Source organism: Oculina patagonica, chromosome 4 (genome assembly GCF_052425735.1).
Source record: "Oculina patagonica isolate OP01 chromosome 4, crgOcupat, whole genome shotgun sequence".
Taxonomy (NCBI): Eukaryota; Metazoa; Cnidaria; class Anthozoa; order Scleractinia; family Oculinidae; genus Oculina; species Oculina patagonica.
Window position 1 is genome coordinate 50,714,943 of NC_135761.1, and position 69,715 is coordinate 50,784,657.

At 37.3% G+C, this 69,715-nt stretch overlaps 7 protein-coding genes and 1 long non-coding RNA gene across 11 annotated transcripts in view; 3 read left to right on the forward strand and 5 right to left on the reverse strand.

Moving 5' to 3' along the window:
- The window catches only part of LOC144650472 (uncharacterized), a 4,960-nt gene extending 181 nt beyond the window's left edge, over positions 1-4,779 (reverse strand). Inside the window, exons 1-2 of the long non-coding RNA XR_013570121.1 lie at positions 4,627-4,779; positions 1-2,502 (exon numbers count right to left, since the gene is read on the reverse strand). The exon at positions 1-2,502 is cut by the window's left edge and continues 181 nt beyond it. This is a non-coding gene — a long non-coding RNA (uncharacterized LOC144650472). The remainder of the gene's footprint in view (positions 2,503-4,626) is intronic.
- A 1,084-nt stretch (positions 4,780-5,863) lies between these two features.
- LOC144650492 (splicing factor 3A subunit 1-like) lies at positions 5,864-22,560 on the forward strand. Of its 2 annotated transcripts, none has more exons than XM_078510176.1 (18): positions 5,864-5,993; positions 6,682-6,720; positions 7,874-8,005; positions 8,304-8,341; positions 9,106-9,218; positions 9,928-10,006; positions 10,238-10,318; positions 10,571-10,633; positions 14,320-14,410; positions 14,964-15,035; positions 15,479-15,555; positions 16,277-16,399; positions 16,913-17,219; positions 18,773-19,007; positions 19,105-19,319; positions 19,920-20,218; positions 20,982-21,053; positions 22,270-22,560. In XM_078510176.1, exons 1-18 carry the CDS (start codon positions 5,951-5,953, stop codon positions 22,369-22,371), a joined length of 2,181 nt encoding a protein of 726 aa, XP_078366302.1. In that variant the 5' UTR covers positions 5,864-5,950; the 3' UTR covers positions 22,372-22,560. The 2 variants fall into 2 exon arrangements, with proteins under 2 accessions (XP_078366302.1, XP_078366301.1); XM_078510175.1 differs by having other exon boundaries at positions 5,865-5,993; positions 16,910-17,219.
- A 3,378-nt stretch (positions 22,561-25,938) lies between these two features.
- LOC144650473 (uncharacterized) lies at positions 25,939-36,763 on the forward strand. Of its 2 annotated transcripts, none has more exons than XM_078510156.1 (7): positions 25,939-26,024; positions 27,357-27,541; positions 31,594-33,021; positions 33,350-33,508; positions 33,660-33,788; positions 34,397-34,666; positions 35,172-36,763. In XM_078510156.1, exons 1-7 carry the CDS (start codon positions 26,021-26,023, stop codon positions 35,346-35,348), a joined length of 2,352 nt encoding a protein of 783 aa, XP_078366282.1. In that variant the 5' UTR covers positions 25,939-26,020; the 3' UTR covers positions 35,349-36,763. The 2 variants fall into 2 exon arrangements, with proteins under 2 accessions (XP_078366282.1, XP_078366281.1); XM_078510155.1 differs by lacking the exon at positions 25,939-26,024 and adding an exon at positions 26,867-27,155.
- A 2,073-nt stretch (positions 36,764-38,836) lies between these two features.
- LOC144648811 (trace amine-associated receptor 7e-like) lies at positions 38,837-41,165 on the reverse strand. The gene is made up of 3 exons (XM_078508267.1): positions 41,150-41,165; positions 40,811-40,853; positions 38,837-39,857 (listed from the first exon to the last, which is right to left on the reverse strand). The coding sequence occupies exons 1-3, from the start codon at positions 41,163-41,165 to the stop codon at positions 39,104-39,106; spliced, it is 813 nt and encodes a 270-aa protein (XP_078364393.1). The 3' UTR covers positions 38,837-39,103.
- A 4,766-nt stretch (positions 41,166-45,931) lies between these two features.
- LOC144648812 (melanocortin receptor 4-like) lies at positions 45,932-51,226 on the reverse strand. Of its 2 annotated transcripts, none has more exons than XM_078508268.1 (2): positions 51,115-51,226; positions 45,932-47,262 (listed from the first exon to the last, which is right to left on the reverse strand). In XM_078508268.1, the coding sequence occupies exon 2, from the start codon at positions 47,188-47,190 to the stop codon at positions 46,327-46,329; it is 864 nt and encodes a 287-aa protein (XP_078364394.1). In that variant the 5' UTR covers positions 47,191-47,262; positions 51,115-51,226; the 3' UTR covers positions 45,932-46,326. The 2 variants fall into 2 exon arrangements, with proteins under 2 accessions (XP_078364394.1, XP_078364395.1); XM_078508269.1 differs by having other exon boundaries at positions 45,932-47,277.
- Positions 51,227-54,708: 3,482 nt separating this feature from the next.
- On the forward strand, positions 54,709-58,421 carry LOC144648813 (D(1A) dopamine receptor-like). The gene is made up of 2 exons (XM_078508270.1): positions 54,709-54,803; positions 56,600-58,421. The coding sequence occupies exon 2, from the start codon at positions 56,686-56,688 to the stop codon at positions 57,556-57,558; it is 873 nt and encodes a 290-aa protein (XP_078364396.1). The 5' UTR covers positions 54,709-54,803; positions 56,600-56,685; the 3' UTR covers positions 57,559-58,421.
- Positions 58,422-61,071: 2,650 nt separating this feature from the next.
- On the reverse strand, positions 61,072-61,944 carry LOC144648559 (histamine H2 receptor-like). Its single transcript, XM_078508085.1, has one exon. It carries the CDS (start codon positions 61,942-61,944, stop codon positions 61,072-61,074), a length of 873 nt encoding a protein of 290 aa, XP_078364211.1.
- A 2,466-nt stretch (positions 61,945-64,410) lies between these two features.
- Positions 64,411-69,341, reverse strand: LOC144648560 (beta-2 adrenergic receptor-like). The gene is made up of 3 exons (XM_078508086.1): positions 69,154-69,341; positions 66,740-67,392; positions 64,411-64,556 (listed from the first exon to the last, which is right to left on the reverse strand). Exons 1-3 carry the CDS (start codon positions 69,339-69,341, stop codon positions 64,411-64,413), a joined length of 987 nt encoding a protein of 328 aa, XP_078364212.1.
- Between the last annotated feature and the right edge of the window lie 374 nt (positions 69,342-69,715).

A 69,715-nucleotide genomic window follows, 5' to 3' on the forward strand; every position in this document is an offset into this window, starting at 1 on the left:
ATTTTACAGTACTGCCGGTCATTTCAGACGTACGACAGCTTTATTAGTAGTTACTAATTTCACTAGGTTAGTACAAACGCTAAATAATGGAGCAGTTGCATTGGTTAAAAATGGCGTTAAACACACAAGGGAAATCAGCAAGTGTAATAAGGTACATTATATGATAATTAGTTAATTATGTATAGATAGTTAGTAAGTTCTGAAGTCAGTTAGTAGGTTAGTTAGCGAGTTCACTGAGTTAGTTAGTTAGTTAGTTAGTTAGTTAGTTAGTTAGTTAGTTAGTTAGTTAGCTGGTCAGATAGTTGGTTAGTTAGTTAGTTAGTATAGATTAGTTGGTTATTTATGTTAGAGATATTAGTTGGGGAAAAGTCAGCTCAGCAGCAAAGTAGCTAATTTGTTAAAGGCACGGATTCATTATTTAAGTTAGTTAGTAGGTTAGTTAATAAGTTAATTGATTAATTAATTAATTAATTAATTAATTAGTGTTGTTAGTTGGTTGTTTTGTTAGTAAGTAAGTGTTAGTAAGTTTATAAGATAATTAGTTGTTTTTTTTATTGAACGAGTGAGCATGTTTGGCACTTAAGCTCCTCAAATCGTTGGAAGATTTCTTCAGGTCGGCTTCTCGTTATCCTGTTTTCACGTGTGGCGTGATTCTTATACGAACCACAACCCTCTTTTTTGTTTTCATGGAGGACTAACTCAGAGAATTTTGCTACTTAGGGCGTTACATGTATTCTAATAAGTTTTGGTGAGTTACTTCGTTAGCAGTTAGTAAGTTAGTCAGGTTATTTTTAAGTTAATTAATCATTTACTATTTAGTTAGTTGGTTAGTAAGAAAATTAGTTACAATTAGTTATCTAGTTAGTTTGTTAGTTAGTAAATTATCAGATTAGTAAGTAAGTGAGTTAGAGATTTAGTAATTTAGAAGTTAGTTAGTAAGTTAGTAAGTTAGTTAGTTAGTACGTTAGCTTGCTAGTTAGTGGGTTGCTTTATTAAAAACGTTGCATGGATTGGTTAATTAGTTAATAATAAAGTGAGTTGATTAGAACATTAGTTGGTTAGTTACGGAGGTGATAAAATTAATCTAGATATGAAAGTTGTTAGTAACTGATTCGTTAGTTAACGAGTGAGTGAGTGAGTGAGTGAGTGATCTTTAGTTGTTAGTAACTTTGTTATATAAGTCAGTGACTTAGTTACATATCAATTGTCATTAGTTGTTAAGTGAGGGTTATTATGATAAGTTATTTAATGAATTTATTTAGCTGTCAGTTGGTTAGTAGCAAGTGAGGAAGTAAGCGAGTTAGCTTGATTAACGTCATGGTTAGTCAGTAAGCATCTGATACGCCATGGCTTACATTGCTATAATTAGAGTGTTAGTTATATGAAATACAATAAATAAAAAAGTATTGGTTGCAGTTCAGTTATGTTAACAATATAATAACTTGTTAGTAGTGGACAATTCGATAGGCTCGGAGACATTAATAAGTTCATGCATATTGTTAATTTGTTAGTAAATTATATTAGATGGATAAATATGTGATCTGTTAGCAACGATATATAAGTCTTTGTTTCTTGGTGAATTCAGCAGTAGTATTAATTTAGTGAATTAGATAAATTTCGTTTCGTCAAACAACAATGGTTCTCTAAATAACTGTTACAATAGGTTTGTGTTTGCCATGTTCATGTCGTTTTTGGTGGCTATTATTTTTTTTTTTCGTGGAAAAACTTCGGAAGATGGTCAGACTGACTAAGATGGCAAAATAAATGGGCCACCATGCAAATTTGCTATTATGCATGCTAAATTACTGCCATTATACGAAATTATATCTATCTACTGAGCTTGTCCAACACTGGTTAGTTAGTACATTAGTTTTTGGATTAGTAAACTAATTATCTAGTATGTAAGAGTTAGATGGGAGTTAGTATATATATGATATTAAGTGTAAGGAAAAAAAAACTTTCACTCCAAGGGCAACAGAGAAATAGATCTTATACAATACCCAATTGCCATCAGTGCAAATTGTTACAAATACATGAATGTTGATTACATAATTACAGCGTAACATGTAGCGTATATAAATCCGGCCATTTAAAACATAGCAACTGTTGAGATTATGCCGATGTCTTATATGAAATCGTCTCTATGGGCTATCCATCAGATTTCCAGCAAAATTGCCTGTTGTCTTCCCTGATCAAATCAACCAATGCCGTCGACTCGTTCAGTCCAATGAGGTGGCATATCAATTCATCTCAGGATCCCCGGATCATTCGCAGTTGGACGGGAATGTTTGTGGAACCCAGGTTTATGAAATACCGCTATAAACGTCCATCAGAAACGGTTCAGCTAAGAGGTGTTGCTCTCCATGGCCAGTAGTTGTAGGCCTCTGCGGATGAGGTGCTCTCCAGATTTCTCGCCAGCAATGATGAGCATAGGCTGGACCGTCAATCGGGTAAATAAGGCTTTGTGATGGCTGTTACGTTGAATGGTTAATCAGTGCAAAGCTGAAAGAAAATTAAAGACGAATTGAAAAAAATATACTACATGTACACGGAAGATTTCACAGCCGCGAGTACCATTTTATAATGCGAGAAACGGGCTTTGTATTGGAATGTGACTAAAAAATAATTTCTCTAAGATTAGATACCCTTCTTAAATGTATTTAGGTCTATGCTAAACTAGGGTTAATACAGGACTCAGTGATCCACAGAAGGGGGTGATCATGAGTTAAAATTGCGCCGGCTGCATTTAGATGTGCTGTTACATGTGTGACATTCGATAAAGTTTCAGGTGTGTGATACAGTCACACGTGTACCGAAGAGAAAATAACGGGAAACTTGTAAAGATTGGATGGTAAAAAAAATCTTGGTACTGTTACTACTTTTCACCGCGGTTTAAGACTTAAACATCCGAGCATCCTGGTTTTTGCGCAAGTTTTCAAAGGTTTTCCCATCATGCTTTGCCGGATGATGTCTTATGGCGATCGCTCAAGCAAGACAGTTAAAACTTTTTTTTAGCAAGTTTGACACTAATGGTCAGAATCAAGATCCTAAACCTTGATAAAATAATTTCAATTTTCCAAAAGTATCTTTGTTTTAGCGACTCTAATTGTTTTTTGGGTCACGACAAGACATTGCGATCATGAAATATTAACGGCCTTCTTAAAGGCAAGCCGGTGAAGTCTAATGGATGTTTTTGTATAACGTGATAAATCACTGATCATGCGTTTTTGTTAGTTCTTCTACCCCACCTGCTGAGTACAGCATTCACACAGCGGGATCTTATGATTAAAATCGGGCTCTTAGTTTAAGCAAATAAATTTAAAGCTTGAGGCCATTAAATTGTGTGTAACTCAAAGAAACGTCAAGGGATATATCACAGTGGAATGGATAGAGACATTCAGCAGAGACTTAAACTGCAAATTTCACTCATCTATCAGTTTTCAGTAAGCCCGATAGGAAAACAGCTATAGCATGACCGTGAATAAAAGATAATAGCACCAACAGGGATTAAAAGCTTTGAATAAAACTCATTGTTTGAAGAAATCACGAATGTTAGAGGTGTTTCGTGTGGGGGTGTTTATAACTTTAGCGGGTCCCTTTCATATGCGTTCATCCGTTACTTCAAAACAACTCGTAGAACTGTTTAAAGATATTCAAAACGCACTTATTTTTCGTCCGTTATCCAAACTAAATAGTGCCGTTTTCGTTTTTTGCTTCGTACTACGTTTAGCCGCTTGTCGCTCCATGATATAAGATTTCGTGAGAGTGTAAATTTTCCTTCAACTATTTGTAACAATAGCTCATTCTTCTAATACTCAGCGTGGCTGAATAAAACTCGCTGTGAAGTTGAATGGTTTAATTATTTTCATTCATCCGAAAGAATGTCAAACGAAAATTGAAAACGCTAGTTTACGACGCATCTAAAGTTGTCGCCGCTAGAACAAATCTTTATTTCGAGCAAGAACGTAAACTCGAAATCATGAATCTTAACAGTCTTCAAGCAGCAAGAATTTACATATCGTTTGCTTGTGATATTTTATCAAGTCAGATTATCAGTTCCTTTGGACAATCAGTTTTAAAAACAAAAGCGGGTTTTTGTCAGTTTTAAAGCGTGATGTTTTACCGGGAAACTAAACATAACCTGTTGGACCATCTTACCATATTTCATTATTCCTGCGTACTTTAACTTATTGAAAACTCTCAGTAGATCGAAATCAAAACAATGTTAAATCTCTGCGAGTCGAGAAACGAAAAAATATGTCGAATTCGGTCTTTAAGGCGTATCAGTATTTCCCAATTGTTTGATGCGCATAAATATTTTAGTTGTTTCACGGAAAGTGAAGATACGTTTCTTGCTGGGTTGTAATTTTCGTATTTTCTTGCCGTCACATTCAAATATGGTCTCTAAGATCTTAAGTTTTACTTTGAATGAGTTTAAAGCATAGAATGTAGCTTAAAATTGCGATAATTATTTTTCATTGCCGTGTTGTCGTGATTTTAGCGTCGGTTTTGATATTTTCGGATTTGTCTAGCTTTGTAGTAATATTTGAGGCAGCTGTATCTAGAACATAAAAGCTTTAAGAACACGTAAATGGAAAGTGCAAAATAATATAAAGTGCTACTCACCAAAGTTTGCAGTCATCGTTATTTCCCTTGCGTGTAATTATTAGTACAATTAGTAAGTGCTTGTTACAGGCGTACAAGCCCGCTAGGGCTGATACGCGAGGTGTTACGGGTATATGAAAGCTTGCTGTGAGGCTAACTGCAGCATGTGTAAAAAGGAACGATTTCACCTGTTGTATTCCGTATAAAGAGGGCGACAAGTTTTCCTTTCATTTCATTGGCTGTTATTGTTAACGCCTCTTGGCGCCCACATTTTTTTTAAGTCAGCGGTGGTTTGTTTTGGGGGCTGCATTGATTGTAATGTTTACACTCAGTAAATAAAATATTTATACGGCTGTTAGAGTAAACGTGTCTGATCGATGTTTTTCAATATGGGAGATTCTAACAGTGAAAGATTGCGAGATGCAGTTTTCTTTGGTTAAAAGGGATTTAAAAATAGAAATTTTCAAAACTCATGGCAACTTTTCAGTCAGTTCTTACTCGCAAAATCGCATCAAGATATCAGAAATTAACATGATAGATGTCAACCTAATTGGTATTGGTGTAATCAAAGTTTGCTATCAACTGTAAACATAATAAAAAACACGACGGCATCACGCTGAACAAACATAAACATATCTTAAATTGCAAACGAAGCATGCTATAAATAATCAACACTGATCAGATTTTGGGCTTGACTCGGTTGCGTTAGGAAAAAAAATTCAGTTCTATAGCGTGCATGTTTGCAAAAAAATAAAAGATCGGAGTGAATTATGAGATAATAAGTGATGAGTTTATCTTGGGAATCTAAATGATAAGATCGGTAATCAAAAACTCTTACATGTAAAAAGCTTTGATACATAAATCAAAATGAATGCAACGAATCGGAGCATCACGCAAAACCACTGGGCTTGTATTTTCGCTCCTCGTGCCTAGGCCCTGCCGGCTAAGAGAAACGAAAAGGGCTATGGGGACGAGAATGGTATTTTCGCCGTAATGCCATTTTTTTACAAACTTTTCTACTGTTTTGAGCACGAAACAGCGGATGTTTTTTTTTTTTTTTTGGAGTTGTTTTTCATTGCCGCTATTTCTAGAACTTTGTTGCAGGCCGCGTTGTGTTGATTTTCCGAGCTAGAAACCGGCAGACGAATTTACCGGTATGCCTGCCGGTCGCCGAGCCGTCTGTCCTTCGTTTTTTAATCGGGAATGTTCGTGAAATAATCGGAGAAGTTCGGTATTTGTAGCCTCGTTATCGCCCGCTTGCCTCGATACCATGCTAAACATGGCCGCCGCGTGAAGGAAACGAATTTAGTTAAAACGTTCTGATTTGAGAAGTTTTGAGAGCAACATGCCGGCGATTGGAGTTATTTACCCTCCACCGGAGGTGAGAAGTATCTTCTCAAATCCATGATACGTTTGTGTCGTCAATCAGTGCAGAGTTTGTGGTGAGATGAATGAACTTTATTCACATCAGGAGAGTGAAGTCTTTGCTCCTTAGCTCCACAATTGCAAAGTACTTTGTAGATTACAAATCGAAAAGGAACAGTAAAGTGCTTTTAGAAAAAAGTGGAACTACTAGCAGAAACACTTTGTTTGTAGAGGCAACATGACTCTGAAAGATTGTGGTAATCGGATATTTAAACAGATCAGTTTATACTTGACTTGAAGTTGCACATGTGTTTATAAGACTTCGTCGTGGCGAATCATTGCAATCCAACAAACATACATTGGCCATTCGTTGGATAGAACACTTCTCAATTGTTTTCTTCTATAAACTTAAGTCTGTTAGATTGATTTTATATGCAAATATTTATGGATGAGTGAAACACATTTTGTTATCAGTATAATAATAATAATAATAATAAGAACTTTATTTAAGTGTCTAGTCTTCTAGCTAGCCTTAAGCTTACTAATCGGGGACACTGTTTAAACTAAAATATAATATAAGTACAAAAACTACAGAACTACTGATCTGTTTAAATATCCGATTACCACAATCTTTCAGTACAGAACAGATCCTAAGAATTTATTTATTGTATTTGTGAGCAGCATTTTATGTGCCCTTAACCGTATAATCAGATATTGTTGACAAGACTGCAAGCTTTGTTGCCAGAAATGGTGAGTGAATTTTGTTGCATTTAACAAAATAGAAAATTGCATTATGTACTTGCGCTTGTTGATGTTCAGTTGTAGTTTAAAATGAATTTTGGGTCAAGTTTTGGAACTTGTTTGATTTGTATTTATCTTTGTGATTATAGTAAAAATTCTGGAACAAAAGAAAAATCAATTCAAACTTGAAACTACATGTACCCTAATGATTCGATTTAGCGCCCGGGGCGCTTATTTACTTTTGGCACCTCAAGAGAGGGCGCTTATTTGGGACAGGGTGCTTATTTAATTTTTTGAGAAACAACCAAATGTTCAAAACAAAACTTTAATAAATATTAAAATAACTAACAATTACAGAAACTGTAACAGTAACGAAGTGTTGAAAGCTCAGTTACTTTTAAAAGAATTGTTCATTTTAGCGGTAAATATAATATTATACATGTAAGGTACAGTGAATGTTCATGAGTTTATCTATTTGATGTCGATGACTTCAGTAGGGGCAGTTATCCACAATAGGGGCACTCATAAGAATAGGGGCACTTATAAGAATGGAGACACTTATTAGAATGGGGGCGCTTATTAGAATAGGGGGGTTATTAACAAAAACACATACGAAGGGGGCGCTTATTTGGAAGGGGATGCCGGCTTATTGGAAGGAGGGCACTAAATTGAATTGTTACGGTAGATTGAAATCATTTTTACCTGAAATTCATTTTAAATTACAACACATACATGTACATGTATAGCCTGATGCAAAAACACCAATAGCACTTTCAAATTCTCCCATGTAGAGTGTAGGTGAACAGGAAAACCCTTTTTTAGATATAAAATGCATGTTAAGACGACAAAATGTACATGCATGTTATTACTTTGCCTATAAGCCTTATGAAAATGACTGTGATCAACTGGAACACACATACATGTAAAATGCACTAAAAAGTTTGTCACTTGGTGTGGCATTGCAAATACTTATCAAAAAGCAAGGAATAGCAGTTCCTTGGGTTCGCTTCAGACTACATGTGTACATGTACATGTAAACTGGTGAACCTTTTCACCATGCATGGATGAAAAGTCGCATTTTAGTACACACATAAAAGTATTGTCAATATTGTCATGTGCGTAACGTGCACCTGTAAACATTTCATCTGTGTTTATAACATAGGTCCTGAGTTTGAATCAAGAATCAGACAGAATGAAATTAATAATCCCAAGTTTAACTTCCTGAATCCTGGAGATCCCTACCATGCATACTTCCAGCAAAAAGTTTTAGATATAAAAGAGCAAGATGGAAGAGGTGAGTTAGCTGTAATTTACCTGTGTGCTTACATAAATTATAATGTTGCCTCTATCAGGTATGGAAAGATAAGTAGGTGGATTGTTAAGGCAATGTGGAGAGAAAGTCTAGAAATCTCTTTGATAGATTTTTAACAGTCGTGACCTGATTGTCCCACTAAGTGTAATAGTTCAAGGCCGGGGCTATCCCGTTTTAAACTGAAATTTTTACACAGATTATCAGATGTTTAATTTTGTAATCTGTTTGTTAATTAATGTATAAATAAACTTATAACTTGTCATTATTTTATTTTCGTCAGAGCAAGAGCTCATTCCAGCTGCCCCTGTTCCCCAGAAGGTAAGAAATAAGTTATTGTTGATGCATGCATCAATCATTGTGTAAATCTCAAGTTCTCTTTGTCTGGAGCAAATGTGTATGCAAATTGTAAGTAACTATAGTTTACATTATGTAGAATATGTTGATAATTTATATATACAGGAATATGCATGCAATCTAAGGTATCTTTTGAAAAATTTGACATCCATTAAACCTTCATTACAAATTAACTACATGTCATTTAGTATGAGAAAGAACAGGCTCACTAGTTGTGAAAATCTTAACAGTCATGCATGTGGCTGAATGAGAAGTCCTGTACAATGATACTTGTACCTGTAGATACAGTGTAACATATTTTACATTTCCATCACACTGTACATATGCTGTACATACATTCTACATTTTCATTTAATTTAGTTGGTGAAGTCATGTTATAACTTGAAGTGCAAAATTTCTCAGGGGTTTTTGGTTAGACCAGTACTGTCTGTATTGTTCTAGATATGCTTATAGAGCGGCTAAAGTTGTCACTGTCATGGTCTAAATAAATGTTCATGAACTGTAGAAATGTGTGTACTTCTGTTTTAGTTCTTTAAATTGGATCCATGGCAGGATAATGACCAGTACAGTGCCATAATAAAGTGATAGATTATTATTTAGTTATTGATTTCTTTATTTTTGGTAGATGACTACCTTTCTGCTTGAAGATTTATTAATACTGAGTAAGAGGAAATTACTAGTAGATGCTGTTTATTCTTATTCATTCAAAACAATTATTTTGTTTTCAGCCAAAGCCTCTTATGCAAACCCCAGTGACTATTGCTGAACCAATAGTGCCCAAGGAACCACCACCTGAGTTTGAATTCCTGGCTGATCCACCGACTATATCTGCACTAGATCTGTATGTAAATCCATTTTTGATGTAAATTACAGTTAAAACTCTTCATAGAGACATCTCCCTAACTCTTTCTCCTCCGCAGAGGCTCCTTTAGTGGGGGAAGGCAAATAACTTGGGGGACTATATACAGACTTAACTCTGCCCTGTTAAAGTCTGTATTAAAGAGTTAACTGCAGTCATATTATGTTGTGTGAACAATAATTTTATTGCAGCAGTTATTTCTATTCAGCCATCTTATTTCATTGTATAACTGTTTATTTCAAGGGCAGGCCCATAGAGATGAATCAAAAAAAGCATGATGGATAAATAAAATTAATACAGTTGAATCCCAATAACACAAACCTTCAAGGAAAATCGAAAAATGTTCAAGATATTGGGAGTTCGAGTTATTGAGGGTAAAATAAGAAACAAAATGACCTGGAGGGGAATCAGAAGAGAATGGAGTTAGCAGGAGGTTCAAGTTACTGAGGGTTCGAGTTATCGAGATTCAATTACTGTATAAATTTTTGTTCACTGTTTAGGAGATAAACAATTCTTTGTAACCAGATGGTTGCATTATTTTTTCCCGTAAATTAAGCTAGGGGTCCCACGTCTCTCTTTATGAGACTAAACAGAACAATGTACATCGACTTACTAAAAGTGAACTTTTTGTAGCAAAATTCATGGTGATTTTATTTGCTAAAAGTGACTTTTTCCCTTTTGGTACATAAAGGAACATTGTAAAGCTGACTGCACAGTTTGTGGCAAGAAATGGACGTCAGTTTCTAACCAATCTTATGAATAGAGAACAAGTAAGTGTTGGAGTTGGCTAATTCTGAATCTTAAATACCACTTCATTCAGGAAAAACACTTTTGTCCAGGATTTTGCTCAGCTTAAAAAAATACAAGAGTTACAATTTTTTCCTATGGTCTTACAAGATCTGCAAAGATTACAAAAATTGTTCAATTTGCAAATTTTTTCATGTTTACTTTTTGTTTCTGTTCAGCCTTTCACTGTATGTGCTCTTTGTGTGTGATTTTAGAGGAACTATCAGTTTGATTTCTTACGACCACAACACAGTTTGTTCAACTATTTCACCAAGCTTGTGGAGCAGTATACAAAGGTGAGATGATTCATGTAAAAATGGCAAAATACTTATTTTACAGAACTGATTCAGGTTTTATGGATTGAAAATTTGCAGTTTGTTTATTCTATCAAGAGTGTGTGCTTTTGTCAGAAGTTTTGGGGTAATGAAATTAATCATTGGTTTGTTTGCATGGTCTTTCGTGCAGTCCACTGACATGAAAAAGTTTGTGGTTGTGAGTGCTGCATGTGCAAAAGTTATGAAATAACATTAATTTTTTTCTCTTGTCAGGTGTTGATTCCACCAAGTGATGTCAAAGAAAAGTTACAAAAGGATGCAAACAAACCAAAAGAGGTACAAGGGAATTAGTGTACTGACTTTAACTTTACAACAAATTTTTTTTTTTTTTTTTTTTTTTTTAATGAATTTGCCAACCCTACTTACAACACTGAGGCTAAATACAGTTCATTACAACACACTACTTATAATACAAATGTTATACAACACAGCTACTTGCACTACAATACAGTCACCTTACTTAAATTACAATACTAAAATCGCTACTTACATCATTTACAACACGACTACAATTACATCTACAATCACTTCCACTTCTATACGATTTCGTTTTGTGCTGCTGATAATAATACAATTAACACAGGATTACATAACTTACAATAACCATTACTTACAATTTATATGGCTTAATTTATATACTTTGTTTTAAAGAATACTATTTGGCTACAAAGGAGTTACCCACTAAGAAATCTATAAACTCTCGGTATATTTTTTCCATTTAAGATTAACATTTTGGCTGTCTTCCTGATTTTGTGATTTCATTGCATATAATTCCAGTTGGTATGTATAGTTAACAATTTTAATGAATACTCGAAGAGATGGACGGTTGTTGTTCTTCCGGCATTCATAAATGTGATATTTAGCTAGAATTAAAAGATGATTAAGTAGTAAGAAATCTTCTTTTCTTTTCCAAACTCCAAAGAGCTTATCTATATCAGAAAGTTCCTCCAAAACAATGTTTGTATTTCTGCACCAGTCAATGAAGTCTAGCCAAAAATCACTGGTAAATGAACATGTGATAAGTAAATGCTCGAGGGACTCGCTCTCTAATCCACAAAAAGTACATAATGGTGAGGCAATCAAACCAATTTTGTGAAGAAATGAGTTGGTTGTTAAGTATCTGTTTAAGATTTTATACTGAAATTCTCTCGACTTTGTGTCTATGAGTACCTTAGAGGATAGACTGTAAATTTCTCGCCATTCTAAGCACGCACTAGAATACTGCTCCGAATATTTCATTTGCGCAGTTGGAGGGGTTTCATACTTGGATCGAACTTCACGATAAACGTTTTTTGAAACAGCCTTGTTAATCAACACTTCTTGATTATTCAAACGCAATTTAATGTGATCATTTAGAACAAATGCTTTATTGCACTTGTGCCCACAGGCGGTTAAGGAATTTCGCCATTGTATTGGCAGCGCATCAATGACTTGCATCAGAGAAAACACTTCTACCGGTGTAAAAATTGAGCTACGAGGATTCTTAATGATTAAATCATTGTTGTCATTTATAAGATTTTCAAGCGTAATTATTCCTTTCTCAAACAATGTGTGACGGAAAATTGATTTATCATCGACACAAATATGTTTATTGTTCCATATGATTATATCCGCCCTAGAAATGTTATTCAAGCATTGAACGTTTACTGCAGTCGCTACAGAATGCTCAGAAAAAATTTGAAAACATTCCTCATAAAATTTTGGCAATTTTATCGGAAGTTTCTTTATATCAAATCCACATCCTAAAACAAGTTTACCCCCAACTGGTTTTAAATAGTGTAAGAGCAATATTTTCCAACTACTTTGTTGCGAATCAACAAATTTCTTGCAACACATGATTCGCTGTGTCTTTATGGCTGATTCTAAGTGCGGTGCCCTCAGGCCTCCATTTTCGACGTCACTTACAAGAGAAGATCGTTTTACTTTATCCTTTCCTTTCCAAATAAAATTAAATAAAATCTTGTTTGTTTCTTTGATGATGTCCTTATGCATGCATACTAAGCCAGCTCTGTACATAAAGATTGGAACCACAAAAGTTTTGACAATTTGAATTCGCCCTAAAATCGTTAAGTTCCTCCAATTCCAAAAGTGAAGCTTCTCGCTAATAGATTTTAAAACCTCATCGAAGTTTAACTTTTTCCAAAGGATTTGATTATAGGTAAAGTGAATCCCTAAAATTTTAACCACCTTCTTGACTGTTATATTTCTATCGGAGCAGCTTGCTAGCGTAGGCGGGTTTGGGTTGTGATTCCCCAACCACATTGCTTCAGTCTTTTCGTAATTGACCTTCAGGCCAGAACATGACGAAAAACAGTCGATGGTTTCAAATAGAGCGTTAAGTGAAGTACGGTCTCTTAGGAAAGATATTAAGTCGTCTGCAAAAATCTCTAGTTTTATCTCTTCTTTATCTACTATAATGCCTTTGATGTTTTCATTTAGGCGTACATTAATAGCTAAAATTTCCAAGCAAATGATAAATAAATATGGCGATAATGGATCACCTTGTCTTACCCCTCTAAGAACTTGAAAGGGAGTGGTTGTGTAACCATTGTTCATAACTGTACTTGAGATGTTTTTATAAAATGTTTGTACCCAATGAATAAGAGAAGGACCAAAATTAAAGGCAGAAAGTGCCTCAACCATGAAATTCCGATTTACCGAATCAAACGCCTTTTGGAAGTCTATTCCTACTAACAATCCATTAATCTTTTTCCTTTCTGTGTACTCTAAGATGTCATCTATGGTTCTCACGGCGTCTAGTATAGTTCTGCCTTTTACGTAGGCATTTTGGTTAAAATGAATTATCTCAGCTAGAACTTTTTGAAGTCTTAGAGCAATGGCTTTTGAACCGATTTTTGGGTCGACATTAATCAAGGAGATAGGTCTCCAGTTACCTATATTTCGTTTGTCTTTACCTTTCTTTTCTATTAATGTGATAATAGCTTGCTTTTGAGTATTAGATAATTCACCACATTCGTAAGAATAATTAAGACAATCGACTACTAAATTTCCAATAGAATTCCAAAATGTTTTGTAAAATTCCACCGTGAGGCCATCGTTTCCAGGTGACTTGTTATTTTGGAATGACTGAAGGCAATCGAAGCACTTTTTGAGCGACAACCTTCCTTCACAAATTCTTCTCATTTCATCGGACAGTTTTGGAATTTCTGCTCTTTGCAGGAATGGATGATTTCTATTCACTGATTCATCATTTGATGCATACAAATCAGAGTAAAACTTTTCAATTTCCTTCATAATTTTCGTAGGGTTTGTGGTAAGTCTGCCGTCGCTACTAAAGAGTCTTCTAATACAGCTCTTGGTTCCCCTATGGGATTCTAATCCTAAAAAATATTTATTGCTTTTCTCACCTTTTTCATACCAAGTTGCTCTTGAGCGGATTATTGCACCTTTGGCTAAATAATCAAAAAGCGAGTCGTATTTCATTTTAAGGTCTGCCAACTTCTCATGATTTGTTTCTGATGGATCAGTTGCTAGCATCTCCTCCGCTTGTTTTAAGGATGCTTCAACCTGTAATAGTTCTTGCCTTTACAACAAATTGCCTGCTGGTATGATTCTGAAAACAACATGGCTCAAAAGTTTGAATTTTCATCAGTTATGGATGCGCTTACTTGAAAAAAAAAAAAAACTCATCACTGAAAGGCACCTAAAAATGTTTGTATTTGAGAAATTTGCAGCACAAAAAAAACGGCATGGTGAAACTTATGGCAAGATTAATGGCAAGAATACAGAAGTACAACTGTATTTAACATGCAACAAATGCAGACTAATTAAGGAAAGCACTTATCTATTAAGTTTCCCATATAAGCAATTACCTGTACTTTCTTATAGTATTATAGCAGATAAGTTGCTCGCCCAATTTCAAAGAAAAATTATATTAGGTAAACAGCTGTTTTATAGCAGTTGCTCTACAGTGTAAGTAAGAAACTTTTTCAACTTTACAGATCCTGGATCGAGTCATGTATCGTGTGGAGTGGATCAGACACCAAGAAAGAGAGAAGAAGAAATTGGAAGATGAAAAAGAAAAGGAAAGAGGTTGGTTCAGTTGTTTAGTTTAAACCTAGATAATTTATGATTGAGAAATAAAGAAATCAAAACTTTGTTTTTAAATTACTGTACATGTATGTATTTAATATAAAAGTGCGGTTTTCAAAGACATGTAAACTCTGAAATTTCAAACCTCAGCTAATGGTTTATGCTTTTTGCTGCCATCAATCATCTGAGCGGACCTCTCGGGAAACACGTTCGCTTCAACCAGATCAAAAGGTCACATCTGTCAGTTGTGATTGGTTGATTTTGATCCATTTTGTTGGTTTCTGTTTTTCAAGGTTTGTTGGCTGTTGTCATAATTATGATTGACGGCAGTGAAAAGCCCAGTTGTTGGTTGGGTTTTGGATATCAGAGTTTGCATGTCTTTGAAAACAGCAATAACGAGTTTGAGAAAATTACCCGTAATGTATACCAGCCTGCATGTTTACATGTTATGAAGCTATAGAAAACATTTATTAGGTACAGGAACATGAATGATGCCAATTGGTTTGATTGATAAATAATTAATCTTATTTTGTGTTGATTTCTTCAAACACAGTTGCATTTGCGCAAGTGGACTGGCATGACTTTGTTGTGGTGGAAACCGTGGATTTTAAAGATCATGAAACAGGTTAGCTAATTTTATATGTCATGCACTACAGTTTTGTCAGGGAAGTTTCATAATAGCTTGAAGTCTAGCCTGCCAACACAGACGCATTTCCAGCTGTCTACACAGTCAAGCAACAGCCAGAAATGTGTCCGCATTCGCAGGCAGAAAAATGGATTAGAATAACAATCCATTCCAATGCCTCACAAATTTGTGTCTTCTTTCATCTGTGAAATTGTTAAAACCAGTTATCCAGCATCTGCCTGGATATACGTGTATGTCATTGCAAGCAATACAGAAAGAGCTGATTTTGATGATAGCTTTCTCATAATGTTTTGATATCTTAAAAAACACTCACAAATAAACAAAAAAAAAATAGAAAAAAAAAAATTGGTAATCATGAAGTCCGTTTAGTTGTTGTAAACAATGTTTTAGCATGGTTTTATTGTTAATATATTGTTTTTTAGCCAACTTGCCTCCTCCGGTGAGTAGAGAACAACTTGGAGCCAGGATATTGGCACAGGAACGATATGAACAAACACAGGTATAAAATATTCAGTTTTAGAGTTAAATCAGTCAACAGTATGCTGAGGGTGCAGCTTGATGTGCTCCTTTGCCTGCCAGTGTGCCATCTGCTTTCCATTCACTTTCCAACTAAAAAGAGTCCTCACCCATCCTCAAACAAACAACACGAACATTAACAGAAACCACGAACAAAGTCTTCTCTGGGGACCTGTTATGTTCTGTTTCAAGCACTTAGAATATTCGTATTTTTGCATTAGTTTTTTCATTGAGAATGACTCAACGTAGACGAAACTCAAATGAAAAAAAAACATTCAAAGGTAAATGAAGTGAAATTGTTACATTATTGAATATTTATTTAGGAAATAGTTGCTACGGACGGCACTTCATTGAATTACCACGAGGTTGCTTCAAGAGCCTTTGATTATTAAAAATTGCTATATTAGAGCACTGAAACTGTTAACAAGCATCTTTGGCTGTGAATGGCTCAAAACGGAACCGGATTGCAACTTGAAAAAAAGGCTTACTTTTTCTCAAAAAATAGATATTAATTTTATAGCCGTAGCTTGATTTTTATCCGCAAAGTAGGGTTATATCTTCCTTTAGATGTTTAAAGATAATTTTTTTATGGGTTAAGTTGCCTATCACTAATTTCAGAACAGCTTAGACCAAAAATCTGCAACATCCCCGTGACAAAGCTCATTTAATAAAACAAGTCAACAATTAAGTTACTTATTTCATAGGATGAAGGAGCTCCTCCTGATGATATGGAAGTTAACATGGATGTGGAGATGGAAGTCGATGAACCTGAACCACCGGTCTTACAACCTCCACCTCCTCCACCTCCCCCTAAGGATGCAAGTGCGGTAAGTCCAGTGTACAGATGTAGTTTGTTGACGTTCAGTCTCTTCACTGATTAAGCTAGTGCAGAGACTGCGTGTTTCATTGGTTTCTTGCGTCAAGAAATCTATTTACTATATACACCTTTTTTGATGGTTTTACATGTACATATAATACACGTGGATATTTTGTGAGTTGTGTAGTATTTTTACGAGCCTTGTGAAAGGATTTGTTATTCCACTATTATTTCAAGCCTTAAGGACGTAAACAAGTCAAAGTTCGGAACGTTTAGTCCACTCCGCTTTCCATCCATATTATTTTTTGCCTTGTCCTTCAGTGTATTACCGGCTCATATTTTGCATGTTCTCTTGACCTTATATGGTAAAAATTAATGGGGTAATAGTAAAACAATAAATGTATGTATAATTGTAGCATCTTTACCTTTGGCAGTTAACATGTAGAAAAGAATGGGGAATGAAAAATCTAGTTTATTCCTTTATTTTGTAAAAGAGTGTTCTGTTATTTTCATCTTTCAGAAGAATGCAGACTCAAATGAGGTACCTCTTCCACCAATCCCCTCTGAGCCCGGCCCCAAACCACCCCTTCCTCCCACAGCCCCTGGCGCAAACATCCAAATCCGACGAGGCTACGATCCCAAGGCTCCTAAAGCAGCTGCACCTCAAGTTCTGCCTGATAAGTTCTTAATCTCCCCCATCACTGGTGAGCGGGTGCCTGCAGAGAGCATGGCGGAGCATATGAAGATCAGTCTGTTGGATCCACGCTGGAGAGAGCAGCGTGATCGAGTGTTACAGGAGAGGAAGGAACAAGAACAAGTCTTTGCTGAAGGTAATTCAAAAAAATTGTAATTTTCTTGGAGTGCCAGTTGATGGGGACATCACTTTTCCGAGAAGTGACTGAGACCGCAGGTTTCGTCCCAACATGACCTATTTATACGCGCGATTGCTGCCAGAGTACTCTGAAATTCTTCTAGTGCTTCAACGAAGATTTGCCAAACTTGGCACTTATTCCCCCCGACTGCTTTTGAGTTAAACAGCTAAAGGAACAGAATGAAGACGGCCATCATAAAGTCAAATAATATTGATTTTAGTTGGACAAAAATCGAATACCACAATAATTTAAATCCTTTTGCGTTTTTCTACGCTTTTTAAAATAATATTTAAGATGTGAGTAGTTATCCGTGATAACACCAACAGCAGTTTCTTATCATAGCCTTAGAAAATGAATTTCAAAGTTCACAAGTACCAAGTACATGTAAGCTATAGGTAAAATCTCACGTGTAGCTGTTTGTAAAATCGTCTTTAAAGCGATTCAGTGGATTTCAGTGGAACTTCGAAGTTTGTTTTCGATGTTTGGTGTTGTTAGAAATGATCTCTTTTGATAAGATATTTGAAACAGTAACACAGAAGTTTGCAATAAGATGTAAATAATTTTGGTACATAATTTTGGCCAACTTATACTCGAAGTCCTGGCGGATTCTGTCTTAATGACTATGTAACAATTAGACAACGAGTCCGTGTTTTCTATGAGCGAATAGTCAACAAGGCGTAGTCGAGTGGACTATCGCTCATAGAAAGCGAGGGCGAGTAGTCTAATTGCTTTAGTAGAAACTCTTAAAGGACTGCAGTCCAAAAACCTACTTACCTACTTACGAGCCAAAAATGAAGAAAAATTAATCTTTAAATGAGCAACGAATGCGCGATCGTTTTCTATCAGCGATTATAGTTCACCACTAAATTTTCTCCGATTCTGATTGGTTAAAATTGAACACGTGACGCGATAGTGCCCGTCCGCCGGAGGGCACTATCAGCCCATAGTGCCCTCCCGTGAAAAATGCCCGGATCGATAGTGCCCGCCCGTGACTGTTTTTTGTAAACAAGCTGCCTGCAGACAAAAAAAACCCAACCAAATTCACTGCATTTAGTGGGTTTCTCGTCTGGTTTTGTTTCGTTTGTTAAATTTCGGCTTTCAATTGAGTTTTTTATCCTCAAAAGTAAAAATAATTCACGATGCTTGTTTTTGTATGTGCGCGAGGAAAAAAATTTAGTCGTGAACAATAAAGACAATAGAGTGTTTCTGTCTCGGAACTATCGGTCTGATAGTTGCCCCTTGGAAATTTGATGTTCTTAAAACTAGCATATTTGCCCTCGAAGCTTCGCTTCTCGGGCTAATATTTGTTTTAAGAACATCAAATTTCCGTGGGCAACTATCAGCCGATAGTTCCTCGACAGATACACTCTATTGTTAAAATAGAAAACAGTGGGAGAACCAATTAGATTCGCGGATTTTCAATAGAACACGGCTGAGTTTCTACTAAATTTAGAGAGGAAGTAAGACCTGAAGTCTTAGGAATGAATCACAGCTTATGACTTGACCCTTAGGTATGTCCATTGGAAGCAGTCTGAAGCAGTTGGCCGAGCGCCGTACGGATATCTTTGGAGCTGGAGACGAAGAAACAATAATCGGTAAAAAGATCGGCGAAGAAGACACTCGGAAACCAGAGAAGGTCACGTGGGATGGTCACACTGCGTCCATGGCGGCCACGTCACGCTTGGCTCAACAAGGCGTGACAATAGAACAACAGATCGAGGCCATACACAAGTCTAAAGGACTCACGTGAGTAATACACCGCTACGTAACAAGCTACGTATAAACCAGTGAATAAACAGTGCGTACGAATCGCGGACTTGTATTTTTCTTTGTTGTTTTCCAGGCCATCGGAAGAGAGAGAAAGAATCGGACCAAAAGTTCCACAACAAGGGAAACCTCCTGAAGCACATCGACCACCGACCACGGCCATCCCGCCCCCTCCCTCCATGAGTACGATGTCTACCTCACGCGCGCCCCCTCCACCCCCTATGTCAACGATGATGAATTTACCACCACCTCCCCCCATGCTCCCGCCTGGTGGACCGCCGCAGTTTTTGGGTACGTTTGATGAAAGTTTGAAATACTGATTGAAGTTAGAGCGTTAAGTATCTGATTGCATTTTTAGAGTCTGAGCAAATTTATCGGCAAATCAGTTTACTGTGTACAAGGCGCTAGCCGCCTCCCGTAAATCGTACGTGCAGACTGACTACACGTATGATTCACGGAAAATGTAGACTAAATAATCTAAGTCTGTCATTTGCCATTTGTTTTAATATTGCCCTATCTTAGCCAATTCGTTCCCTGTTGGCTTATTGTTTCCCCTCGTTTTTTCCATTTAGTAAAACACCATTTCAAGTTTCCTCTAGTTCAAATTGAAGGTATTTTTGAACATCGCAAAGAATGAATTAATCTATACAATCAAGCGACTGGGAGTATCAATTGCCCCCTCGCTCTACCTCAACATCATATAATTTCATTTCAATTTATCTGTAGTGCTTGTCACTACAAATGGATAGATCACAAGGTATACCTCGCCCACCAGCCCCGGGTTGGCCCCCACAGATTTCGCCCCACCATTTTTTTTTAACCCCAATCCGCCATGTCAAGCAAACATATACATGTACCAAAAACCCCAATTCTTTACGCTTTTATCTCTAGGTATACCGCCTCCTCCGCCCCCGGGTGGGCTACCACGGATGCCACCCCCACCATTTGTTAACCCCAACCCGCCAGTTGCTCCTCCCATGTCAAGCAAGAGAGATGCAGAAGGGGACGATATGGCAGGGAAGAAGTCCAGAACTGAGCCGGCTGAAGCGAATCTTATCCCTGAAGATGAATTCCTCTCCTCCCATCCGAATCCAGTCACATTTGGTGTCCAGATTCCTCACATGCCAGACAAGACCGAGTGGAAACTGGACGGCAATACCGTCCGTCTTACATTACCGCTTACAGATCAGGTAGGTATAGTACTGTAGCGAGAGTGCAACTTCTTCGCGTAAATCAAACTGAATTATCAACTAACACGAAATCGATTTCGCTGCGCAGCACTCAAATTAATTGACAAAAATGGTTATCCGTATGTGAGTAGTGCTAACATTAATGTTAAAACATTCAACAGTTTCGGGATAACCCTTTGTCAGTGTTTTGTAGTTGCCTTTCATGTTTTGTGGATATAGACATCTGCAAAATGCTGATGAACGGGTTATCCCCGTAAAGTTTGACTGTTTTAACACTTTTTTATAAGCACTTCTAACGTACGTTTCACCATTTTGTCAACTAAAACCAAATTGAACCAATCATGTTAAGTCCCGCTCGAAAATGACCAGATTTCGCGAGTTTACATGTATTGTTGTATGGATTAAAAGTGACCAGAATACCTGACGTGTATTTAGAGCAATTTTTATTAAAGTGTTGTACAAGCAAACGCGAGCGCGGGAAAATGCACGTGATTAAGTCGTGATCGGTTTTTGGTTTTGCATCTGATTGGTTAAGATAGTGGCGCGAGTTTTTCAAACCAATCACAGAGCGTAGTAAAACAAAACCAGGGCAAGTCCGAATAACGTTCGGCCTTCGAATAAAAAGTGATGTTATTGTCATTCATGGGCTGCTGCATTGGGTAAAATATTGACCATACGACATGTAATGGACTGAAAAATTCTGCAAGGAAGTCTGTAAGTTCCGAGGATGATGTTATGACCTGATCATTTGTTTGTGTGTTAGGTGTCAGTGATCAAGGCAAAGCTTCACGAGATTACCGGCATGCCAGCTGGCAAACAGAAGCTTCAGCTTGGGGTAAGAACGTTTACTTTGTTTAACTGATAGTTTGTGTCTAAATTTACATCCACGCGGATAGGAGAACGACTTTATCTGTTGTCTCGAAGCAGAAGGAGATTTTTATTTACAAACGCATGGCCCAAAGGGATTGTGGGATTCCCCTACTCACAACCTCGTTCCCAGGGTCTCTCTCTCCTCAACCCCAGAGCCTGCGTAGCTGGCGGTATTTTGGGGTTTTCAAGCGCGTTCAAGCAAGCGGCATCGCCAGCTACGCCAGGCTAGGAGCGGGGAGAGAGGAACTCTAGGAACGAGGTTGCTCCACTCAGACCTCCAGTTGGTTTTGATACCGATGGATTATCCGATTTATCGTGAAAATCCGTTTTCGGATTTATATGCGGATTATCCTTCGGATGGATAAACGGCTTCGGTCTAGACGGCAGTTGGTGACTGTAAAAATATTGGTTTAGCTGTTCACAAAGCTAAGCCTAGACCTTTAATACCTGTGTCGATTAGCTGGGACACTCGCTCACCTAAAAATCGTGCATGTTTGTTTGTACCTTCCTCTACGCTCTCAATATTGAAGTCGTCGTTTTTGTCGTCATTGGAGGGAAAGCGAGTGAGTGTAAGATGGCGGCTAAGTTTGAACCACGATCCCGTTTTGCGCGTTATTTTTTGATTTGCATTCAGTTTGTTTGAGCTCCAGTTCACGCCGCGCAAATCGACAGTAGTTTTTCACCATTTGACCACCCGATGCAAGTCCACGCATTTAGATTTTGTTGTCTATTTTAGTATGGCCTGGTCAGTTGGACTAATCCCATCGGAAATATTATTTTTTTTGCAACTTGGGGGTCCGTTTTGCCACCCAACGCAAAGATTGTGTTCGAATCCTGTAGATCAAAACTTTTCTCAACCAGCGACACCGTGTGTGTTGTTGCGTCAACAACCCTAGTTTAATGGTTTTGTCTATTCTCGTCACTTGTCAGCTTCATTGTGTATTGTCATTGTCAGGAGAAATCTTATGTTGATCATTGTGGCTATGAAGAATTCAAACGGAAGGATGTCTTTACTGTAGTGATGACCGATCTTTCAATCCTTAGTTTTCACAGTTTTTTACCCTTTCATCTAAAACATTGCTTCTCTGAGCTGCTAAGTTTTCAAAGTAATTTAAGAAAAGAAAAATAAATGATTGTGTTGTTTTGCTAATCTCTTCTGTTTATTTTTCGTTCCTTCACAGGGAATTTTCATCAAAGATTCCAACTCGCTGGCTTATTATAACGTTACTCCTACAAGCATAGTGCAGCTACAGCTCAAAGAACGTGGAGGAAGAAAGAAATAGGAGGCTACCTTTTTGTTTTGTCGTTGTTTTGTTCTTTAATATTTGTACGTCTGAGTGTTAAGTGCAGTGTGAGGCAAATACTCCAAGTCACTTACGTTTTAAATAGTTTCTGCCCTTAGAAATCAGTTTGTCAGTTTTTGTTATACCTCTCAATAAAACTTGCAACATTAAAATATGGCAAGACTTATAGCTTTTTGTCTCTTTCTTCCTGTTCCAATTTAAGCGCGTGATTGAACACTTGTCCACATTTCGGTTCAACATAGACCTTTCCTGCGAGTTCAAGTCTCTCTTGTTATAATTGACCAGGTTTGCGTAATGCATGTCAGTTGCATAGAGACATGACGTCGTTACAATACCTTGCAACCAATGCTGACGTTTCAGCTTTCGAAGTACCCTTGTTTCTTTCTCAAAGGTTGTAAAAGAATGAGACTTCTGCCACATAAGATGCCTAGCCACATAAGATTCCTGCGAGTTTCATTCTCTCTTGTGATAATTGACCACGATTTGCGTCATGCAAGTAAAGATAGCAACATGACGTCATTACAATGCCTTGCTGACGTTGCAGCTTTCGGATTACCCTTGTTTCTCCTTCAAAGGTTGCAAGAAAAAAAGACCTTTGAAAAATCATGCCTAACCACATTTGATTCCTGCGAGTTTCATTCTTTCTTGTGATAATTGACCATGATTTGCGTCATGCAAGTAAAGATAGCAACATGACGTCATTACAATGCTATGCTGACGTTGCAGCTTTCAAAGTACCCTTGTTTCTCCTTCAAAGGTTGCTAAAGAAAAAGTCGTTGGATGTCATCAAAATGTTGCACCCAACAAGATAAACAAAGCTTGTCCTTTTGCATTTTCTGTAGACCAATATAATATTTATTTCAACTGATAGAATTTCCTAGCTACACAATACAGTACGTTTCTTTGGCGATAAACTTGGGACAGCTCGGCGATACAGGATGCATATGTTTGTCAAGAGAAACAACATTTATAATGATTTTCAAAATATTGAATGGATGAGCAACAGACGACAGTAGCTCATGATATTGTTGGGAAATCTGTTTTACCCGGAGACCGTAACCTGGTTTTTTTGGTATTTATTTATTTATTTTTATGGGCTGCATATTGTTGTGCTCAAATGGTACAACACTTTACCGTACCCAAATTCGCAAGTAGCCAATCAGAAGCGCGATCTACTGTCCTGATATCCTACGATATCAAGTCACTGACCTGATATGCCCCCATATCACGATCACTTTGAAGTAAAGTAGTGTTACTGTGTGATGAATTGAAAAGACGTTTTACCAATAGAACAGAACTTCGTAATTTAAATTTAGCGGTGTTAAGCGGTCGTAAAAAGAGAAAACCTTTCCCGCCAAAACTAAACTTGAGCGCGCTCGCCAATTGCGCGATGTTTGCCGACGAGTACTGAGACATTCAGAGTGAAAAAATTGGAGTCGGAATTTCCAAGTTTTTCGCTAAATTTTAATTTTGAAAATGTAGAGAATGAAACTCTAAACAAACGAGTGGAAAAGGCAGAAGAGGAACTTGGTAAAAGTGTCGAAGACCAAGTCATTACAATTTACAGTACGTACCTTGCAAGCAGGGTTGTCCTAAAACCCAGAATGCCGGAAACCCGGAAAACCGGAATGCCGGAAATCCGGATAAGAAAGCCCGGAATCCTAAAACCCGGAATGACCTTTTTTGTGTACGTCTTTTCAAGATAAATACGTGGAAATATGTTATTTTTTTGGGAAAATGGAAGTTTCGAGTTAGCGAATCAAATTGTCAATTTCGATACCTGAAGCTCCCAACTTCGGCCCGATTTAGCTAGCTGAGGAGAAACAAAACATGTTGTTTCAAAGTCATGGGCAGGAGCCCATTACTAGTAATGGGCTCCTGGTCATGGCGATATCCGAACTCAGTGATTTTAAAGGATAAGTTGCAGCGGGAATATTCCAGCGATTCTTGCGGCTCAAGTTGCAAAACACTTGTTTGAACAAATAGCCGACGTCAATAAAAACATTACATTGTTTTTAACTTGTGCAGATTAAAACCTTCTGTAGTTATGTTTTCAACAAGGGCTTTGCTACACTTAATCATTGGGAAAAAGCCGTAAAAATAAAAATATAAAAGGCTCACAAACTTTAAATCAATGTTTAGCGAGCCGCAAACATGCATGTTGGCGTGACAAATTAGTCGTCCCTGTCGTTTCGCTTCGGCTTCGATTAAAATCAACTTTATGTAAAGATGGGCCGGGTAAACCATACATCCAGTAGCACCCGGCTATCAAACGCAAAAGACTTAAAAATTTAGATTATACCTCGCAAAAAGCGTAAAAAATATATTTTTGTACAAAAACGGAAAATTTGACCAAATATCTGCCTGCATAAAATTCATTAATCGGCAAATTACTTGCGTGATCGCTGGTGCGAAACGTTGTCTGACACTTCAACTGAATTATTGCTTCCATCATCAAGCGACGAATATCGACGGTGTTTGATTGATACCCATTTTCGAAAGGACGCGTTCATGCTTAGATGCAATAGACGGTATGTGAATGTAATGCTTCCACTCACTATCAGTCAGAACATTGATCAGAAGGTTGTTATTGCTTGTTCGTCAAACAAATATTGTGCATCTTGAGCCACAAGAATCACTGGAATATTCCTAACCCGCCGCGAGAAAAATAACGCCTGATCGCAGGTTAGAATATTCCCGCCGCAACTTGTTTCCTTGTTCCTTTAAAATCATTGAGTTCAGATATCGCCATGACTTTGAAACAATTGTTTCTCTTTGACTACATGTAGCTAAATTGCGAAGTTCAGCCGGGCCGAAGTTGGGAACCGGAACTTTGTATCGAAATTGACAATTTGAGTCGCTAACTCGCAACGTAATTGAAAACTCGTAACAAACTTCCAATTTCCCAAAAAATAACATATTTCCACGTATTTATCTTGAAAAGACGTACACAAAAAAGGTCATTCCGGGTTTTAGGATTCCGGGCTTTCTTATCCGGATTTCCGGCATTCCGGTTTTCCGGGTTTCCGGCATTCCGGGTTTTAGGACAACCCTGCAAGCATGGCTTCAACAGAGCGATAAATATAACCGGATTTTTTGCTGAATTTGGGTACGGTAAATACCTAATCGTACCTTTTGGTACGCTTCGGCTGCATATCAGGCTCGTTTGGTCTCGCCATGGGTATTTTGGCTCGACTGCGTCTCGCCAAAATACGAACCATGGCTCTACCAAACTCGCCTGATATGCAGCCGAAGCGTACCATAAAGGTACGATTAGGTATAAATATAGCGATTCACCGATGACTTAAATTTTACTTAAAAAGCACTTGGGTATAAAAGAACGCAAGCTGTGTAAAATTCAGTCGTGACGAGGGGCATTTTACTTGAGAGCTGACTATGTGGAGGAAATCCTGTTTGCGTAAAGCTCAGACAAATCCATTAGCAAAGCGTGCCGAATAGTTTACTGCTCCTGGTTTACAGTCACCAGAAGTCACTCAATTCTGCACCGCTGGCCAATTGAAGCGCGGGCTCGGCAGATTAAGCGCGCGCGACACGAGGTGAATCAGTAGTTCAAAATTCAGCAAATGCTGTTCCTTTGGAGCTGTTAAGATGTGAGGACAGGCCATTAATGGGTAAGTCAGTACTTAGTATAATATAATATAGTTTAAAAATAAGAGTGTAATCGATCATGCAGAATGTTGGCCCACACGTAATAATAAGTCACTGATTACCGAATGTGCCCTCGGGCAGCATTCGATGACGAACAATCGTTTTGAGTTTTTACCGACATCGTTTAACAAAATATACAATCGGCTTAGCGTTTGTTTCCTAAAGCGCAAAAGTTAAAGAAACAAGGAATCAAGGGCAATAAGGAAAAAAATCTCACGCTCTTTATACAATCAGTGATACAATGTTTATAAACATGGTGGAAAGGTTCGGTGGGAACATGAATACATCAATGAGTTTTGTAAACACGAAAAGCCGCCTTCTTCTTTCAAGCTATTCTTGGTAATTTGTTCGATTCGATTCTTTTTTTCTCAAAGAAATCAGGAATCAAATAAACTAGGCTCTATATCGGTTAGTGATTAGATGGTTTAGAAAGAAAAGACTTCCGGCGAGACTTGTCAAAATGGCACCAACACTTTTCATTCACTTCCGTTCGCTCAATTAGCATGAAAAGTTGAGCGAGTGTTACGGGTTCATTTACACCTAACAGGCTTAATATCTTCTCTTGTAACGTTCAAGATTCGTTTGCCTTTGAGTTTATGCAAGCGTTCGCGCTTGAACGACGAAATTTTAAACAAGAAGTAGGCGGGAAGGAGCTCACTCAAATCAGTCCAAGCGTGACAAGTTTGCCATGCGTGACATTAACAGTCTGTTATTGTTTACCAGTGATGCATTGTTTTCCTGAGGGGGAGACCATAAGGAGTCTTTCGCGTATGAGCTCGTTTCTTGGGTTACTCAAGCTCTACAGAAACTTTTATTGGTTCTGGAAGGAATATAGCTTAGTGTGACGAGTACATTGTAATATTTTGTTGTTCTCGTTTTTTCCTTACGAGAATTCGTACAAGGATATTGAGCGCTCCTCTCCCCTCCCCTGACCAGTGTGCTAATTGCCCACGTATTCCTAGAGCGTGCGAGGCAGGCGATTGAATATTCTTTGTTCACGCGCCAGTCAAGTCATCGTCACTTTCATCAAGCTTTGATTCATTTCAATGTCGCCGAGGGATTTGCAATGAGTCTCGCGAGAATTGTAAATGCCGGTAAGTTAGCGGGAATGTTTAAACCAGTGGGTTTTTCTTTTAGCAAGCGAGTTGATAGTAAAAATGACAAAATCTCGCCACCTGCCAGCGAACGTTTCGGGGTCTCTTTGAAAGATTCGGCGGGCCGCCTTCGAAATGTTGTTTCACGTGTGTAAACTGGCCTTTTGACTGAAATTGTTGTCTCACATTTTGTTTCAACAGATGTCCATGGTTTACTGGTGCTTATAGTTTCAGTTCTTCTGTGTGTCGCCTGTTTTTGCTTACTCGTTCGAGCATACAAACGAAAGCATCAGTACAGAGGGAAACAAAAAGAACGCCAGCGACCTTTTATCAAGAGAAAACGTGACAATTTATCACCGAGGACAAGTCTGTTATTTGGAAATCTGGTGAGTTCTGAATTTAACATTGTTATTTTCTACTGACGCAGTTCGCTATCGCTGGATTACTGAACCGTTGAAAGCATTAGATAAATTCGGGTTTCAAGTGTTTTTATTAAATTCATGGCGTCAAGAATCATAAGCGAAGTCAAGTCAGAATTATTGTTGAATCAACTGAATGGAGACCAGTGTCTGATATTTTTAATTTACTGTGTTAAAGACAGGAGCTACTTAAGAACTTTTAAGCCTTTCTTGTTTATGAAGTTTAAAAGCAAACAACCAAAAACGACATCTTAATATTCATATGTACTAGTTTGCCTACATCCGTATTTTTGTATTGAGATGAGTCCATTTAGATCATATCTTTTATGGAAGAAATCAGATATTTTGATCCCCTTACTTTTACAAGACATGTTTTCATTGCTGATTAATTTTGTCAGAGAAAATAAGAAAGTTGAAATTTCCGTTTTGCGGTTTTTTGAATTAGCATTTTCTCGTCTTATACACACGTCGGTGAATACATGTTTAAAAATAAATTGAGCGCGGAGCTATTCAAGAAGTGACGAAATATTTACCACAAAATTAATCGCTATTCGCGCTTACACTGTAGCTCAACATTTATCTGCTCAAGCGAAATTGTTGGCATTTTTCAGGAAGCCGTTTTCACTTTCTACACATGGAGTCCCTCATTGTCCTATTTTACTCTCGTTTTTGGCACCAACAGTAAATTTCTAAAATCACCTGCTGATTTCTTTCTAAACATTTACAAGAAAATTATTAAAGTTAAGTGAAGCGTATTTTCTTTGCAGTGTTCAATTGTCATGCAACCCTCTTAAAGACAGCGTGCTTAATTCTAAACAGCGAGATTTGACTTCAATGAGCTTTCTGAGAATGACTCAACATCTTGTAAAGTAGTGCCAACGTGTGTATATATTTTTAAAAAAATAGAATTAAATTTTGATTGTATCATGATAATTTAGCTCTTTTTGCCCCTGTCTAATATTTTAATATTTTGTGACAATTCTTCTAGTAGAAGAAAAGAAAAACAATTGAGGTGAAAAAGTCACTAGAAATTTCTTTTATTATTCTCTAGTATAAATATAATTTGCATAATATTTTTCCTTTGGCTTCTACATAAAATTATGCTAATAAAATATGCATATTTTGCATTCTATATTTTATCTCTTTAAAGAAATGCTTTGATTTTTATGTTCAATTCAGTGAAGATCACATAATTGCCCTTGACATTGTCAGAATTACTGTACTTTTATGCAAGGTGTTTTGACGTGAGTTTAACCACTGAAAAAATAACCCATGCATGAATAAACATTAACTAAGTACATACTGTAGTATGGCAAACTATGCATTCAATATCACATGCATATTATAATACATGTATTTTCCTGTAGCCTTGCTTAATGCAGATATAGGTCTACACGGTATGCGGCCATCTTTACCAATTACCACTAAAAATTTTGTACTTTAATTTCTGTGGAGTTGACAGCATATTTATCAATATTCGAACTTTGCTACACAGTAGGAAACCAAGACATGCCAAATCTTTTATTTTTCTAAATTCAAGTAATCCATTAATGGTATAAGGAATGCATTAATTAGGGATATTTAATTGAATTTCTGTGTTGTGTACAAATTGAACATGGATTTGAGCAAGTAAGAAGCTCAAAATGCTGACATGTACGTAGATCCTAAATAAGTGAATAAGATTATTTTGTGTTACACTTAAACTTTTCTTAACTGGTTAAATTAAGTCCAGCTTGCTCGAAGTTGAATCAGTGGCTTTCTAAATTATTAAAATTAAAAGCCAGTCTAGGATATAAATATTTGTATCATATTTGATTGATTGTAATCCTACTTAATCTAGATGCCAAATTGCTTTATTTTACCCATTCTTGTTGATGTCCAGACTGGCTGTCCTCCACTTAATTCAGTATTTATTTATTAAAATGTTGCTATCAGTAATCATTGTTTGCGGATCGTTTTATACTTTTTTAACTGTTGTTCTCTTTCAAGGCCAATAATCTATATATATGGCAGGTGATTTGCCCCTTTAAAAACAGATGACACTCATTCAATGTTTTAAATCCTATAAATTACAGTGTGCTCACTGTGTGGGATATAAAATGTGGTTAGCTACTAACCCCTTGGTTTAAGCCACACTGTGGTCACTGAGAACAATAAAGAAACAATGCGTCTACATGGTAGCTCTTAAAACAAAAGATGTACACAGTTGGTGGGCCTGTGGTGTGGTTTATGCACATGCAGAAGTAGTACAGGTTGATTGATTAACAGCTGGAAATGTTCAAAACAATATATGGACTGAACTTGTGTTTTTGGATGCCTGATTATTAAACATATCACTTTGGATTTTTTAACACCAGAAACTGGTTGCTCAAGTCGTCATTGATGCTCATACCATATTCCATTCTTTCCTTGCCTTTACGATGGCCGCACCTTCCAATTGCACTTCCTTCAATCTATTTATATTTTATTTGTTTAATGTGCAATGTATCACTCGGAATACTTAAGAAAAAATATGACAAATTAGGTAAGAAAAAAAATAAAAGTGGTCGCAAGGAAGCCTAAAAAAAAACCGTAAAGATTGTTTAGTTATAATTATAGTATTTTTTAATAATAATAATAATAATAATAAAATATTTATATAGCGCCAATATCCTTAAAGTTCAAAAGCGCTTAGTAACGTTAAAAATATTAAAAACACTATTAAAAAATAAATAAATATAAAAACAGTTAAAAGGTTACAAAGAATGCTTAAAATCGTAGACTAATAAAAAATGTTGCTAAAAAGTTATAAAAATGCTTTTTTAAAAAGGAAAGTTTTAAGTTTATGTTTAAAAAGGGACACTGAGGAGCTGTTCTTAATGTCAGAAGGTAGAGTATTCCAGAGTGTAGGAGCTGCCACGGAGAAAGATCTTGCGCCATATGTTTTCAAATTGAAATGCGAAATAGAAAGAAGGTCTTTTGAAGATGAGCGTAGCTGACGAGGTGGAGTACGTGTAAAGAGTAAGGAGGTCGCGAACATATGAAGTTGCCAGATCGTTTAGAGCCTTGTATGTGATGAGTAGAATTTTAAAGATGATGCGATAATTAACAGGAAGCCAGTGGAGATTTAACAAAATAGGTGTGATGTGTTCGTGTTTTCTTGAGAGGGTGATGAGACGAGCGGCGGCATTCTGGACGTGCTGTAACTTTTTTATTAGACAGTTCGGTAAGCCATAGAGTAAAGAATTGCAGTGATCCAATTTTGAAGATACAAACGCATGAACAAGTATTTCAGTAGTGGTGGATGACAGGTACTTCCTTATATTGCTGATATTATGGAGATGATAAAAAGATGGTTTGCAAATTTATCTCGCAATAATTTTAAATTATAATAATAATAATAATTATTTTGTATTGAGAAACTAACACAGACTTAGGGCAGCTAGAAATTTATTATGTCAAAAATGTTACAGAGGTCTAAATTTAAGGTTTATTCAGCATTTTTTACGTTTTGTTTTAAAAGAGGCTAGGAATATTGTGTTTCACTAACTAGTGCAATCTTCATGTACATGTATCATCATTTAAAAAGTAGGATATATTTAGGCTAATACCTTAAAAACACCAACTGGTATAATATTGTGTGGTTCCAGAAAATGTCCATACTGCCCAAAGAAGGGATTGGAAATTCCTGGGGGTGGAAGGGGTCTCAAAGGCTAAAAACATGCAGTTGGGGGGGGGGGGTCTAGGAAAAAATCCCTTCCGTGGGGGAGGGTATGGAAAATCCATGGAGCTACACATTATGTATGTACATGGTATGATGATTTGAGAAGTTTGTTGAAAAGATACTGTTCAGTTAAGTGTTGCCTTGAAGTGGTTTTGGCCAGTCTGTCTTCGCCCCTTCACCTGGGGACTGGGTTAAGGGGGGGAGGGGGGAAAGGTAAGGGATGCTTGTCATGCTTGTATATCAAAGGTAAGGGATGCTTGTCATCTTGCTTAGGGGTTTATATGTTTTAATGTTCCTTATTTTATTTTCTTGGCAGCAATTCACAAATAGACCTGTTGTTGTTACTCCTGGAAGTCCTCCAAAAAGACAGCAGCAGCTGTTTAGAACATTACCTCGAAATAACACAAATATCCAAGACAAGTTGCTCGGGAACAGGACATGGCCCGAAAGGAATTTCTTAGGTGACATCATCACTTCAATCAATCAGCGTCCAAGCCAGAAATTCCGAGAACCAATAATGAAAAAGGGATCGCCTGAGAAAAGGATAGAACCCCGAGTGCTCTTCACGGCTCATCATTCGCCTGATCAAGGCAAAGAAGGGCAAAGTAATGGCTGTCATTATGAGGAAGAAGACACCGCAGAGGCTCATATTTTGTTTAGCAAGGGTGAAGAAGAAAGCAGTGGCAATCAGGAAAATCAGGATTCACACACCTCAGGAAGTCCAAAGCCAGAATTAAAAGCCGGTACCTTTGTTTCTTACTTGTCAGAAGATGTTGCACCAGAAGGTGAAAAACAGTTGTCTCCAATGTCGACCATTGTGGAAGAAAAACCAAAGACGCAGAGAGTTCAGTGGAAGCAACCAAAAAGCCTGTTTAGACCGGGAATGAGAAGGGCTCAAGTTTCTGAGCAGCGACCACCTCTATGGGCTCATGGCTGTAATTCAAGCAAACTAGTAGAGAAAGCTTTTTCTATTGAATGCTGCAAGAAATCTGTGGCTGATGAGGCAGCACATAAACTTGAAGCAAAAGAAATTATAAACAATGAAAAACTTAACACTTCTGTAGACTCTGTTGAAAAGACAATGCGTAGTTCATATTCTTCGTCAGACAATGGAAGTAACAAGAGTGATAGTAATCCATTGGGTAACATTTGTAGTGACAGTTTAGATGATGTGTTGGCTAGAAGACCAAGAACTCGCTCTCATAGAAAAAAGGCTGTAAAATCAAGTGATGAAGAGCCTAACGTTTGTACTCACAAAGTTCCTGATACTAATGATATTGTTGCTAATGCGTCGAAAACTGAAGTGTATTGCGCGCAGTGTGGCATTACCCTGTCTAAGCCACAGTGCTTTTACAGTCTGGGCTCTCTGTGCACCGATGGTGAAATATGTGAGACAGACTCGGATGATGTAAATCGACATCCTGTAGGTGATATTGACATGGAACCTCCGTTAGTGGAAAATCAAAGTCATCATGATACTGGGTACACTAGCAGTGAGAACTTTGAAGATGAAAGTAACTTGTCAAAAGAACTGGATTCAGTTTGGTTAAACGACAAGCGAGAGACTGATAGTTATGATGGAGACTATGAGAGTGACAGTGAAGTTGTTGATGTAAAACCTGTTGCCATGAGTGATGACATGGCTTTGAAGCCTCTTGCTTCTGTAGGGGAACCAATAGCCATTAAGGACTATGCTCTACGGGAATGGAAGAGTGACACTCCGACATCACTTGCAATGAAAAAGGTACACAGTTTAAAGCATTCCTCAATACACTACATATAATAACGCACGTGAAAAAAAGATGGTTTTTATGTGTACTTTTTAGTTGACTAACATGTACATGCAAGGAGTTGTAAGCTCAAATGTTACTGTTACAATACATGTTTTCTGCTTCAATCCATGTGTTCATTGTTGGTGAATTTCACGCTCAGTTAAAATGTAAAAGTTCTACATGAACGTGCCCCCCTCTAGCTTGTCTCCTTATAGTTTCACTTTAGACCATTTATTTATTTTTTTTCGTTTTTTTTGCGTTAGTCTACAAGCAATGTAATTATCTACCTTTTCTTAACAGGGATATGATTCAATCTCAGCACTTACGGGATGTGGACATCTTCGTCAAATAAGAGGAGATAACTACTGTGCTATCAGAGCAGTGCTCTTTCAAGCATTAGCCGGCAGACTTCCAATTTTAAGACTGTTTGGAGCTAAAGAGAACCCCAAACTTGAAAAGGTATGTTACGGTCAATTGTGGTATTAGCGTTGCTTTTGTACAATGTATCTCTTTATCAAATACACTGTATGGTAGCTTACATGTACAACAAACAAATTTGCAAAGCTCGATGTTTTGTTTTGACTGACATTTCTAATACAATCCTTTTCAGATTCCCAGCAAGCTGTCAAGTAGTGGAGCTGCATCTCTTGACCAGTGGAGCTTTGCTAACAGATTACCTGTTCCTCAAAATGAAGTGATTCCTACTCTGGAAAACTACCTGACCTTCTTCAGTGATCAAGTAAGATATGTCTTCTTTTTGACAGTCATAAACGTCCATAAACATGTTGTTGTTTTTTTATGTTAAAACTTGAATCTGAATAGGTTAGGACTGACAGATTGGACTGCTTTGCTGGTTTTTATTGTGTTAAATTTGAAATTTCTCCCCATTGACAACATAATCGTCTTTATGCACTTTAGGAGAGTTCGATCGTATGATCGTACATGTATGTAACGACGATCTCGCCTTTATTTTGGTTCGGTAAGCTAGAACAATTTTTGAATGTGAAAGCAACAAGTGTTTTGAGGTTTGTGGACGTGTGTTAGTTAACAGAAATATAAATTAACTTATCTTGTTTCAACTATTTTTATGTACACTTCCTGATTTATGCTGTTAAATAAGTTCGCTTCTCATAAAGGCTCTACTTAAAAAAAGTCTGTAGAAAACACATGTTCTCCTTCACTTGGCTTTTACTGCGATTTCCAGCAATGTAAATGAACTTTCGAGTTCCAAGTCTTGGTATTTATTTATTTTTTCATTTATGCTAAGTTATCATCTCAAATAACTCAAGTGTAATTAACTAGTAACATAGTAAAAGCCTTTTATTGAATTTATGTGTCATTTTACAGATACATAAAATATGTGACAGCCCAAGCCAACCAGAACGAATTGATTCCACTCTATCTTTGCTAAACAATGAAACTGAAGAGTTTAAAATCCTTGAAGCAACAAAGCTCTTGATGTTTGACGTAGCAGTCCAGCTGCACAGAAGGATGACCAGCGGGGAGGATGTACCGATATTTGCTATGCTGTTATTCGCTAGGGACTCGTCTGACTCCCCACGCAGACTGTTAACGAATCATCTGAACAGAACAGGAGACACAGGTGGACTGGAACAGGTGAGCAATACCCCACCCTCCCCATCCTCCCCACCCCGGTAGATAGTACAACCATTCCAGTGGGCTTACGTTCCATTCCCTTCTGTGTCTTTCCGTTTGTACTATTGCATTGGCCGGTAACCCTTTGATTCGTTAGCTCTAACGATAAGATAACCTTTCCGTATATTTCTCATCATGTTAGTGTGGAGATTTTCATGTTTCATCACGAAATGTTTTATCTCTTCAAGTATTCGGTTTCTTTTTTCTTATGATCTGTTTGACTGCCTTTATAAATTTTGCGCTAAAACCTAATTGTTTACTACACTTTCCAGTTGATGATAAAGTTACAACATCAACTACGGTAAAAACAGGCGAGGCACTTGACTAAGTTGTCCTTTGGCAATGTGAGAGTAAAGTGTCTTACCCAAGAACACAACAGAATTACTCCTTCCAGCGCTCCTAAGTCCCCTCCAATCAGTCTATGATGTCATAATTTACTTTTGTCTTTTTCCCTTTCCTTTACCAGGTGGAGATGTGTTTGCTTGGTTACACCCTTGGTCTAGTCATTCAAGTCATACGTCCCTCACAAGTGAACAAAGAAGATTTTATAGCGTATTACCCTTCCTTAGATGATGTACCTAAATACACTCCTACAGTCACATTAGTGGCAGAGGATGACAGACATTACAATATTGTAATGTAACTGGAACAATTTAGTGAACAGGACACCTCGAACTCTTCTATATGTGATGTTCTTGAAAACTTTAACGCCTTTCAGTTTTGTCGTTCGTTATCTATCTAAATCCTTTTTGGTTTACATTATTATTACACCCACTTCATATTTTTAACTTAGTTAATTTCATTTTCTAGGTTCTCTTCGTTTTAATTTTGAGTGCAATTTTATACATTGAAAAACATTATCTGGTATTTTGTTTGAGGTACGAAATTTTAAAACAAGACTTTCTCTTACGCGTTTTTCTCTATATTTGATCGAAATAGCTTATTTAGCAGGAGATGGACCACAATGGTTGTATAGTATTCGTTATTTACTTCGAGTAGAAAATTATTTCTTTTGTTCAATTATACATGTACATGCGAAGTCACGGTTGTGGATCTCCAGGTGACAATTTCGCCTGATAAATCCGAAAGGTCCTGGTCCATATCTTTATCACTTAATTTTCTGAGAAGATGTTGCTAGTACAGCAATTTATAGTTTCTCTGATCTGACGAACATTCTTCTACAAGGCACATGATTTTATACTTAGGTTTTGATGCGATTCCTTCAAGAAACATACAGAATGTACGCACACCAACGCAATCCACGATGTAATCTGTAAATAGACGGTTTATACTTTTGAATCGTAGTAATAGTTGGATGTCGAGAACGACTTTAAACTAACTAAATGGGTCTAGTTATTCATACAGGTACATAATTGTCTTATAAGAATTGACTTTTCTAATCTCAAAATATTCGTTTAAAACGAGGGAAAAGGATAAAATAATCGAAATATTAGAAAGCCGTAAAAGAGTATTAGGATTGCAAAAGATACAGTCTAATCTTTGTTAAGCTGACGTAAATGTTGTTCAAGTCCATTGGCTTAGAACTCTTATTTCTAACTAAGTGACTTACTGAGATTTCATTGAAACAAAATGTGTTGGTTTTATTCGCATATGATGAACTAGTCCTTCAAAATACGTTGTTATCGGTGTATACGAGATTACCATCTTTATTATTTACTACGAGATCATTTGTTTATTTAACGTGTATTTATGCTAGGATAGCCTTTTTTCGGCCGACAGATTCCAAAACACGTTTTGCTATTTGAGATGTCTAGTGTTTTAGTACAAGAAGTTGGTAGAATATTTTTAAGCCTGATATGGATGGTGTTTTAACTTCAAAGTTTCGATGTACTGGTATTGTAGCTCAGTAGATGTAAGACGACGAAGGTGAAACCACTGGCAGTTAGAAATATGTTTCGTTCGCCATTTGACTCTGTGGTGCCTACATTATATGATTCATACAACCCTTAAATGTTTAGATTTTAAGAATAATTTTAATTAATTACGCAAGAATGATAAAAACTAATACTAAAATAAAAGAATAAAATAAAATAACAAGCCGTTTATTCTTCTTTTATTCTTCTCACTTATGACCATGTCTACACGTCACTACATTTTAACTTCAGCCATAAATGACGAGTCGTTAACGATTGATTTTGAAGCTCTAAAAATCACAACCTCGATCTTTCTTGTGAGTGTTTTGAAGTTAGCGGCAAGAGCTATCACTAAACTGCCGTCTAGCAGACAAATCAACTCGTGTTTTATTTTCGTATTTTGTGCACGAGACTGTTCGGTTGACTTGCATTCGCATTTGGACTTGAACGCCAGAGAAGGCCTGGAGACGAGGTTGACGCTGGCCTTGGGCGACAAAAGCATGGCCGCAGAGGCGTTCGGATTCTTATACAAGCCGATTAAAAACAAGCATGATTTTCTGACATAATCTTTGCAAGCTGGAATAATTGAAGCCCTTTGGAACAAACCCATATGTGTTTGGTGGAATCGTTCTCTTGCCTTCCATCGACCATTGACTGGAATAAAGTGACTGGCGATGATACTTCACTGAGATATCATTCGCATCCAGCTAAAAGTAAAACTTTTACTAGATAAAAATCGTGCGGTTAAGTTGACAATCTAACAGATCCAAAGTGACCAAAACAGCCGGTATTTTAGCTCAAATATATTTGGGGGAACGATGTTGAAGAGGCTGATCCACGCATCTTGTAAGAAATGAAAGACACTTTTGAGTCTCCACATGTATCGAGCTCTATACAAGTTGCAATGGCAGTAAACGGCCAGGTAGTTGCGATAGAGAACTTTGCTAGAAAAGATGAATGTAGCCAGCTCCATAGTTATGTATTTCTTGAGATGGTGTCGACGCGTATTGCCAACGAAAAAAAATCTGGCAGTGAATGGTTATTTCCTCTTTGATTTCACTTGTATACTGTATGTCCCTATTATTTTACATTTCGTTACTCTACTTCGCCCTCTTTCTGTAATTGGTTAGATGAATGTAGCCAGCTCCATAGTTATGTATTTCTTGAGATGGTGTCGACGCGTATTGCCAACGGAAAAAAATCTGGCAGTGAATGGTTATTTCCTCTTTGATTTCACTTGTATACTGTATGTCCCTATTATTTTACATTTCGTTACTCTACTTCGCCCTCTTTCTGTAATTGGTTAGGTATCGGGGGCTCAGCTCGTATACACACAGTGCAAGTGGTCTACAAACGTACGGACGGACGGACAGAAGGGCAAACAATCACGTGACAACCAAAATTTTTCAGCCTGATGGGCTTACCAAGTTTTCTTAGTTATGGGGCGCCTACGGTGAGCGCGGGGGCACCTCAATGATGAACTCCAAATGACACACGAACAATTTTCTTTATACGTTCAAGTAGTCCGCTCCCTCTCCCTAATTATTGCTAAGCTATCTTAATCTTGTTTAAGAGGATATAACTGTAAAGTGCCTTGATATGACAATGTCGACAAGCGATGGAAGGGAAAAGAATTTTTTTCGAGAAATTGGAGATAAAATTGCAGTGTTCGACTGACTGAAGCAAGCCTTGGGAAAACACCTTTTGGCTCGAGTCAAAAGAAAATCGATGGTCATCAAGAGACACCTTTAAAAGCAATGTCATTTACGCGCCCTTGTATCAGTTGTTACATATTTATTGTTTAATCATCAATATAGTTACTGTACATCGTAGATTACTTCCCCTGGATGAGATGCTTGTCCATCACAGGTTTACCTATACGGCTAAAGCATTAACTGTGCCGCTACTCATTTATACAACTGGGTCGGGAGAAGCACTTATAGCGAGAGTGAAGTTTCTTGCCCAAGAACACAATGCAATGACCCTGGCCAGGGCTCGAACCCGGTCCGCTTCGATCCAAAGACCAGCACGCCAACCATTAAATAAGTCATCTCCCTGTACACATTAGTGTATTAATCAATAAACATTTATTTTTCTAAAATAATAATAATAATAATAATAATAATAATAATAATAATAATAATAATAATAATGAAAGATAAATAACAAGATCGCGTTATATGCTTTTTCTGAACGATAATAAATTGTAATACTTAACTGATTGTTCCTTAGTTATTTATTGTTAATTTGTGCGGACTAAGCCGCTTTTCTCATATTCTAAAACATTCGTTTATGTTCAACTATTCAAGTTATTGTCTATGCACTGTTGAACAAGCATATCTGCTCGTGCTGCTGTCCATCAGAAATCAATTGACAACTGGCAGTATGTGCACCAATCACGTGACAACAACTAACACTTTGGGGGGATATACGTTTCTACAACATAGCATTAGGTTGTCAAGGATGCAGTTCGTTCTGTCCGGCTCTGCTCTCAGGCTGGCGATATTCTGCTTGCATGGCTCTGTCATGATACAAGGTTCCTTATCGCTTTTTCAAATTCCTTTAATCTTACGGCATATACAAGGGGGTTCATTATGGAGTTGGCATAATATACCACATCTAGCACTTCATACATTTCAGCGCTTGACTCATAATTGCGCCATTTTTTCTTTATGTCCTCTGGAATGGAGTCGTGAATAGCCCAGGGGAGAATTGTTAGAATGGAAACCGTAGTAACTATGAATAAGGTAATGGATAGTTTCCTTTCTGTGTTAATTGAACCACGATTTTGTGAATGAGGACTTCTTTGAACATTTACAATAATAATGATATAAGAAACTACGAGGAGAAGGAGGGTGAGATTACTAAATGAGGCCCAAACATACGAGAACATCGGTGAATCTTTCAAACGCAAGCTAGCAATGAGGGCTGCCAAAAGGAAAGCTATAGACCAGTCACTTACGATGACTTTAAAGTAGAAACATTTCCTAATTAAGCAATGCCTGAAGGGAAAAAGTGTCGCATGTAGTCGATCCAACGAAATCAAGCAAAGATTGACTTGGGAGGCTACTGGGAAGGCATAGTGAAAGGTAAACAAAATTACTCCTGGCCATGTAAAACCAAAGTTTTCTTCTATCCTGTGGTATAAGTGCAAAGGTCCTGTCACGGTACCCACCAGCAGATCGGCCACAGTCAGGTTTATTATGAGATACGTACTGCGCTTGCGCAAGTAGCGGATTCTTGTGAAGGCGGTGACAGTGATGATATTGATTATTAAGGTCGCGGGGGATACCAACAGCATGAATAAATTCATGAAGGGAAATTTTGCTTGACCTGCATCTTTTAAAACGCTTATTTCTCAGCTGTTATGGGTGCGATTAAGCTCAAATTTTACAGAGACATAAAGAAATGATGAAAGATTGTGAATGTCATCTTTTATTTGGTAGATTGCATTTAACGGCGATGTTATAGCCTCGTTAGTGACAAATTGGGAAAAACATGATTTTGTGGCAGAGTTTGCGGAACGAGTTGTAGACAGCACACTGTGATCTTGTCAAAAACTAATCAGTCAATACCTCTAGAGTGTCATAACAGAAGCGGATTTTTTAATTTAAAGTTTGCCAGCAAGTTATGGCGGTTTAAGTGCACAAATTTGAATTTAATGTCTTCTACCTCTTTCTAAAAGCGCTCTTTTAGAATTCCGCTTCTGTTATGACACACTACGGTATTCATAGTTTACCTATCTGCAGTGGCAAGTCATGAAGTTCTGTATCCGCGCTGTATTCTCTGCCACAAAATTGTCGGAAAAGTCCAAACTTTGAGATTTCCGAAGGTGTCCCGACCTAAATACGATCATTTTGCCAAGGAGAGATGTAATTATGGTAATTATATTCCACGCTTTTATGGTGAGAACAATGCGTTTTTAAAAAGGACACGATTGTTTATTCCGAATATTTTTGTGATTACTCTGAGTTGCAGAAATATTCAAATTTAAATGAAAACAAGCTCAAAGACTCCCTACAATCTATATGAACGCATATCGCTAAGTGTTGTTTTAAATTGGTTAAAATATCAAGGAAACAGGGATTTTTTACAAATCACGCGCACCCGCCCATATTTTTGTCCACTCATAAATATCTCGTAAAGTTGTCGATGCCAGTCGTTGTACTTCGTGCATACGCTTTAAGTAAATGCATAGTAATGAGCCTAAGGTGTCCCCCGCGACCTTAATGTCAGCAGAAATTCAGTGATGAAAACTGGAAAATAGACCGAATCTGCTGCAAGGTTTGCCATTCTCGAATAATTCTTTCTGCAATAATCGTGTTTGTTCGAGTACAGCTAGGAGTAAATTAGATAAATAAAATTAGAGGATTTAAATATGAATATGTGTTAGAGTATTGTATATATCTTTTGGTTCATTTTTATCGTTGGTTTAATTGTTATTTTCCTTTGTTCTTGTGTTCGGATATAATATATAAGAAGCGAGCATGGAATGATGGAAAATTCCAATATTTTTAAAAAATGATTGCTTTTATTAAAACAACAATTTCGAGAGGGAACAAAGTTATACTTTCAGTTGAAGTCATTTTCCTCAAATCTAAATGTTACCACAATTCGTGCATATATAGCCATGAACAGATGGAGGAAAGTTTGTTCAGGTGATTCGATGAACATCATCTTTATATTCAAACAGAATAATTAATGATGAATTAAACATACGTTTCGTCCAGTATTAATAAAGAAAACCTCTCCAGTGTTTTATTCCATCTTTTTTGTGATAAAATTCTATTTAAATAAAAAGTACCACTGGTCAAATGTGCAGTTTACATTTAAAATATATTTAAGTTTTTCTTTTTTATTCGGGATATTTTATATAAAGCAACGGCCAAAGAGAGACCGTATGTATAATATACTAATTATCATTGTCATTTTCTGCTGCGCGAGAAAAGAAATTGTCAGATCGATAACCCACTGGATAGGTAACGATTCTGTGAATTTTGTTTTTGAGTTACGCATAAGGAAGTCGTTAGAAATTAATTCACCGAATAATTTTAACCCTCAAGCTCCGGTCATTTGCCTTTTAAAAACGACATCATAGGTCGCCCAGTGAATGACATAGGTTCTTATATAGCGCATTTACAAAGCTCAATGCGCTTCACAATTAGAATTATGAGATGAAACCGGACATCAAATATCAAATGTGTTTTGATATTCTAAATTGATGTTACTGTTAATACTTTAGCGTTAAATGGTCTGGCACGAGTCGAATATATACCAGAGTAAAGCGGAATTAATTTGGCTAATGTTAACAGACGTTTCTGAGTTGCGTTTACTGGGAAAGATCAAAACTGAGATCTGTACAAGCAACTTGCCTCTGTTTTGGGTCTTTATTGCGTTCGACGAAGGAGAGCGCAGGCCTAATTCTGTTTTGCGTCCTGTGTCTTTTGAGTTGGTAGGCCTGTGCACTGTTATGCGGAATGAATCGAGCCGTAATGCGCGCGCAGGTGTATGGACTCCAAATTGGCCGCCCCGATTGATTTTTGCAGGGGCAAGTTCGGCCGGGAAACTGGTGCGACGATATTTTAGTCTCGTTTTCGCATTGAATCGTCCCTTTTGTCGTCTTTGGTCGCTGTTCCCGCACGCGTGCTTCACGAATTCGCTAAAACATTTCGTTTGGTCGCTAGATTGTGTACTTAGTAAAACTGTTTACTTTCGTTCTCGTACAAGAATCGCCTCTTCTGTCGACTTTGGTCGCTGAACTGCGACCAAAACTGACCGTTGCTTGTGGTCAAATAGCAAATGTTCTGAGTTGTATAGCTCAGCGGCCATTGTGCCACTTGATCATCAGGCTTGTGATCAAATAACAAACTTTCCGAGTTATGTAGCTCGGCGGCTGTTGAGCCACTTGATCATTACTTGTGATCAGAACACGGCATTATCGAGTGATGAGGCTCGCATTTGCGTTAAACATTTGCACGGTGTAGACGACATCAGAGCAGATAAAGCGATCGAATACAACCGAACCATTGTTCAGTCGAGTAAATGCGGCACCGGAAGCATTCTTTTGTATAACGTGACCAAATCACGTCGTGCACAGAGTTCTGTCCAGACTTCGATAAATGATACCCACAATAATTATGATAGTAAGCTTATAAAGAGATATGAAAGAGATGTCCGTATTGTAGCTGGAAAGAATGGCGATAGGAGTTGTTCTGTTGCTATGATCTCTACAAATGCTGAGAAATCTCAGCTGTGAAAAATACAAAAAGCAACAGGAAACGCGACAGAGAACCATCTCGAATTTCTGTTCGTAGAGTTACTAAATTGCTTAGAAGATGAAATACAGAAGTAGACTTAAAAAACTACTAAAACATAATTTCCCAAGCTCCTCACTTATTAGAAATTTTTGTAGCAATTACAAGAAATGCTTTATTTTGTGTAACTCTGAACATTTTTACAGTAAATATGTTTTTTTTCATAAACAAACAGAAAGAGAAAAAAAGATACAAGTATTGCACTGGTAAACAGAAAGAGTTATCAATTGACATGCTTCAAACAAAGTCTGACTTCAGTCACAATAGCGCTTTTGGTCATATTTTCCAAAGTTCAAATTTAAAAGGAGGTATGCTTCCTGCAAATGACAGTTGTAATTTGCCTTGGGTATCTCTTAATGAGAGACTTTCATTAATAAGTTTAATGCCTTATGATGTTGGTGGGAGTGGAGACTGTTTTTTTAGGTCAGTTTCACACCAACTGTATGGAACTGCAGAGTTGCATTTTCAAATTCGTGCTGCTGGTATTAGGCACTTGAATAATCATCCAGAATTTTATGTTGAGAGCGTTTCTGACAATAGTTGGCAAGACTACATTCAGCAAATGTCAACACCAGGAACTTGGTGTAACAATGTAATTATCCAGGCAGTAAGAATTTTTAGTTGAAAGCAAATTCTGCAATATTAATTCATACTTCAATATATTGCTGTTTCAAGTTAAAAGTGCTTTCTATGGAATTCACATGTTGCTGTTTCACTGATATAAAATAATGTTGTCTGTAACCTTAAAGGAACAGTACCACAGCTGAGTTTAAGTTTGAACTTTGAACTGTGTCGTTACTTTCATACTTGTGTGTTACACATAACACACATTCAAAGACAAGCAATTGTCATTCATTCTTGGAATTAATAAAGTTATTGTTCACAGTTTATTCGCAATCAATGTTGTTAAATTATTCTTACAAACATTTCACCTTCCTCGTTTTTCCCACCACCAACAAATTGTACAAGAAAAAGAGGAAATCTCAGTCAACACCAAAAACTACCCCTCCTTTCAAGCCTTACTCGAACGCATTCCCCTAATCGCTGATTACTACTAGTTACTACCGTTATTTTAGGTGCTATATTTTGCACCAATTTCGTCTTTCGACTAACATCTACCACAAACTGAAGAGAGTCCTCGATAGTTTAGAAGAAGAGACAGGTGGGCTGACCTTGTTTTTGGACAACCTTACGATCGGGGATTTTTATTGTTTAAAAATACATACAGTACCGTTTTTCTACTTATTTTGTAAATAAAAAAATTCACTTACCTCTTAACTTGAAACTCGGCCAGCACAACGTTTCCGGATTTGAAGATTAAACGTCCTGCGAAGAACTTTTTCTTTTCCAATGCTTTTGTTAAAGCAGCCAGGTGACATTTAATTGATTTGCATCAAATGTCATATTCTTTTCTTTATTAAATAGGGAATTAGCCAATACACCATACTCGTATTCTCGGTATTGGACTGGAACTAGCTCGCAATGGAGGCTCATACGGGGGAATATCATTAAATGTAATTTGTGATAGTGTTAATTAACATAAATTACTATTTTGCCGACACGGACCAGAGAACTGGGTGCGAGCGTAGCTCGCGAGGACTTATGGTTAGCGTGTTTGAAATAGAGTTCGTTGAGAGACTTGTAACATTCTACGGTCAGCCTCTTTGGCCTACACTTTACTCCGTTAAGTTATATTTTTATTATTTCGTTTTGTGAATATATTGTACTTTGATTATCTTTTCTTTCATTATTCTGATATCATTGTTTTTTGTTAGTAGAGAGGTTAAGCATGACGTTAACGGCAGACGGCAAACGGCAAAGATAACTTCTGATTTTGAGTTCTTTTCTTCTAATCCGTAAATAAAGCACACAAAAATGGAATAATGTCTCCTACTATTCATTGCAAATATAAACAATTTCATTCTACTGTACACACAAGGGAAGAGAGACGGCAAAAGTTTTATTTTTGCCGTTTGCCGTTAGCCGTAAACGTCATGCTTAACCTCTCTATTGTAAGCCTTAAAACCCCAGAGGCTGCGCCATAGCATTGGTCGGGGGTACACGGTCCCTAATTTTTCCCACAGTGGTTTTTTGGGGTTTACGTGTCCGGCTGTGGTGCATGTAGGTTATGTATGATTTTATCCATCCTGCTGTAATCTTATTGATGTGTCAATAAAATGTATCGTGGGCCCGGCTGACCAACGTGCCCATGCCTCATAGTCTTTGTGTCAATTGTGTGTGTTCGGTTGTGTAGTGAAGGCAAAATAAAGTGTTTCATGCCATTTGCAATTGTAAAGATTACCCGCATTAGCCTCCATTGCAAGCTAGTTCCAGTCCAATACCGAGAATACGAATATGGTCTATTTTATCGAATAAGGAAGATGTCTGTTTGTGAAAAAAAAAAATGTTAAGAAGTTATGTAAACAAAAGAACTCTTTGTTGCACTAGCCAACAGCTATTTGGCAGGCATATCAATAACAATAAACGACGTCAACTTATGACTTATAATGAGGTCACGGAATTGACCAGTTGTCAATCACCACAAGCGGAAAAAAGCAATTGGTGAGGATAAAATGGCCGCTCTAGTTGTCGATAAAACTCGGATCGTCTGTTGTTGGCAATTTGTTTTGGTCTCTTGTTGTCAATAACGTGCTGGCCTGGCGCTGAAGAATTTGCTTAGGCGACTACGACATATAACTGAGAATTTATTGGTTATTGGCCTATTGCTAACAATAGACCATATTCGTATTCTCGGTATTGGACTGGAACTGGCTTGGAATGGAGGCTTATGCGGGGACCTTTTTTCAAATGCAAATGACCGTGAAGCTATTTTTAAGGACATTCCCCCGCATTAGCCTCCATTGCAAGCTAATTCCAGTCCAATACCGAGAATACGAATATGGCCGGTTTATTTCTCTTGTCGTTTAAGAGTCATGTGACCATTGGTCAGTTGTCAAGTCAGTGATCGTTCAGCATTGCTGTAATACATTTTTTAAAGTTTTATTGTTTTATCTTCGATATGCTGAGTAAATTAATCAATAAACATCATTCTCTTTATGTTTAAATTAGAATGATGAAAAATAAACGAGAGCCAGCCCTTCTCTTCATAAGAAGGACAATAAATTTCAGTTTATAATTATTGACACGAAATAAACAACAACCAACTGGTTGTTCAACAACATTTGTTGGTCGGTTTTGTAGTCGTAATGTTAGTAATAATAAACTTAGTAATATTATTGTACGCAGTTTTCAGTGTAAACTTAATAAAAGTACTGTCCATTAAAGGAAGATAAATTTCAATACTTAACAATTATATTCGCCGAAGGCAAAGTGATTATTGTTCACTGAGCGTGAGGTGAATAATCGTTTTAGTATAATTTTCCGAGGTGAATATCAAGAACTGCAAAATTATTGAGGTTGAAACCGGTAGACTTTAGCTGCTCCGCTCCGTAAATTTACAAACAAGTTCTCCTATCGCTTTTCTAAACTCCTGCATTCGCATGGCATATACAAGAGGATTCCCAACAGAACTGGCTAAATATATCACGGCTAGCACATAATGAGTTTCAACTCCTAACGTATTGGATAATTCTATATGTATGTCGACTGGCATGGAATTATAAATAGCCCATGGCAGAATAGTTAGAACAGAAACTCCAGTAACTATAAATAATGTCACGGACAGTTTCCTTTCTGCACGAATTAGGCCATGATTTTGTGAATGAGGGCTTCTTTGAACATTTAAAATAATAATGATATAAGAGACTGTGAGGACAAGAAGAATGAGAGTAGTAAATGAGGCCCATACGTACGAATTTCCATCTAATTTATTCAAATGCAAGCCAGCCACGAGAGAGGCCAACAGAAAAGGTATAGCCCAGCTAGCTACAATGATTTTGACGTAAACCCATTCACTAATTAAACAATGCCTGAAGGGGAAAAGTGTTGCATGAAGCCGCTCTAAGGAGATCAAACAAAGATTCACTTGGGAAGCTATTGGGAAGGTTCCTTCAAAGGTCATTATCATAAACCTTGGCCAATCAAAGCTCTGGTTTTCGTCATCTTTCGCGGTTTCTTTCATCTGGTACACAAACAGAGGTCCTGTCACAGCCCCTACCAGTAGATCGGCCACAGTCAGGTTTATTATGAGATACGTACTGCGCTTGCGCAGGTGATGGATTCTGGCGAAGGCGGTGATAGTGACGGCATTGATTATTGATGTAAGAAGAAATTCAGTGATGAAGACTGGAAACAACCAGACAGTGTGCTCTTGTGCAGGATAGTCTTCGGTAGTCATTTCTTTGAGGACAGTTGAGGAATATTCTTTCTGCAGTAATCGTCTTCTTGTATTTACTCCAGACAGCTGGGACTAAGTTAAAAAATACTGTAAGTAAAAATAATATATAGATTTAGGCAAGCCTAAAAGCGGAGCTTCCCTTTAATTTATTTAATTTTTGCTGGAGTTACAATGTTTTCATTTTGATAAATATGCGGTCAAAGCTCTTATGTATACGCTGGCCCATAGGTGCAAGACAAATATAAATCCATCGTAATCTCGAGGCAGAACGACTAATGGACAAAAAATAATTAAGAGTTTATTCTCTCCTTTCTAAAGAATAGTAAATAATTTTACGATCCTCTTATCGTTTTGCTTTAATACAACTCATGGCCTAGAAATTAATTAAGAGTTTATTGTCTGCTTTCTAAGAATAGAAAATAGCAGGCATATTCCCATCTTACTTTTCTTTCTGTATTTGTCTTAACATTGGCGTACTTAAAAGGGTTGCTCAGTCACGTACGCAAATTTAAAACTTATCTTTATTTCTTACAAAATTTAAACAAATTTAAACGTACACTAAATCATCTCTATTCAGCGTAGTTATTCAGTGTAAAAGTGGACCACACTAAAACAAAAAAAAATGTTTGAACTACTTTAAAAAATATGAGTCAGTTTATATGTTTCACCTTGCGCTCGAGCTAGATGGGGTAAAAATGTTTTTCAGAGCAAGTTTAGTTTAAATAAATTTATTTTATTCGAGCTTTTTGCTTTGTCATCGTTTAGCACTTCGAAAAAAGTCACTTATACTGTATGAATTTCTTCCGCCGAGAAATTGTAGGCTGAAAGTCGGAATAAGCTCACAGCAAAAAGAAATAAACTCTCACGACAAGGGATTAGAATTCGACTTTATTGACGGCCAAAGAAAATCAACTTACGGCAATAGATAATCGGTTAATCCATAGCAAATAAAACCAACTCAGGGGAACAAAAAAAATGAACTGACATGTAAGCGTAAGCTTAAATGTACTACAAGTTGCAGTTAAAGCGACTTAAAGGGGCAAAGTATATTTCTCAAGTTAAGGAAAGATCTAAACTTTGCCGACGCAGAATCTATCGAAACTGCGCTTAGAAAGTAAGCTTAAGTTTATAAACATCATGAAATTTTCTGTATAAAATCAGGCTCAGCAATTCAGTACAGGTTGTTACCTTGCATCAGGTTCCTGTATCTTTCTTCAGCGGACTTGATGCATGCAGTGTTTAGCTTCGTTTTTACACAATCATTGCTAAAGTTGTTGTATTCTTGATGTTGACGGCCGAAGATTCATCCGCAAACAACAGTAATTAGCAAACTGGACGTGCACAAGGAATATCATTCGCAATTATTCCGGGTCTCATCGTACACCTCTATCGTAATCTACAATTTCACGGAATGTAGGTGACTTTTGAGGACATCGTGCGAGAAATATTACGGTAAGAACGTTCTCGATTCTCTGTCGCTCTTTTTTATACCCTCGGTTTCATTCAGCCTACACAGTGAACACCGCGCAACACATTTTCCCGCGTTTTCATAACATTACTTCGTTTAGATCAAACTGAAACGTCCACATCATCCAGTCAATAGAAGATAACGTCAATTGCTCGTTTTACGGTTACGAAAAATGCGACCAAAGACCAATAAATTGAATTTAACCGTGTAGCGATCGAACGAGGGCCATCGAGCCATATTGCTTTTTTGGCGTAAAGGCTTCTATACATAACCCTCAAACACGAAAAAAGACTAACAAAAAAGAGCAGTTGGATAATAAATCTCTCAGATATTTTGCTGTGTAGTATCGCTGTGTAATTTTACCCCTTGTGTACATTTTGTCTTGCCTTGCTAGCTTTATTTGCTGTTTGTAATTTCCTAACTTTTCTTTAGCCACGCGCGGGCAACCTCGTCTCCAGGCCTAATCCGTGCGTACGGGCGTACATACGTACGTACGTACGTACGTAGGCGACTCCCAAAATTCTCGGTTCGATAGGATACCATTTGCCTGCCTATGAATGCTCCGCTCGCGCGCCTTCGGCGCGTGGGAGCTCCGCTATTAATTTATTCACCTGTCCAGAGGTTTAGATATGTTAAATAAACTCATGCTAGTTAAATATACAACTTTGATCCCCTGGCCTTTTTTTAAGTAAGGGGATAAATATGAATTGTGTTGTCAATATGGTAAAGCCTATTATGACTAGTAAATGTGAATATAGACCTAGCATGCTAGATAGAACCCTACAAATTTGATATTTACCTTTGACGTCACATCCGATTGTCGAGGGCGAAATGCAAATTGCAAGTTAACCTATTATTTATTAACTCATAAATATTATATATTTATGACTCTTTTATTTCGCTGTTCTTCCTTTAGACAAGAGAATTAGGAAACGTAATGACTTCCGAAGTTTTAGTTCGTTTTTGAGCGATAAATCTTTTAAATCTCTAATTGAAAAATTGTAACCACTGACCATTTTCTGTTTCATATTTTATAATAATATTTCGACAAAGCGACGCCAAATGTTTATTTTGTCGAGACACAAAACTTTACCTCGTATTTTGTATTTGTTTTAAGTCGCTCAATATTTTATTTCACAATGCAAAGAAAAAGCCTTAAATCAGAAAGAAAAATATGTACACGAACACACACAACATTTTCTGAAATAAGAACCAATCGATGTTACGTAGCTAAATGAATCTGTTCGTCAGCAATTTAACCCGATTTAAGGCAGATTTAAGCCAGTAAATGTTGCAGTACAATGGCGTAAAATTCACTTTTCCAAGAGCTTTAACTGCAAGAGCTTAGGGTGAGCCTGATTCAAAATGGCGAAAAATCTCAAGAAAACGATGTTACATTGTTTTTCAATTGCTACGCATTCAAGTTGTTTATATTTTTTTATCGTTTCTGCTTTTATGGAAAATGATACATCATCTGCTCTTCATACTTTAAATTCGTTGAAGCATAAAACATTAATGATCATTTCATTTTCATTTATAAACATTCAATGCAATTCACTCCTTGCTATATGTGCTGATACTCCCAAACACATACTTCTAACCTACTTTAATAGCCCAAAGAAAACCATCCACTGCCGCGCAATCTTTATGAGATAGAGCATTAGACTCATGTAACAACCCTAGGTACCTTTTTTTATAGTCGGTTGTTTTATATGACGCAACGACCAGAAAATAGGACACATGCAGAATTTGCTGCTTATCACTTATCAGGACTCAAATATTTATTGGACAAAGTTATATATCAAAATTATTTGCATCTAACTGCAAAACTCTGTGTTACTGTTTCAAATATCTTTTCAAAAGAAATCATTTCTAACTACACCAAACATCGTAAACAAATTTCACAAAAAAGCTACACGCGAGATTTTAACTGTAGTTTACATATGGTTCTTGTGAACTTTGAAATTCATTTTCTCAGACCCTAATAAGAAATTTTTCGCTTTTTTTTAAAAAAAAGGTAGAAAATGATGCCGCAGCAATAGATTTTAGATTTTTCTGGTACTCGATTTTTGTCCACCTAAAATTAACATTACTCGCGATTTCCTGATACTTCATACTACAGTTAAGCGGCATGAAAATGGCGAATGACAACAGACGTTTCATGTTTGCATTGCTTTTGCTGGGAAAGATCAGGAGATCTATAAAAAGAGCTTGCCTCTGTTTAGCGCCTTCATATCCTCCAGTCATCTTAACTGCTATATTTTGCGTTTTATGTTTGCATTTTAGCTTTTCGGCTGACATCTACCACAGCATGAGGATAGTCCTTGATAGTCTAAGAGAAGAGAATGGTGAACAGACATTGTTTTTGGTCAACCCTACGAGCAGAGGCTTTTGATGGTTAAAAATATTCTTAATCTCCCCCCCCCCCCCCCCCCCCTATAGAAAAAATCACTTACCTCTAAACTTGAAACTTGCCTAGCATAACAACACTCTCGTCTTGTCTTCTGCTTTTCCTTCGCTTTTGCTAAAGGCTCCTGGCGACATTTAGCTCATTTGCATCAATTTTCGTATTCGTTTCGTTGTCAAACAGGGACAGCCAATTTTGCCAAATAATATATCTTTATGAAGGATTATTTGTGTCTGTTATTAAAATGTACCAACAAGTTATATAAACAGAGGGACTCTTTGTTTCATCGGCCAATAGTTACACCTAATTGCAAAAGCGTTGTCATAGTAAAATGAAAAATGAAAAAGGCAAATAGGAAGTAATTAAGCATAAAAACTACATTCTCAAAATGTAAGAATTCTCAAAGCAGAAAAACATCAGGTTTTGGATTTGTCCTTATCTTAGTATTTTTTTGTACATTTAACATTGGCTTAATTCCTTTGAATGAAACAAGATATCTGATAGCGACCAAGGTAATTAATTCCTATTTATCATTTCTCGTTTTCCTATTTAAACTATCTGGCAGGCACATCAATATAACAACAGGTGACGGCAATTTATGATCAATAATAAGGTCACGCACTTGACCAGTTGTCAATCACCACAAGCCGAAAATGATTAAAATGGCGACTGAAGTTTTCCAAAAAACGCGTCTGTTGTTGACAATTTTATTTAAGTCTATTGGTATCAAAAATGTGCATGCAAGGCGCTGAAGCATTTGCTTTGTTTAACACTGATTCACAACTTTTTAAAGTTTTCTTGTTTTAACAAAAATTTACTGTTGAGCATATTAATCAATAAACATCATTCTCTTTATGCATCAGTCAATTCCAGCGGTACCCATGTCACCCCTCCCTCCGGACGACTCCCGGGAATAAGGAATTTTTTGAAACCAACAGGCAAATTCCCCTCTTTACCGGGACAAACTAGCTGTGCTAATGCCCTGAGGGGAGCGGCTCAAAAATGATTATTTTTCAAGTATTTTGTCTTACTTTAACCAAAATCTAATTCAGGCCAAATTTAAGTCCTAGCTACGTCTTATTTCTTTTAAATATTGCAAAAATTGGTCATTCTGCAGGTCTAGCGTCCCATTTACGTCCTATGTAGACGTATTAGATAAGAAGCTTATGGTATTTATCGACGAATTGGCCAATGCTGTAAGGTAAAAAAAGCGAGATGGTCAAATGCCAATTGTAGTTGGGTAGAAGTCTAATGCCCAGCCCCCGGGATGGCCATTATGGGAAAATGACCCACCATCGAACGGGGAAGGGGGTGGCGGGGGGAGGGGAATGGGCCCTGCTGAAATCTATTGATGCATTATGTTTAATTAAGATGATGAAAAAATAAACCAGAGCAACCCTTTTTTCATCAGCAGGACAATAAATTACAATTTCTAATTGTTGACAACTGTTGGCTGGTTTTGTTGTCGTAATGGTAATAATATTGTTAAGTATAGTTTTAATATTAGTACAATGTAACCTCTTAATACGGACACTGTAGGACCGCAATTTAAGTCACCGTATTATCAGGGTGTCCGTATGAAGCGGGCCCTTAGAATTATACGTTACGGACACAATATATTAATACAAAGACTAAAACAGAAACTAAAGGAAGCAGAACGATGGCTGAAGGATTAATTTTAACTAGTTCAAACTGAACTAAGATACAAATTTTTGCAAAATTAAAAATATGTATAGAGAGCGGTTGTAGAGCCACCTTAAGTTTTCAAGAAATTAAGGTGGCTCTGAAACCTTTCTGTATACTTTTTTTAACTTTGCAAAAAGTTGCATCTTAACATGCTGATCATTACTCAGTGATAAAAATGGGGGTCATCGAACTCTTTTTCGAGTTATAAGCACTTAAAGCGAACATTTCGGTGCTTTTAACAGGTTATATTGTTGCTATGGTAACCAATGTCGTAGTGAAAACGAGCACAACTTGTTTTATCGAGAGGCGAGAAAAAGTCTAACCTGTACTTTTTTAACTCATTACTAAAATAATTAATTTGTATTTATGGAAGGGATGATATTATTTTACGATGTACGGTAGACTTGCCTACAAACTGAAAACGAGAAGCGAACGACTTTGAGAAAATCTAGATGTATGGTTTTATGTGGATTTGTTTTGTCGCACCTGCGCGCGCACAGTATAATTTGCACGGGTTAAATGACATTGTCGACCCCAGAGCTAGCTCTTGGCTGTTGCACGGGCTCTGGAGTCGAGAATGGGTTAAAAGAAATTAAAGATACCTTAGCAACTTAGCCGAGCGTCGTCAGGGTAAAAAAAGTTATTTTGGAATGTTTTTCAAAGTATCGATGTTTCTCTCTTCTTTGATGCACAGTACTAACGTTAATGTTAACACTGTCACGCAGTAACGCCACTAAGATTAAAACAACATTATTATCATTACGACTACAGAACCAACTAAAAAACGGATGATTCTTGTCTATCTCATGTCATGTAATTTATCGTCCTGCTAATAAAAAGAACGGTTTTATATTGTTCATCAGTTTAATTTAACCCTATTCAGACCGGGGAGGGGGGGGGGGGGGGGGGGGCTTTTGAGGCCCGCGCTGACTTTGAACTTTTATAACTTTTTGAAGATTTAACCAAACGCTGCCAAACTTTCTGACTTTTCCTAAAATTTATCTGGTAACAATTTGGTTGGGTTGGATGATGTGTCTGGAACTTGACATCACCATAGCAACGGCATTGACAGGCGTGTTTTTCCCAAATTTGTAATTTTGCGTGTTTCTGTTAATAAAAATCAACTTAAATGGAATTATTTTTACATTTTTACGGATTTAAAGCACATTTTAATTTATTTTGAGTACTTTGAAGTGATTTTGGGTTGTTTTCTGGCATTTTGGAAAAAATTTGAAATCCAAGATGGCGGATCCAAGATGGCGGCTGTTTTGACATCATGATGTAATTGTCACGTGATGTGACGTCACCATCCCACGTGACCTATACCAAAAGAAAGAGGTTTAGACATACAATACATCCTATTAGTTTTATGGTGATTGCTTAAATATTCTGGAAGTTACATAGGGGGGGGGGGGGGGGAAGCTCTGAGAAGGTCCAAAAAAGCCCGGTCTGAATAGGGTTAAACATGAAGAAAATTATGTTAATCGATAAATTTGCTCAGTACTTTGGCAGGATAAAAGACGAGTAGTCATTGTTAGCATTAAGCCAATAAACAATAAATTCTAAGGTATGTCGTAGTAGACAATGCAAATCTTAAGCTAGTAGACCAAAAAAAAAACTAAATTATTCGCCATTTTCTTTTCGGCTTGTGGTGATTGGCAACTGGTCAATTCCATGATGTGATCATTGGTCGTTTATGGCGGATATAGCCTCATCACTGATCATATTAAGTTGACGTATATGACGACATTGGTGGCGTTACCTATTGTTGTTGGTGTGCCAACCAGATTACTACTGGCCAGCTGGCACAACAAAGAGGGTTCTTGTTTATTTTACTTGTTTGTACATTTGAATAATAATGACATTTTTATTCTTAAACAGACACCATCCTTATTTGATAGAAGTGACTGTCCCCGTTTCATAACGTAAAGAACACAAAGTCTAATGCAAATCAACTAAACTTCGTCTGACGCTTTTAGCAAAAGCGAAAGAAAAGCTAAAGAGAAGACAAGAGTAGAGAAAAATTGTGCTAACCCAGTTTTTAGTTAAGAGGTAAGTGACTTTTTTTCCAAAAGAGGGGCTGCTTTAGTATATTTTTTGTTTTGGACTATCGAGGACTATCCTCATGCTGGGCCGAAAAACTAAAATGCAAGCATAAATACAAAATATAGCAGCTAAAATGACTGAAAGATATTAAGGCGCTAAACAGGGGCAGGTTCTTTGTATATATTTTCTGATCTTTCCCAGCAAAGGCAATGCTAAAGTGTCTGTAAACATTTGCCAACGTAATTTCGCTTTATTTTGATGTATATTCGACTCGTGCAAGACTAAGTAATTGTGGAGTTTATTAGCAGTGTAAGTTATACATTTGGGTGGGATGTTAGTTTTTAATTGGCGGGAGATCGGATCTCGAGGGAAGGAGTTATTCGGCGAATTAATTTTTAAGCAACTTCCTTATGTTTAACACATAACCACAAATTTCGCAGTTCATATTAATCGAGTGAGTTTACCGACGATTTTTCCCCGTGAAGCAAAACCTAACAGTGATAAGCAGTATATTGTTCATGTGGCCTGTTCTCTGGCCGTTACGTCTTATAAAAAGACATGGTCAGTGCTTACAAAAAAAAACTTATGCAATCTTTATTTTCAAGTTTTTAAAGAACATTGTCCCTGTGTTGTCGCCTGTTGCATATGCTTATTGCACATGAATAGGTGACCCCCTTTTTTATTTTTGCGCGGTGGCTTATGCGCTTTAGTGGCACATGTTAACTAGGTTAAGGCTCTACCAATTGACAACGAAATTCATGTGCTTATTTACTTGCAGGGAAACAAAGAAATCTAGCGTATTTTTCATATCTAAATCCTCAATAGTAGAATCGTCTTTGTAAGATAGCTTATCTAGTGTCAATAACTGTATTGTAATGTAGCGTGCAAGTGTGCAGGAACAGTAATAAAGAGCAAAACAAAAACAAAATCTAAATCTTCTGGTCTGACCATGATAATAATACTAAACAAATCTATTTTAAAGCATTTCCTATAAAGGAAAGTGACTGTTTCAAATAAGGAACACGATCCCATAAGGCTGCGGTACCATCAACACGTCGGCCGTATTTTGCTTTGTAAGGCGCTTTGCTCGCTTTGTACTTCGCTTTGTTAGTTCATCGCTCATTTTATGTCTTTAGACGAAGAGAATCTACCCAGATATGTCCAAATCAAGTTCAAAATATTTAGAACCTGCTAAGGGTTCGAATCAACTCGACGAACCTACAGGTTCAGTTCTGGAAGAGGCTCTTCGCCAACCCAGCTCGGACAACGGGACTTCACCTTTGGTGCCAAAACGGCATGGACGAGATGACTCTGATTCATCTCAACCAAAAAGCTTTACCCTGACTTTTCTCTTCCATTTTTCTTTCGGCCTGTTCAAGAGATGGCTAGAAAGGTTTTCCATGAAGACTGGTTCACTGAACACTGTTTTATATTTCATGCAACAGACTGGCTAATTCTGTAGAAGTTTGTTTATCTTGTTTCTGATGACATAATCACTGTCACAATGAAACAGTTCATTTAAGTCATGCTTATTTCCTTATGGTTGTGGTTATAATTTAAATTTTAATTATGCAAAGCTCAATATGTTCGAAGTGCTAATGGTACTGCATGGCCTAACAAGATCGTTTTCCTTATTTGGAAAAGTCACTTTCCTTTTCTGGTCATGCTTTAAAATCGCTTTGTATAGCTCTATTATCATGGCCAGACTAATTAGTAAATTCTTTGTGCAACCTTAATTAAAGTCTGATTGTTCAGCAGCTACTATGTAACCTATTACAATCTGCAATTTTTTTTATTTACAGTAATTTTCAACTTAATCCCAGCTGCTTGGAATAAATACAAAAAGACGATTATTTCAGACAGAATATTCCCAACCGTCATCAAAGGAATGCCTACTGAAGACTATCCTACAGAAGAGCACACTGTCTGGTTGTTTCCAGTCTTCCTCACTGAATTTCTTCTTACATCAATAATCAATGCCATCACTATCACCGCATTCGCAAGAATCCGTCACTTGCGCAAGCGCAGTACGTATCTTATAATAAATTTGACTGTCGCTGATCTACTGGTGGGGGCTGTGACAGGACCTTTGTTTGTGTACCAGATGAAAGAAACCACGATGGATGAAGAAAACCAGAGCTTTGATTGGTCAAGGTTTATGATGCTGACCTTTGAAGGAGCCTTCCCAATAGCTTCTCAAGTGAATCTTTGTTTGATTTCCTTAGAGCGGCTTCATGCAACACTTTTCCCCTTCAGGCATTGTTTGATTGGTGAATGGGTTTACTTTAAAATCATTATAGCTAGCTGGTTTATACCTTTTCTTTTGGCCTCTATCGTCGCTGCCTTGCATGTAAATAAGTTAAATGGAAATTCGTACGTATGGTCCTCATTTACTACTCTCACCCTTGTTATCCTCACGGTTTCTTATATCATTATTATTCTAAATGTTCAAAGAAGCCCTCATTCTCAAAATCATGGTCTAATTCATACAGAAGGGAAACTTTCCGTGACATTATTTATAGTTACTGGAGTTTCCGTTCTAACCATTCTGCCCTGGGCTATTTTCAATTCCATGCCAGTCGACATACAAATAGAATTATCCAATACGTCAGGAGTTGAAATTCATTATGTGCTATCCATGATATATTTAGCCAGCTCAATTGTAAATCCTCTTGTTTATGCCATACGAATGCAAGAGTTTAGAAAAGCGATAGGAAACCTTGTATCACGACAAAGCCGGGTAGAGCATCACTTGCCGTAGGGCAAAGCTGAACAGAACGGAGTTCATCCTTTACAACCTGACGCTTTGGGAGGGGAACAACCTCTCACAAAGTCACAAACATTGAGATTGTCATGTTCCAGACTATGAGGAAGACCAAGGTTTGAAAATATGCTTTGATTCAATGAAAAAACTTTATTTCGACGTGACATAAAACGTAGTCCCAGATTTAAATGATGCTGCTTAAAAGCATTTGGGGTTAGAAACTGTTCGAAGTTGGAATTCCTATTTCTCGGTAATTTACGCGAAAATAATAAAAAAAATATAGGAGGTATATATGTCATTAAAGATGTGTTTATTGTTCATTGCGGTGTAAGATAGGTATTATAAACGTTTATTCGTTTGTCTTACGATGGAATCGCCTTGAGTTGTTGATCGCGGCGTTTCGACTGCAATACTGCTAGTCGTCATCACTGTTTAAGTGTCGCTATTTGTAACTGGCGGTTCGCGCGAAACATTAGGTTCATTTGGGAACACGTTTACACGAGCGCCTAAGCTTTTATGTGGAATTTGATCTACATATATTGGTCTAAAAACGGTGTCTCGGTTTTTTTCTTGCTCTATTATTTTTATATAATTTTTTTAACTTAAATATGCCGTTTTAAGGGCTTCTCCAAGTTAACAAATTCACAAAAAATAATGGAGCAAGAAAAGAAAAATTTGAGACACCGTAAACGCCAGTTTTCCTTCCATGATACTTTAACAATAAACGCTGCTTGACTTTTCGAGGCAACTCTTCTCCAGCATCGAGCTGTACTCTTTACAGTTGCAACTTGTATCGATTGTAAAACTGTGTCATGTACTCTTTGTAGATGCGCCGATCAACTTGTTCCAGAAGGATTTGCCTAAATAAATTTAAGCTAAACGATACGACTTGTTTTACATTCTTTTGGATCTGTTAGATTGTAACTGATTTCCACAATTTTATTACCGTAATACTCTAAGCTAGATGCGATTTGTATCTCAGTAGTCTTTTCGTCATATGATGGAAGGCAAGGGAACGATACCACCACACATATGTGTCCGGTTCAATGAGCTTCAATTCTTGTAGCTTGTATAAATTTCACAAAACTTATATCAGAAGTTCGTGCATTTTCTTAAATTGGCTTGCGTAGTCTCAAGATGCATAAGATAAGCATCCAAACATCTTTGCGACCCAGATTTTTATAGTCTAATGCATTGGCCTTCTTTGACGTTCAAATCTAACGTGATTACCGGAGTCAGCCTAACCTAGCACCCAGATTCTTCGTTCCCCATGACCAGCTGTCGTGAATCGAGCGGCCCTGGAAAAGGTTCTGATTAAAGAATCAGAAAGTATGAGATTTCCGGTTGAATCGTGCGTGGGTACATGGAACGTGAGGACCATGTTTCAACCAGGTAGATATACTATCATAGCGAACGAGATGAAGAGGTACAAGATATAAATTCTGAAACTAAGGAGGCTTTCGTTTCTAAAGAATATTCTAAAGTTTTTTCCCTTCTTGAAAACAATCACTTACCTCTTAGCTTGAAACTCGACTAGCACAACGTTCTCCAGAATTTAAGACTTTCTGCTGTTCAATTTCCTGCTGTTCCTCTGCTTTTCGTATAAGCTTCATGCGATAACCAGCTGATACGATCATATTTTGTATCCTTTTCGAAATTAAACAGACTTAGCCAATTTTTTTGAATAGGGAAAGCGTCTGTCTATGACAAATTGTTTTTGTTTTTTAATGTGCCAACAAGTTATGTAAACAAGAGAAGTGTTTGTTGCATTAGCCAATAGTTTCTGGCAGGCACTGAAATAACAATAGACTGAAGACGTCACCGATATCTTCGCTAAACGTTAACTTATGGTCTTTTAATCTGACTTCAAAGTTAACTGAGCTTAACTTGGATCTTTATGCAACATTTCTCGCTTGTTGACTGAATATCGTCGGTGGCTATATCTGCCATAAACGAGTAGTGATCACGTCACGGAATTGACCAGTTGTCAATAACCACAAGTGGAAAAAAGCAATTGCTAAAGAAAGTGGCCGATTTTGTTGTCGGTAAAACTCGTCTAATGTCTAAAATTTAATTTTAATGTAGTATTACTAATAGCATGCCTAATGTTGGAATAATCGCATTGCGACTACGATATAACGGAGAACTTTTTAATTGTTGCTGTCAATTTCTCTCCCCTTTCAGAAACCAAAGACTGTGGGAGGTAAACATTAGACTAACACTGTTTATATTATTTTTGCTGTTTTATCGTTTAATCTTTAATATCCTAAGCAAATTAATTAATAAACATTATTCATTTTATTATTGTTTTAAAATTAAGAAAGATAAACAAGATGACGACCCTCTCTTCACCAGAAGGACAAATAAACTACAATTCCTTATTGTCGACACCAGAGAACAACCAAGAGGCAAGGGGATAAACTTCCATACTATAAATTAAATCATAGCTGATTATTCCAGATTACTTCTTTTAGAAGGAAGAAATAATTTTTCGACAATGCTGGGCTTGGTTTCAACAAGGTATCTTGATCTAGTAAAACATATTTTTAACCGTGTAAACTATTGTGTATATATGCAGGTGTGACGAAACAAATCTGCATGTCAATTTTAATTATTCTGAATATGATCTAATTTCTAAAAAAAAAGTACAATCCATTGGGAATCAATTATTTTGTTTAGCACACGATTACGTATTGTAAGAATCTACATCTTACCTCATTATTGTAGAAATTTCCAATTCCTACCTCTAATACAGTTAGACCAACTGATCACTTGTATTGTGGTTCTACGTTCTATGTCACTTCGATTAACACATTTCATAAAATGAGTGACACATGATTGTTATTTTAGTTGTTGTTTGCCCGTTTTGAGCCGAAAATATACCTATAACAGGGCCGTAACTAGCAAGAGGCAAGACGAGGCACTTGCCTCGTCAAGATTTTTACCCAAAATTAAAAATATATATATACATATATTTTGTTGGGAAAATAATCTCCAGTTGAACAAGATTGATTTTTCTTAAGAAATGGCTCATGAAAAATGTCTCTGAAAGAGTGTCAGAGCTTCTAGATTTCAAAAGGTTTTTGAAGGGCATACCCCCAGAACCCCCTAGCAAGATCTTGCCTCGTCTATGGTAAAGGTCTGGTTACGACACTGTATAAAAGGACAATGACCTTTTCAACTCTAGTCTTGCCCCTCGGTATCCCGGCACAGCTTCGCAACAATAAAGTTCCTACCCTTTCGATCGAATGCCGTTAATGAGGGGTACGATCGTCAAAGTTGTTCTCTGGTAAAGAACATATCTCATAATTCTGGATGTAATTTTTTAAAACAGGCCAGTCGTCGAAGTTTCCATCCAAGGCGCAGAAGCAGTTAGATAGTGACACCATCTGTTTTACCTAAATTTTCACCTCTTGGCCTTCGCCTGGAACGTTTTTGTCCTATCGTGGGTGGCGTGGAAAATGGGTTTTACCATCAGTCTGAAGTTTGAAGTTACGGCGCACTGTGAGATTAACGTTGTAAAGGATGGACTCTGCTTGGCTCCGAAGTTTTACAAACAAGGTTCTGTATGGCTTTTCTAAACTCTCGCATTCGTATGGCATATACAAGGGGATTCACTATGGAACTGGCAAAATATATCACAGCTAGAACAATACCAATATCAACGCTAGATGTTTCGGACAATTTAATCTGCATGTCAACTGGCATGGAACTATAAGTAGCCCAGGGCAGAATGGTTAGAACGGAAACCCCAGTGACTATGAATAATGTCACGGATAGTTTCCTTTCGGTGTGAATTGAACTATGATTTTGTGCATGAGGGTTTCTTTGAACATTTAGAATAATAATGACATAAGAAACTGTGAGGACCAGAAGGGTGAGAATACCAAATAAGGCCCATACGTACGATCCCCCATGTGATCCATTCAGAATCAAGCCAGCCATGAGACAGGCCAATAGGAAACTTATAACCCAGCTAGCTATCATAATTTTAAAATACACGCATTTTCTTATTAAGCAGTGCCTGAAGGGAAAAAGTGTCGAATGTAGCCGATCTAAAGAAATCAAGCAAAGATTTACTTGGGAGGCAACTGCGAAGGTCACTTCAAAAGCCAAACTAATAAAGCTTTTCCATGTGAAACCAAAGTCTTCTTCCTTCTCGTGGTATACAAACAGAGGTCCTGTCACGGCTCCTACCAGTAGATCGGCCACAGTCAGGTTAATTATGAGATACGTACTGCGCTTGCGCAAGTGGCGGATTCTTGCGAAGGCGGTGATAGTGACGGCGTTGATTATTAATATGAGAAGAAGTTCAGTGAGGAAGACTGGAAACGGCCAGGCAGTGTCCTCTTTTGCAAGATAGTCTAGATCTTCAGCAGTCATCTTGCTGAACGAAACTAAAAATTCTTTCTGCAATAATCTTCTTTACGTACTAATTCCAGACCAGCTAAACACACTTGTATAATAGGAGTTGTGGCACTAATTGTGAAAACTCGCTCGGACTCGCCTGGCTCGCCTGGCTCGCCAGCCTCGCCTCGCTCCTTGTCACAATTTGTGTCCACAACTCCTATTATACAAGTGTGCGCGGAACGCAAGACGCCTTTCTTACCCCCCTCGCGAAACGAGTTGCAAAAAAAGACGTTTAATCCCAGAAAACTTAAGAAAAAGAAAGCTGCAATCGTTATGCAAAGCATGGTTAAAAATAACAAAAAAATCGGGAAAGCAGGCGTGGAAAATGGTAAAAAAAAAGGAGGAAAATGTGAGTGGCTTTCACATTCCTAACTTCCTGAAGCAGATTCGCCGGACCCGACAGTGTACCAATCGTTGTATGGCGCCATTGTATTAAATTACAACCAACCTTTAATTGCTGTGCCAGAAATAATTCCTATTGAACAAATGCTCTTATTGAGTAAACGAAGATGGGAAGAGGGAGAACTGGAGAAATTAACTTGAATGTAAAGAAAAACTTGAAAAGATCTCGTGGAAAAGCGTTTACAACATACAAAAAAACTAAAGAAAATGAAAAACAAATAACAATCTTTTTAACAGACGAGCTGATTGAAAAATTAAAAAAATTAGACAGCAGTGTTGTCGCAAACGTTTTAACAAGCTAAACAAAACTTGCACGCTCCGGTGAGTGCATAAATTATTGAGTAACACAGGAAGTCATTGTTTACCCTGTGTCAATTACGTGGGAAACCCCCTTGACGTAATCTAATTGTTTTTTTTTTCATCTTGAATATTTTTAGCCGGAAAACAACTCAAACTCTTTGTATGTGTGTTTTGAGAGCTATGATTTATTCAACAACAATATTTAATTTGACTAACATGTAAATATACCGTGAAATATTGAGCTAAGAACTTTCTAGAACATAAAAGAACAATATAAGATCACGGTAAGTTTATTCACCAGGCGTCATTACTATTTTTAGTTAATAGGTTATTTCCCGATGTAATGACGTCTTTTGTGACCAATCACAGTTAAAATTATAACTTTATTATTCACATAAGCTTTTTTGTATTACACAAGCAAGTATGGCCGATGTATAAAGACGTTTATCAAACCTTCATTGAAAAAGAAGCAAAGACACAGCTTACGGACATGAATCATTTGGAAACGACAAACGAGGATCCGATTTTAATATTTCATATCAGCTATTCGTGCCGTCGCTTCGCGAAACCTAAGCAATTACGGACAACAATTACATGCTTGGTCGTGAAGTTTGATCGCAAGGTTAAGTATATCGGATGGCTTACGCCGTAACCTGAATTGACAAAATTATTTTAGTCACAGGCCTCAAAACGTCATCACTTTGAAATTTCAAATGGGTTACGCTGTAACCCGAATTGACAAAATTAGCCAAGTTCTCAACCTTAAATATTCCGCCGTTGTCAAGAAACAATTTACCTTGGATACCGTGGCCATAGATGTCCGCCGTTGTCAAGAAACAATTTACCTTGGATACCGTGGCCATAGATGTCCGCCGTTGTCAAGAAACAATTTACCTTGGATACCGTGGCCATGAATGTCCGCCGTTGTCAAGGAACAATTTACCTTGGATACCGTGGCCATGAATGTCCGCCGTTGTCAACGAACAATTTACCTTGGATACCGCGGCCATAGATGTCCGCCGTTGTCAACGAACATTTAACTTAGCAACTGAATAAAATTATTTTACTTAACACACTTGTAATGTTTATTGATTGCTTATTATATCATTAAAAAGCTGTTGATTTGCATAAGTCTGACGCTGTGGGACATTCACCCACACACACACAAAAAATTTGCATGCATTGTTCAGACAAGCCCTTGACTGTGGGGATTAAATCAAGTGTTTATTTTTTTTCTGATTTCGACTCGGCTGAAAGTCACTTTAAGCACGCTTTAACCTTTTATTTTGCCTCGTTCAGGCAAACAACAACCTCTCTTGTGATGTCTCGAACATTTTTTTGCAACTCGAACGACAATGCTTCCATCACAAAGTAAACGACAAGATGAGCGCAGACAATCATTCTTTTATAAAATGAAAAAATGTTTTATTGGACTGAAATTTTATTTCGAAATGTCGGTGGCACTTTCGAGAAGTTTTTTTTCCAATCTTTTGCGTTCTTCTCTCTTGATTTCTTCCCGAATTTTTCCGATGTCTGGCTGGAGTGAATTTGTTTGTTTTTTTGCAAAGTTTGAGCGTAAAGTATCTTTAAGTTGGCGATATTTTTGCATTTCTCGTGTGATCAGTTGAAACTCTTCGTCAGAAACAAGATTATCATTCAGAGCTTGTGAGACAGAGCTGTATCAGAAAGTATGGGATTTCCGGTTGAATCGTGCGTGTCCAGCTTTGAGCATGCTTTTCAAAGTCCAACCTTACGTCCGCCTCGTGAAAGGTACGTGGAAAGAGATAATGCTGGCCAACAGGGCTCTGGTGAATCTGCATAGCCAATCCTAAGTGGTAACATAGACTTCAACCACACCATCGACCTGGGAAGGAGAGGCTCGTTACACAGACAGCATTTGACGCAGCGCAGGGCAAGCCATAGGGATCTTGCAAGGCCGGCAACTCTCCTCTGTCAAAAGTCAACAAGGAATTCTGATCCACGTGAGACATTCTCACCGTTTACAATTTATTAATTCAGCCTCATTTCGTTTACTGTAGTGTAGTGTGGGGATGCTTTTCAAATGGACTCGCTCAGAAATTGAAAAAGCTACAGAATCGTGCTGCGCGTATCATAACGATCTCTAATTAAATAGAAATACTGATGAACTTGAACATTGTTTCAATTGGAACAAACGTGATCATCAAAGGGTTTAAGGGCCGCGAGTAAAGCTATTTTGATGTATAATGCTGTAAACAACCAGACTCCGAATTATTTGAGCTCTCGGTTTTTCCCGTGTAATGAAGCCTTGACTTACAATCTCAGAAATGCTGAATGTAAGCTATCCATACCTCAGCCGCGCACTAATTTTTTGTAAAGAAAGTTTTGGCTATAGCGGGGTTGTGTTATAGAATAGCTTACCGATAGCTCTCTAGACGAATTTAAGGACAAATAGCCAGAGGAAGGCACATCAAATTGGCTCTATTCTACAGACAAGAACATGTAAATAAAGACGCTAGTGGTCCCGCGTCACTACTTAAAAATCGATCAAGATTTTGCCCAGATTCTCGTCTTCGTCGGTCCAGGCTGCGACACCCTATGGGAAGAAGGTAATTTTTTTGGTAATTTTTAAGGTATGAGACTCAGCTCGCACATGCATAATACAAGTGGCGTAAAAACGTACGTACGTTCGTACAGACGGATGGAATGACAAACGATAACGTGACAACCCAATTTTTTTGCTCGTTGGGTTGATCAAATGTTCTTTGGTATGGGGCTTCGCTCGCGGGCGCGCGTGGGAGCTTTGCTATGAATTCCAAATCACTTTTTAACATTGCAGGGACAAATAAAGGATAACAAGGACGTTTCTGCACGATGACAGAAGTCGGTAAATAGTAAACGGTAACAACAACAACAACTTTTTTTGTACCCTTAAATAAATTAAATTAAATTAAATTTACAAAACTAAGAAAAATAAAACAAAATGAGTACATGCATGCCGGAAATAACCACCATTTGCTTATGAGAAACTGGACAGCCATCCTTAGTGTTTACATCGGTAAACTTTAATTAATGTGCGGATATTCAGTTGTCTCTCCCTGTTTGTTTCTAGACTAACTTGTTTAAGGGGATAGTGATAAAGTACCTTCGCATATGATTGACAGTAATGTCAATGGAAATATAGTGAAATCCTGATACACGTGGTTGAATCTCGACCCTTGGACCCTCAAAAATTGGCTTGAAAAATCGCAAGTAAAATTGCAATGCTCGACTGACTGAAGCAAGTCTTAGGGAAACACGTTTTGGCAGACAGAGTTAGCTCCGGCATTAAATTTGCTGGTACCCATTTATACACCTGAGTGGAGAGACACAATATAGGAGTGTCATGTCCAAGAAAACAACGCAGTGAGCCCGGTCAGGGCTGAAACACAGACTACTCGATCGAAAGTCCAGCGCGCCAACCAGCAGGTCACGCGCCTCTCTACATATAGTTACGTATTTATAAATAAACATTATATTTTCCTGAAAAAAGAGATAAGATTAACAATAAATAACATCAAGATCGCGTTACATATATTTTCCTATTCGAACACTGAGTAATCGGACTTAGCCGGTCGTGCTGAAACATATGTTTATGTTTACCTTTTCAAGTTATCGTCTATGCGCTGATGAACGAGCATATCCGCACGGGCGGCTGACAATAATAAATGAAATTAGAACTGCTGTGTAGCATGTCCACCATATGTGTGCGTGGAAACAACGAACACTGAAAGACCTTTTAAGTATGTGGTATGTTTATACTGGCTGTAATTTTCTACATTATTATCTATTGCCGAGTATGCTGGGGAATTTCCCAATTTTCAAACCTGAAGAATGTAGTCCAACATTACTTGTATCTGGGAAAGTTGTATGTCACTTCAAAGTAGGTTCATTTCAATGAATCAAATGAAATTTCGCCCTTGGTCTCAGTTCACCTGGAACGTGGTAAGATGGTTTTCCCCGTCCGCATCCGTGGATTGCAGTTTACAACAGCAGTCAGGCTAAACTTCGTTGTCTTCGGCTCTGCTCTCAGGTTGGCGATGTTTTGCTTGGCTTTGTCGTAATACAAGGTTTCCTATCGCTTTTCTAAACTCCCGCATTCGAATGGTATATACAAGAGGATTCACAATAGAATTGGCATAATATATCACGGCTAGCACTTCATGAATTTCCACGCTTGACTCATTGTCCCATTTTTCCATTATGTCATGTGGCATCAATTTGTAAACAGTCCAGGGGAGAATTGTTAGAATGGAAACCCCAGTAACCATGAATAAGGTCATGGATAGTTTCCTTTCGGTGCGAATTGAACCATAAATTTGTGATCGTGGGCTTCTTTGAACATTTAAAATAATAATGATATACGAAACTACGAGGACAAGAATGATAAGAACATTAAATGAAGCCCATACGTACGAAAATGTTAAATACGGTTCATTCAAATATAGGCCAGCCATGAGGGTGGCCAGAAGGAGACTTTCAAACCAGCTACCTACAACGATTTTAAAGTAAATACATTTCCTAATTAAGCAATGCCTGAAGGGGAGATGTGTTGCATGTAGCCTCTCTAACGAAATCAAGCAAAGGTTCACTTGGGAGGCCGTTGTGAAGCAAATGTCGAAGGTAAGAATAATCATTCCTGGCCATGTGAAACCAAAGGTTTCTTCCATCTTGTGGTATAAGGGACGGACCATTATTTTTCTGGAGGGGGGGGAGGGGGATGAAAAATTTCTCTCTGCAAACTTTTTATTTTTATTTATGCACCTCTGCAAACAATTTTTTTCTAACAACACCTCCCTGCAAACAATTTTTTTTCTATCTTTTTTAATCACGATCTGACACAAAAAGGAGGTTCGCTTTTGCTGCCATCAATCATTATTTAATTCAATATTTTATGGTGGCGACCAATAAACACCTCTGAACGCATCTTTTTCGTTTTCTGAGACGAACACTACGAAGATTGGCGGCAGTAAAAAGCGAAACCGTTGCTTGAATTTTAAATGTCCAGTCCTTGCATTTTTGCAAAGAAGGTGAAAAGAAAAAAATTAAAGCAATCAGGATCATCACTGAACAGCAATACTTCAAGAAATACCAACGCCGAGCAGAAGGAGCAGAAGGTGATGTCTTCTTTTGTCAAAAATGACCTTATTGATAAGGCCCAAGAAAGCACTCAAGACATCATTGATAAGGCCCAAGAAAGCACTCAAGACATCATTGATAAGGCCCAAGAAAGCACTCAAGACATCATTGATAAGGCCCAAGAAAGCACTCAAGCCAGCAATTATGTGGCCCAAGAAAGCAGTCAGGGCATCAATGATAAGGCCCAAGAAAGCACTCAAGGCAGCTTTAATGATGGAGATATGGTTTTAGAGGCTGCAAAAGAATGTGTTTTCCTTCAACATCAAATGTTTGAAGAAAATTGGGAAAAATTTGACAGCCAATCTGAAACAACCTTAGACAGTGATGGAACAGACAGTGACTCATCTGCTAATGAGTGCTCTGTAAGTGAACCATCAAATGAGGAATATTTTTAACTTTATAAAAGTTTATGGATTTAAGATCCTGAAAAACCATCAAGAGACTATATACTGTAAACATTGTTGTTGTTGTGTTGATTTGACTTGCCGTAAGCATTTCTGCATTGCATGAAGATTCAACAATTTTTAAAGAATGGGTTATGGCATTATCTTTGTGTAGGCTCGTGTAGGTTAGCGAAGAGTTCCTTTATAATATTTGAATAACTATGTTAACCGTATTTTCTCAATTAAACACTGGGTACCGAATAAACGCCGGGTCTCCAAGGTGGAGTTGAAAATAGACCCCTCAGGTATTTATTTGAGTAATATTAAGCTGTAGGTATATTTGATGGATACATGTTTGTCAAAAATAATTAATTAAACCCCTTGCTTAATAACACCGGGCTCAAATAATCTGCAGGAGTCAAATAAATGCCGGGTCCACCAGGCTAAGTTTAAAATTAATGCCCCGGGTGTTTAATTGAGAAAATACGGGTATATAGATATTTATGAAGTTAAATTCAATGAAATGTAAAATACTGTTCATATTTAATTGCTGCAATATAAAGTTACTGTTTTTAAGAAAAGGATCAGCTATTTACTAATTTATTAGTTGAATTTATTGCCTACATGACCACTTTAAAATTTCAATTTGGTCAAATAAAATGTTGATTTTATTTGAGCCCTGTATACTGTCTGCAAACAACTACATACTTTTAGTCTTCATACTTTTAGTCTATATACATTTAGTCTCATACTGTCATTTTTGAAAGTTTTTTTTTCATTGATAGATTATTACAAGTTTCTCTGACTTCTATGACTTCTTTTTTAATACATATGATGTTTGCAAACAATTTATTTTGTCTTTTTAGGCCCTGCAAACAATTTTTTTCAATATTTTTCATCCCCCCCCCCTCTAGAAAAATAATGGTCCGTCCCTAAGTGCAAAGGTCCTGTCACAGCACCCACCAGCAGATCGGCCACAGTCAGGTTTATTATGAGGTACGTACTGCGCTTGCGCAGGTGGCGGATTCTTGCGAAGGCGGTGACAGTGATGATATTGATTATAAATATCACAAGAAATTCAGTGATGAAGACTGGAAAATAGACCGAATCTGCTGCAAGGTTTGTCATTTCGCGATGATTATATCTGCAGTTATTGCCTTGTAGTGTTTATTCCAGTGCAACTGTGATTAAATAAAAAATATATATATATATATATATGGAATAAGAGTTGTCTATAAGGACTATAAGTTGTGGCTCGATTTTATCCTTTGTTCAGTTTTTATTTCCCTTTGTTCTTGTGTATGGTAATATACAAAAATGAATATGGAACAAAGGAAAATTAATATTGAATTAAGAATAAAATTGAACTACAACAAATATAGCTACGTGCTTCCCTTAATTCTTCAAAATGGATGGGTGTTATAAGATAGCATTTTCAATAGGGGACAAAGTCATCCTTACAGTTGAAGTTATTTTCCTGGGATCTAAATGTTGTGACAGTT

Excerpts from the sequence above, each read along its gene's own strand:
- LOC144648812 (XM_078508268.1), bottom strand. The coding sequence starts at position 47,190 with ATGACTACCGAAGACTATCCTGCACAAGAGCACACTGTCTGGTTGTTT.
- LOC144650492 (XM_078510175.1), top strand. The coding sequence starts at position 5,951 with ATGCCGGCGATTGGAGTTATTTACCCTCCACCGGAGGTGAGAA. Across the intron at positions 8,006-8,303 it reads AAAAGAGCAAGATGGAAGAG|AGCAAGAGCTCATTCCAGCT; the intron begins GTGAGTTAGCTG and ends TATTTTCGTCAG. Across the intron at positions 9,219-9,927 it reads ACTATATCTGCACTAGATCT|GAACATTGTAAAGCTGACTG; the intron begins GTATGTAAATCC and ends TGGTACATAAAG.
- LOC144648813 (XM_078508270.1), top strand. The coding sequence starts at position 56,686 with ATGCCTACTGAAGACTATCCTACAGAAGAGCACACTGTCTGGTTGTTT.
- LOC144648811 (XM_078508267.1), bottom strand. Across the intron at positions 39,858-40,810 it reads ATCACTGAATTTCTGCTGAC|CTTAATAATCAATATCATCA; the intron begins ATTAAGGTCGCG and ends ATCCCCCGCGAC.
- LOC144650473 (XM_078510155.1), top strand. The coding sequence starts at position 27,128 with ATGAGTCTCGCGAGAATTGTAAATGCCG. Across the intron at positions 27,156-27,356 it reads CGCGAGAATTGTAAATGCCG|ATGTCCATGGTTTACTGGTG; the intron begins GTAAGTTAGCGG and ends TTGTTTCAACAG. Across the intron at positions 33,789-34,396 it reads TGACCTTCTTCAGTGATCAA|ATACATAAAATATGTGACAG; the intron begins GTAAGATATGTC and ends GTCATTTTACAG.
- LOC144648560 (XM_078508086.1), bottom strand. The coding sequence starts at position 69,341 with ATGACAAACCTTGCAGCAGATTCGGTCTATTTTCCAGTCTTCATCACT. Across the intron at positions 67,393-69,153 it reads GGTGCTGTGACAGGACCTTT|AAAAATAATGGTCCGTCCCT; the intron begins GCACTTAGGGAC and ends CCCCCCCTCCAG. Across the intron at positions 64,557-66,739 it reads TGTATTACGACAAAGCCAAG|ACGAGCCTCTCCTTCCCAGG; the intron begins CAAAACATCGCC and ends GCTGTCTGTGTA.
- LOC144648559 (XM_078508085.1), bottom strand. The coding sequence starts at position 61,944 with ATGACTGCTGAAGATCTAGACTATCTTGCAAAAGAGGACACTGCCTGG.